This window comes from Caretta caretta, chromosome 3 (genome assembly GCF_965140235.1).
Source record: "Caretta caretta isolate rCarCar2 chromosome 3, rCarCar1.hap1, whole genome shotgun sequence".
NCBI classification, from domain to species: Eukaryota; Metazoa; Chordata; order Testudines; family Cheloniidae; genus Caretta; species Caretta caretta.
The window spans coordinates 132,027,247-132,099,335 of NC_134208.1; the positions used below are offsets into that span (position 1 = coordinate 132,027,247).

Sequence of the window (72,089 nt, forward strand, 5' to 3'; positions counted from 1 at the left end):
CTTCTTGTAGTGTGGGGCCCAAAACTGGACACAGTACTCCAGATGAGGCCTCACCAATGTCAAATAGAGGGGGACAATCATGTCCCTCAATCTGTTCGCTATGCCCCTACTTATACATCCCAAAATGCCATTGGCCTTCTTGGCAACAAGAGCACACTGCTGATTCATATCCAGCTTCTCGTCCACTGTCACCCCTAGGTCCTTTTCCGCAGAACTGCTGCCTAGCCATTTCGTCCCTAGTCTGTAGCTGTGCATTGGGTTCTTCCGTCCTAAGTGCAGGACCCTGCACTTATCCTTATTGAACCTCATCAGATTTCTTTTGGCCCAATCCTCCAATTTGTCTAGGTCCACTTTGCAGGCCTAAAAGTGAAAAAAGCCTATTGCTATGTAAAAATACAGTAAGCTTGGCTTCAACCCTGTCTGGTAACTACCCTGTACTCTGACACCACATTAGGAATAGGTACTAGTATGGAAAATGAAATTGGTGCTTTTCCATCTTCTGCTTGCCACTTTCCAGTATTCCTTTGGAGAACTGGACTCTTCTACTTTTCTCCCCCCCCACCCGCTCTTGCTATTGTTTCCACAGCAGTTAAGGATCATGTTACATCACACAAATAGCATTTCCTCTCCTGCTTAATGGACAGGACAACACTGGCTTCAGTGCTCTGCACTGTTAAGGGCAAGAAGAAATTGCATCAGTTCTTTTGCCTAGGTAAATAGTTCAACTGGTCCCTGTAGCTGTTGGTGCCAAGGGGTGAGAGCTCTGGAAAGGATGCATTAACCTGCCTGGCGTTAATACAGTGGTGTGCTTACTCAGGCCTGATGCTGATATCCTCATTGCCAAGAAGGGCCACTCTACAAGTAGTCAGAGATGTTTATCTGTGTAACAGTTGGTGGTAACTTTCCAAGAAGTTACAGAAGTTTATGCAGGTGTTCCACTAAAGTTCTGGCAACGTGGGGAACTGCAAAAGGAAAGGCTAGAGGAAGTGTTCTTAGAGCTTAGCAAGCTGTTACTTTTCTAGATGTAGGTTGAAACGTATTTAGGTAATAAGATGACCAAATGCCAGCAATAGGTATCTAATGTTCCCCAGGATTGTGAGCTACCTGCCTTAATGTGAAGGAGTCTTAATCTGTACCTCTGTGCATCAGCTCCCTGAAACCATCCGCTTCGGGCAGTACAAGCACTACCTGTGAAGCCTTGCTTGATGCTTCTACATAGGTTCGGGAATAACATACACCAAGCCACAGGTTTCCTATAGGGTCTAGCCCCTTATACATTGAACATTCATGGGAATACTGATCAGTCTCATTCCCCCTACTTCTTGCCCTGAGGCTGTTCTTACTTCAGTATCATACTCCTAAAAGCTGCTTTCCTAAGCAAGTGTTGATTCTACTTATAGAAATGTTACTAATGACTTGGCCACAAAGCTACATTTGTGTAAGAATTCTTCTCTTCGGCTGCAAGGGGAGAATGGAGAAGTCTGCTGCCATTTGCACTAGTGTAGCATCCTTCATCTCAGATGCACCAATGCTACATCAAGCAGGGAAGGAATATCTGGTGGCAGTGTCTTTGGCATGGTTTTTGGGGTGCCCAGGACTGTGAATCACTTATCTCTCTACCTCTAGCAAGAGAGATTTGCTTGTGCTTAACTGGGTAGATCCACTCTCTGCCACCACCATCTCTTTAGACTATGCAGCCTTTACTTTGTCTTGCAGGTTAACAGATGTACCCTAGTCCCCTTTGACACATCCCTCTCTATCATTCACTGAATACTGCTAATAAATACCTAATATCCTGTCTGCAAAGAAACTGTATAAACTTATTCTGCTGATTCAGGATCAGCACCTACATAACATTTATAGCGCAAAAAAAAAAAAAAAATTCCTGAAGACTACACCGGGCCTAACCATCCATCTAAACCAGCTTTTCTTCATAGCATGTCCAAGCAAGGCTCTTTAGGATTCCATTTCATGAAGGTAAAGTCATCTTCTGCAGGACAAATGGGTGTCTTGTTACCTTTCCCTTAAATTCCCCACAGTTCATGGTCTGCCCTTGGAGATTGTCCTTTGTATCTAAATAGGGTTTTCATTGTGCTGGCTTACAATTCTTAATTTACACATGAACTGAGACAGATAGGACAAAACCTGTACATCAACCCTGCCTTGATTCAGGAGACTTAGAAGCCATGTCTACACTAGCAAGCTTACAGCTGTAAGACTGCTCAAATAGCCATTCTAAGCTGCTGGGAGCAAACTCTCCAGTCAACATAATAAAATCACCTAATAAGCATCTCCTGCTGCTGTAACAGCATACACATGAGCACTTACGCTGCCAAAATTTGTCATTCAGGGATGTTTTTCTCTTCTCCCCCGCCCCAAGTAATAGTTTTGCTGACATAAGTGGAAGTGTAGACATGATCTTAGAAACATTTTCATTATCCAAACCTAGCTTTGCACAAAACAATAGTGATGGACTTTCATTTAAGACCTCACATGACATCAATTATGGCTATATACCATGAAAGCAATGTAGTGAGATTGTCAGGCTTTTTAGGAGTTGTTATTACAACAGTGAACCCTTGGCCAGTTGGCACCAGTGGGTGTCTGTCACAGTCTTCACAAACTAGGCTGATCAGACAGCACATGTGGGTGGGAAAAAAAAATAAATCAGGACAGTTTAGACCTCCCATCGACCTCAGTTGCAGATGAGTGCCAAGCTCTTCTGCACATCAGCTCTCAGTATCTCAAGCTGGGTACCCAGAACATTAGGGACACAACTACTGGCTACCAGAAGTTTGGTGTGAAGTGTTTAACACTACACAGGAACTCAGTCAGAAACAGAATCCAATGCCCTAGGATGGCATTTAACTGCTTTATCATGAGACCTTTCTCACTGCAATTCGGTCTTGTTCCTTACGCTTAACTTATCTTTATTCAGATTAATTTTTACATTAGAAAATGGTGAATGATGCATTTATTTTTAAAAAGTGTTTTTAACTTAAATGAATTTAAAATTGTTATTTTAAATCAGATTTATCCACTTTGGCTCTAGCAAAAGTGAGTTGCCCTCGAGAGTTTGTTTAACAATTGCTGTCAAAACTTGCTTAACAATGAGTTAAACCAGCTCTGCACTATAACAGAGGTACAAGACAAAAGACTACTCACTACAGACCACCTATACTCTTCAGAAAACGTTCTTTATTCAAGATTAGATACAAGCATCAAATATAATGGCATAGTGCAGCACCAAACTCAAAAGGTAGGACAGAGGGTTTTATAAAATACTTAAACCTTTACAAACTTTAACCATCTAAAACCTCCATGAACAATGAATTATAGACTTCAGATACCTGACATTGTGGTAGGAAAGCTTTGCTAAGCCACTTTGCTTTGGTAAGTCAATTAGGTCTGGTCTACACTATGAGTTTATGTCTGATGTAGCAGCATTAAATCAAATTAACCCTGCACCCGTCCACACAACAAAGCCATTTTTTTCCGACATAAAGGGCTCTTAAAACCAATTTCTGTATCCCCCCCCCAAACAAGGGGATTAGCGCTGAAATCGACATCACAGTTTCAAATTAGGGTTAGTGTGGACGGAATTCAAAGGTATTGGCCTCTGGGAGCTATCCTACAGTGCGCCATTGTGAGCGCTCTGGACAGCACTCACCTCAGATGCACTGGCCAGGTGTACAGGAAAAGCCCCAGAAACTTCTGAATCTCATTTCCTGTTTGGCCAGGCAAGCTCATCAGCACAGGTGACCATGCAGTCCCAGAATTGAAAAAGAGCTCCAGCATGGACCGAACGGGAGGTACTGGATCTGATCACTGTATGGGGAGAGGAATTCGTGCTATCAGAACTACGTTCCAAAAGACGAAATGCCAAAACATTTCAAAAAATCTCTGAGGCCATGAGGGACAGAAGCTACAGCAGGGATGCAACACAGTGCCGCATGAAACTTAAGGAGCTCAGACAAGCGTACCAAAGAATCAAACGGACTCTCCGGGACAGAGCCCCAGACATGCCGCTTCTATGCTGAGCTGCATGCAATTCTGTGGGGGGGGCTGCCACCGCTACCCCACCTCTGTCCGTGGACTCCGATGATGGGGTACTCTCCGCCATGTGTGAGGATTTTGTGGATGGGGAAGATGAGGAGGACGAGCTTGAGGAGAGAGCACAGCACACCGTTCTCCCCACAAGCCAGGATCTTTTTATCACCCTGACTGAAATACTCTCCCAACCCAACAAAGTCAGAGAAGGGACCTCTGGTGAGTATACATTTTTAAATATAATACATGTTATAAAAGCAAGCGTTTTTTAATTATTAAGTAGCCCTGAGGACTTAGGATGCATTCGTGGCCAGTACAGCTACTGGAAAAGTCTGTTAATGTGTCTGGGGATGGAGCGGAAATCCTCCAGGGACATCTCCATGAAGCTCTCCTGGAGGTACTTTAAAAGCCTTTGCAGAAGGTTTCTGGGGAGAGCAGCCTTATTCCGTCCTCCATGTTAGGACACTTTACCACGCCATGCTAGTAGCAAGTAAACTGGTATCATTGCATGACAAAGCCTGGCAGCGTATGGTCCCGGTGTTTGCTGGCATTCAAGTAACATCTGTTCTTTATCTCTCTGTGTTATCCTCAGGAGAGTGGTATCATTCATGGTAACCTGGTTGAAATAGGGGAATTTAATTAAAGGGACATTCAGAGGTGCCCGTTCCTACTCGGCTGTTTGCCTGTGGCTGAAAAGAAATTCTCCCCGCAGTTAGCGTGAATGCCCCCTCTCCCCCACCGCGTGGCTGAGCTGTTCGCGTTTGGCTAGCAGGGATCTTCCCTAATATCAGCCATGCGGTGAGGGGAGTGGTAAAGCAATCATCCTAGAGAATTGGATGGGGGGGGGGGTTAGTTTGGTTTCTGCTGCTGCATGTTAACAGGAAAACCGCAGCACTAAATGACCAACTCAACGTGCTTTGCTTGGTATGGGAGAGGAGGGCGCTGCTGTTTTGAAGGTTGCAGAAGCCGAAAGACTATGGCTTACCATGGCCGCCTGCAAGCAGAATTGTGTTGCCCACCCCTGCGTGTGTGATCTCTAACACCAAAGCTGCAGGCACTCAATATAAGATGCAAAATGCGACCTTGTACCAAAATCATATGGGCTAGGTAATATGAATAGTGTTGTTCACTGTGAAAGTACAGCCATTGTTCTGTAAAATGTATCTTTTAAAATACTTCACTCCCTTTTTTAATTCCAGCAGCTGCAAATGTTTCAAGCCTCCCTCCTCCATCCTTATCTCAGATAAGGCAGCGAAAAACCGCACACACGATGAAATGTTCTCTGAGCTCATGCAGTCGTCCAGCACTGACAGAGCTCAGCAGAATGTGTGGAGGGACACAATAGCAAAGGAAAGTGGCCAATGAATGTGAGGAGAGGTGACGGCAGGAAGATCAGAGGAGGCATAGGCAATGCTGGGGCTACTGCAGGATCAAAGGGACATGCTCCAGCATCTGGTGGAGGTTCATGAATGGCACCAGGATCACAGACTGCCGCTGCAGCCCCTGTTTAACTACCCTCACTCCTCCCCAAGTTCCATAGGCTCCGCACCCAGATGCCCAAGAACATTGGGAGGGGAGGGAGGGAGGCTCCGGGCACCCAAACACTCCACCCCAATAGACAGCCCAAGCAACAACAGGCTGTCATTCAAGAAGTTTTAACGTGGCCTTTTCCTTCCCTCCTCCCCTACCCCACTGGGGCTACCTTGTGAGTTATCTCCCTCTTTTTATAATCAATTAATAAAGAATACATGTTTTTTAAAATGATAGTGACTTTATTTCCTTTGCAAGCAAGCTGTGATTGAAGGGGGGAAGGAGGGGGTGGCTTATAGGGAATTTGGAGGAAACCAAGGGGGCAGGTTTTCATCAAGGAGAAAAACAGAAATGTCACACCCTACCCTGGCCAGTCATGAAACTCGTTTTCAAAGCTTCTCTGATGCACAGCCCTTCCTGCTGTGCTCTTCTAACCGTCCTGGTGTCTGACTGTGTGTGTTCAGTGGCCAAGCGATTTGCATCAACCTCCCACCCCGCCATAAATGTCTCCCCCTTACTCTCAGAGAGATTGCGGAGCACACAGCAAGCAGCAATAACAATGGGAATATTGGTTTCGCTGAGGTCTAAGTGAGTTAGTAAACTGCGCCAGTGACCCTTTAAGCATCCAAATGCACACTGTACCACCGTTCTGCACTTGCTCAGCCTATAGGTGAACAGCTCCCTACTACGGTCCAGGGTGCCTGTGTACAGCTTCATGAGCCATGGTATTAAGGGATAGGCTGGGTCCCCAGCCATCCCACGTTGATGTTGGTGAAACGTCCCTTGTGATCCACCAGTGCTTGCAGCACCATTGAAAAGTACCCCTTGCGGTTTATGTACTGGCTGCCCTGGTGCTCTGGTCCCAAGATAGGGATATGTATTCCTTCTATAGCCCCACCACAGTTAGGGAATCCCATTGCAGCAAAGCCATCTAGTATGACCTGCACATTTCCCAGAGTCACTACCTTTGACAGCAGCAGGTCAATGATTATACTGGCTACTTGCATCACAGCAATACCCACAGTAGATTTGCCCACTTCAAATTGATTACCGACTGACCAGTAGCTGTCTGGCGTTGCAAGCTTCCACAGGGCTATTGCCACTCGCTTGTGAACTGTGAGGGCTGCTCTCATCTTGGTATTCTTGTGCTTCAGGACAGGGGAAAGCGAGTCACAAAGTTCCATAAAAGTGCCCTTACGCATGCGAAAGTTTTGGAGCCACTGGGAATCATCCCAAACCTGCAACACCATGTGGTTCCACCACTCGGTGCTTGTTTCCCAGGCCCAGAATTGGCTTTCCATGGCATGAGCCTGCCCCAGTAACACCATGATCTCCAAATTGCTGGGGACCACGCTTTTAGAGAAATCTGTGTTCATATCCTCATCACTGTGCTGCCGTCCCCTCCTCTCCTGGTTTTTCAGGTGCTGGTTCTGCATAAACTGCATGATAACACGTGAGGTGTTTACAATGGTCATAACTGCTGCGGTGAGCTGAATGGGCTCCATGCTTGCTGTGCTATGGCGTCTGCTCAGGCAATCCAGGGAAAAGGGCGTGAAACGATTGTCTGCCGTTGCTCTGACGGAGGGAGGGGTGACTGACAACATGGCTTACACGGAATTAAAATCAACAAAGGGGGTGGCTTTGCATCAAGTAGAAACAGAATGGCCCCTGCAAGGATAGAACTCAAAACGCTGGGTTTAGCAGGCCATTGATTTCACGGAGGGAGGGAGGAGAAAATGAATAGAAAACAAATCTGGTCTATTTCTTGTTTTGATCCACTTCATCTATCTTTATACATCTTGCTGGCAGCAGACGGTGCAGTACGACTGCTGGCCATCATCAGCTTCTGGGTGCTCAGCCAAAGACGGTGAAGTATTACTGCTGACAGTTGTCGTCTGCTGGCTGTTCATTAGAAGACGGTGCAGTAGGACTGCTGGCAGGACTGAACTGTCATGAGATGAAACTTAAAAGGGAAATGACCTGGCTAAGTCACTCAGCCAGGAAGGGAAGGGGGGGGACCTGAGGATATGTACCCAGAACCACCCCCGACAATGTTTTTGCCCCATCAGGCACTGGGATTTCTACCCAGAATTCAAATGGGCGGCAGAGACTGTGGGAACTGTGGGACAGCTACCCACAGTGCAAAGCTCTGGAAGTTGACAGTTGCCTCAGTACTGTGGATGCACACTGCCGCCTAAATGCACTTAGAGCATTTGTGTAGGGACACACAATCAACTGTATAAAAACGCTTTCTAGAAAACCAACTTCTATAAATTCAACCTAATTTCATAGTGTAGACATGGCCTTAGAGTAAGAACTTCACACATGGAATGCATGCGCTATGTTTAGGGAAGGTAAGGGGACAAAATGGGGAAGAGATGGACAGCCCTCTGTGGAGAAAGAGGTGGTTAGGGACTATTTAGAAAAGCTGGACGTGCACAAGTCCATGGGGCCGGACGAGTTGCATCCGAGAGTGCTGAAGGAACTGGCGGCTGTGATTGCAGAGCCATTGGCCATTATCTTTGAAAACTCGTGGCGAATTGGGGAAGTCCCGGATGACTGGAAAAAGGCTAATGTAGTGCCAATCTTTAAAAAAGGGAACAAGGAGGATCCTCGGAACTACAGGCCAGTCAGCCTCACTTCAGTCCCTGGAAAAATCATGGAGCAGGTCCTCAAAGAATCAATCCTGAAGCACTTGTATGAGAGGAAAGTGATCAGGAACAGCCAGCATGGATTCACCAAGGGAAGGTCATGCCTGACTAATCTAATCGCCTTCTATGATGAGATTACTGGTTCTGTGGATGAAGGGAAAGCAGTGGATGTATTGTTTCTTGACTTTAGCAAAGCTTTTGACACGGTCTCCCACAGTATTCTTGTCAGCAAGTTAAGGAAGTATGGGCTGGATGAATGCACTACAAGGTGGGTAGAAAGCTGGCTAGATTGTCGGGCTCAACGGGTAGTTATCAATGGCTCCATGTCTAGTTGGCAGCCGGTATCAAGTGGAGTGCCCCAAGGGTCGGTCCTGGGGCCGGTTTTGTTCAATATCTCCATAAATGATCTGGAGGATGGTGTGGATTGCACTCTCAGCAAATTTGCGGATGATACTAAACTGGGAGGAGTGGTAGATACGCTGGAGGGGAGGGATAGGATACAGAAGGACCTAGACAAATTGGAGGATTGGGCCAAAAGAAATCTGATGAGGTTCAATAAGGATAAGTGCAGGGTCCTGCACTTAGGACGGAAGAACCCAATGCACAGCTACAGACTAGGGACCGAATGGCTAGGCAGCAGTTCTGCGGAAAAGGACCTAGGGGTGACAGTGGACGAGAAGCTGGATATGAGTCAGCAGTGTGCCCTTGTTGCCAAGAAGGCCAATGGCATTTTGGGATGCATAAGTAGGGGCATAGCGAGCAGATCGAGGGACGTGATCGTTCCCCTCTATTCGACATTGGTGAGGCCTCATCTGGAGTACTGTGTCCAGTTTTGGGCCCCACACTTCAAGAAGGATGTGGATAAATTGGAGAGAGTCCAGCGAAGGGCAACAAAAATGATTAGGGGTCTGGAACACATGAGTTATGAGGAGAGGCTGAGGGAGCTGGGATTGTTTAGCCTGCAGAAGAGAAGAATGAGGGGGGATTTGATAGCTGCTTTCAACTACCTGAAAGGGGGTTCCAAAGAGGATGGCTCTAGACTGTTCTCAATGGTAGCAGATGACAGAACGAGGAGTAATGGTCTCAAGCTGCAGTGGGGGAGGTTTAGATTGGATATTAGGAAAAACTTTTTCACTAAGAGGGTGGTGAAACACTGGAATGCGTTACCTAGGGAGGTGGTAGAATCTCCTTCCTTAGAGGTTTTTAAGGTCAGGCTTGACAAAGCCCTGGCTGGGATGATTTAACTGGGAATTGGTCCTGCTTCGAGCAGGGGGTTGGACTAGATGACCTTCTGGGGTCCCTTCCAACCCTTATATTCTATGATTCTATTTAGGTAAACACTACATTTGTCAATCTGCTTTGTTACATGTATGATTAAAATTTTAGAGCCAAACTTGAACTACTAGTTTCGGGATGTTCCTAGCACGACATTTGAGATCTTCAAGTCTATCACTGTGGAATAATAGATAATCTAACGTACACACTGTGGAGAGCTACCCTCTGTAATGATTACATTTTTCCCAAAGCTTACTACATTAAGTTTTAAAACACCTTATTACTTTACCTCTAGTACCAATTGGTCATTAAAATGAAATATGCATTACAGTACAAATCTTAACATATAAGTCATGCACTTTAACCTTGTTAATGTGCACTGTCTGAATGCACTATTTTTAGAAACACTTTAAGATGTTAAGATCAAGTATATACACTAAAGCTTACTGTAATAAAGCTACTTATTCTACAATGACGGGAATCTGGAAGCTTACAGAAAAAAATTGTGCTTAGCTTATTTTTAGTTCCAGAAAATTGACCAAACTATTCAAAAAGTACTCTCATATAAACAAAAGGCTTCTTTATCAGTTTTGTATGTGAACGGCAGGAGGGAGGAAGAGATACTGTTTTTAATCACTCCAAATCTAAAGCTGCACCAGTTATTTCTCAGACTGTTTGGAAAAAACAAAAAGATCACATTTGTAACACTGAAGAAAACTGCATTGTAACAGAGAAAAGTAAAGAGCTGCAGAGAAGGAAAATGAATGAGGTTTAGCACTCAAGGAGGAGAAAGTCACCTGAGACCACACTGCAAGTAGCACTGGGGTTAGAGAATCTTGGAATTAAGCAAACCTTCCTCTTATCAGCACCCTTAACTTGGTGAGTAATAGTAAAACTGGATGATTAAAGGCCCTACCCACTTTGATCACAGCAATAGTGGCAGGAGAGAGACCACGGCTTGTGCTACATCTCAGAACTAGGAAGGTCAGGCGGCCTTCCCCTTTCTTCGCCATCTACCAAAAAGTTGAGCAGGAGGTGTAAAGGTGAAAACCAGACACTCATTTCCCAGCATTCATTCCTGTTTTGGGAATGTGGAAAACAGGACACAAATTCTCCCAACTTAAAGAAGCTGGTATGAAGGCAACATATCCCATTGGACTACCTCCAGCGGAGTCTGGTATCAAAGGACAGGCAACTGCAGGATCTAAAACTAAAAGCTATCAGCAGCGTCTTTCAAGTCTGATGTGCAAACTCCCTCTATTCTGAATCACCAGTTATATTCTCTCTCTTGTCTGGGAGGAGAAACAGAGGGGCTGTGGTAGAAAGCACTTCCAGATGATACGTACTAGAAGACAACCCAGAACAAGGCAGATATTTACATATTATGGTTTTTGGAGTTATTTTAGGCTTTGAAATGCAGTATTAGGCAGTTTCCAAAAAATATATGCAAATATACCAGGAGAGAAACATTCCTTGGGAGCATTTCTGGTCAGCCATCCATGCTATACAATACTCCTGGGGGAATTCTGCATCACTGTGCGCGTGTATGTTTTCATGTACCATGCACATTTTAAACATTTTTTGGTAGAAAATAGCTTCTGCTGAAAAGTTGCTGCAGTTTTGCCCACCAGAGGGCGCTGTGGCACTAGAGCACAGCAGCTGCTCCTGGCAAGCTCCAGCCAGGATAGGGAAGAGAAAGAGCCTGCCTTCTTCACAGTGCCTGTCGGACCAGGTCAGGAAATATGGGGAGATAGACAGCGTGGGACTGCTGGGGGTCAGATCGGGGCTCCTAAGGGCTAGTGGGGGAGGACAGACTGGGGCAGGGGCTGAATGGGAGTGGAGGCACAGGGATATGGGGGAGGGAGATGCAGAGGGGGAGGGGATGCAGAGCTACAGGGGGGAAGTGGATGGAGCGTGGGGGCACAGAAACACATGGGGACAGGGCAGATGTGCCTGAAAGAATGGTAGAGGCTAGGGGTCACTCAAGGTCTGCATGGGGACACTCCCTAACACTCCCTCCCCGCCCCCCCCAAATCTGTTCCATACTTTCCCCACCCATACCCAACACCCTTTAAGTTCACATCCAGGTTCCTCTCCAGCAATTTACTTCCCTCTCCCTCAGCTCTTCCATTACCCCTGATTCCCCCAAGTGTTTGCACTGCTTTTGAGGGGTGTGGGAAATAGTTCTGTATTGTTGTTTAATTACTGAGTTCTGTATTAATATGCCTAGTAAGGCATCTATTTGTCAAAAAACATTTCCTGAATCTTTTTTGTAGTATGCATTGTTACAGACATACTTGCTGACAGGTATTTTGAAATAAATTACCAAAATAAAATATGTAGAATTTTGCAGAATTAAAAAATATTTTTTGGGTGCAGAATTCCCCCCAGGAATAATACAATAAGCGTCTTTTCTACATGTCATTTAAGTCTAATGCTGCATGCTGACCATTTTTATTGAGAAAGGAACATCATACAAAGCTACTTGGATTAATGGCCTGCAAGACTTCAAAGTTAGATTTTCCCTGTACAAAGCATGGTAAAATGATTCAATTTAATCCTTTCGCTTTTACATTCAGTTTAGATACAGACCCACACCCTTTTGGAAAAACATTTAAACTGCACCAAGCCCCAAGATGCACTATCTTTAAATGTAGGATTAGAATGCCATTGAGGGGCTCTAGTATCTACCTCATGCACTCTAGCGGTGCTCATGTGCTGCCAATACCCTCTGGCACTATAATTCAGTTTCATTTTAATATTGAAACATTTATATTCTACCTGTGTTCTTTAACAAGTGAGGATTCAGGTATCCCTCAGTAATGCAGTTTTTGCCCATGGAATTGTAATAGATGTCTGACAAATAATTTTTTGTGTTGCTAGGTTTCTTGGGCCAAATCCTGTTCAGTTACACCCGTATAACCTTAAGCTCAATGGAGTTATTCTGGACTTACATTCTTGAGAAACCCTTTGACCCCCCTCCTTATTACATTCCTTTCAGAAATGCCCCCACTCCATAGGTCCTTAAGTGGCAATACATAAGCTATATAGATTTCCCACCACTCCTGGAGAGTGATGTGGATATCTAGGCTTCCTGCTGTCATTGGACTCTCTCTCCCACCGCCTTAGTATAGCTCTAATGGAGCCACGACAACAGGATTTCCTGTGCTGGCTGTTTTGCCCCACAATAAAGAGCTCAGGAGGGAGGTTCCAACATCCTAAACAACTCTGCACTAAAGTTAATATGACAGGCTGAATACCTGATGGTTTCCAGGGGCAGAGAGAAAAATGCATGTAGCCCACCTATATTCCATTTCCTCATGTATATAAATCACCAACACTATGAAATACCCTCAGTGGGATCTGACAACAGGGAGGATGGTACCCTATTGCAGGCCAGAGGGGAGACTTGTATGAAGAGACCCTCCAATTAGAACCATCAAGCCCTATGTTTAAAATCCCATAATACCATATATAGTTTTTTAGAATATTTAAAATAAATTTTAATGAAAATTCCACATTCAGCATAGTTGGTTGCACTTCCTAGATACCGTACATTTGAAACACTTGGCCGCACTGAACAGGTATGCATTCAGCAGCATCCATTACTTTTTATAGCCGATTGCTTTATTAGTAGCTAAAGCATTTTTGAGAAGTGCAGTCTAATGAGATTAAGCAATACCTTATAGAAACTGCTCTCATTACAGACACATGAAAGATCACCACAATGATTTCTCATGGACTCCTCACGCAGCATTAGAATCATTAAATAGAAGATGCACAGTTTTTCCAAACAAAAACAAACCCACTAACCTCATTGGCCCCCGCTTCTATACAACAGAAGTAGAAAAGGAAAAGAAAAGAACCAGAGAACACAGAAAAAAATTCCAAGATCCAAGGTCAGACAGCAGTCATTTCAGAGACTTAGCAGCAGCATTTTTAACCTACAAAGTAGGAAAAAATATAGTTGAGAGAAATTTATTTAAGAATGGTCAGAAAACAGGACAGATGCACTTCATTAAAACGTTCATTCCAAATCTGACAGATTAGTAAACGTAGGTAATGTCCTCACCGTACTTCAAGAATAATCATGTAAACACCCTGTAGAGTGTGGCAAACGTAGTGAAGAAGGAAAATCAGTGACAGTGCCAGTGGCTTTGTATTTCAGGTCATAAACATAACCTAGTGTGCAATTAACACAAACACGACAAAGCCTAACTCAGTTAACAAGTTTTAGTTAATATGATTAAAAAAATAAAATATAATTGCTTTTAGTGCAACATTTATTATATCAAACATAAGTAGATCATGCTTTGGAAATTTACTGTTACATTATATACAGTATACAGCAATACTTTAAAGGTGAGTGACAAAAATATGTAACGGAAAATGGTTTACATACAGGTGAGTCTTAGTATTGTCCACTGAATTGTCAGGTTTGTTTTGCAGTCTGCTGTGTCATATGCACATTCTTGCCTACCACCATGCAGAACTGTTTTTCCAGCAGTGGCTTTTCTGTTCACATACGTTAGTAAAGATGTTTTTAAAAAACTGCATAGCCTTCAAGCTTTGTCAGTTGTTGCTACAAACACCAATTGCATGGACATCTGAAAAATACAAAAGAACATATCATTGCTGTGAACATTTTATGGAAATTTAAGCTTTCTAAGTTTAGGGGGGAAAAAAAAGGTTCAAATCCTGCAATTGGATCCATGCACATGCACCCTTGCGAAGCCCCATTGAAGTTCCTGGGACTTCAGATGGATGCATTCTTCAAGTCATTTGCAAACTCAGGATCCCTCAAGCTGCATCCTCCTTCTAGTTTTCCTTCATTTAAAGAGCACAAAGCCCTTTAAAGTCCTTTGATTGAGGGATTGCCAACTCACAGATTACACTAGGAATAGAAAGTTTCATTTTAGGATTTAAGGATGACAGTTGATTGAAGAAATCAATATTTGCAAATTTTTAAAACTTTGCTCTCTTTCTTAAGTTTCAACCTCCTCTGTTCAGATTTCTGCTAGCAACTTGAATGAAGAGGATGTGTACTACTCATACTATATCACACGCAGGCCAAAATGAATGCAGAGAAAATAATTCAGTTATTGCGTTTCAAAGACCAGTTTTATTTTTAATACATCTGCAGCTCAGAGCAAGTGGGTGGCTCTCTTCAAAAACCATCTGTTTATTGCACCAAATGCAGCATGTATTGATTACCTGCCCTATGAGCAGGTGACGTATGTGTGCATTTGGTGCAAGGAGCTCCTGGCTCTCCGAGACTGTGTACGGGCTTTGGAGATCAGGGTGGCTGAGCTGGAAGAGCTAAGGGAGACAGAGAGGTACATAGATGAGACTTTCCAGGACACAGTAGAATGGTCCCACCCCCCCGTCTGACAGCCTCTGTGTTATTGAGGAGGATGAAAGTCTCCAGGAAGGAGGACATCCAACTGAAGCAGAGGGAAATGATCCTGTAGTTGGGACCCTCCTTCCAGATGAGGATACCTCTCCAAGGGAGGGAACTCCAGTTATTAGGAAGAGACAGGTATTAGTAATGGCCGATTCTAATCATTAGAAACAGATAGCTGGGTTTGCGATGACCAAGAGAACCACTTGGTGACTTGCCTGCCTGGTGCAAAGGTTGTGGATCTCTCATGACATCTAGATAGACTTATGTGTAGTGCTGGGGAGGAGCTGGTGGTCGTGGTACATGTAGGTACCAGTGACATGCGAAGGATGGGAGGGAGGACCTGGAGGCCAAATTTAGGCTGCTAGGTAAGAAATTGAAGTCCAGGAGCTCCATGGTAGCAGTCTCTGAAATGCTTCCAGTTCCACACGCAGGGCCAGTTAGACAGGAAGAACTGCAGGGTCTCAATGTGTGGATGAGACAATGGTGTAGGTAGGAGGGGGGGAGGGTTAGATTTACTACGAACTGGGTAAACTTTTGGGAAAGGGGGAGCCTATACAGGATGGATAGGTTCCACCTAAACCAAAATGGAACCAGATTGCTGGCATTTAGTTTAAAAACTGTTCAATGACCTTTTTAATTTTAAAGGGATGGGGGAAAGCTGACAGGTGCGGAAGAGCACATGGTTCGGACAGAGACATCCCTTAGCGGGAGGATATATAAATGAAGATTCTCTATGTCCTAGTAAGGAGGAGAGGATGGAAGATGATAAAATACAGGTAGGATCTGATGAGAAACAGTCAAATGAAAAAAGTCTCATTCAATTACATCACATAAGTGGCAGACATCTAAAAAGTGACAAGTTTTTAAAGTGCTTATATGCCAATGCTAGAAGTCTAAATAATAAGATGGATGAACTAGAGCGCCTCGTATTAAATGAAAATATTTATATAATAGGCATCACAAACACTTGGCAGAATGAGAGTAATCAATGGGACACAGTAATACCAGGGTACAAAATATACTGGAAGGACAGAACAGGTTCTGCTAGTGGGGGAGTGGCACCACACGTGAAAGAAAGCGTAGAATCAAATGAAGTCAAAATCTTAAATGAACCAATGTACCACAGAATCTAAGGATAGTAATTTCATGATTGAATAAGAATAATATAGCAGTAGGGATATATTACCGACCACCTGACCAGGATGGTGATAGGGACTGTGAAATGCTCAGGGAGATTAGAGAGGCTATTAAAATAAAAAAAACTCAATAATAATAGGGGATTTTAACTAGCCACATATTGACTGGGTGCATAATCACCTCAAGATGGGATGCAGAGATAAAGTTTCTTGACACCTTAAATGCATCTTGGACCAGCTAGTCCTGGAACCCACAAGAGAAGAGGCCATTCTTGATTTAGGACCAAGTGGAGCACAGGATCTGGTCCAAGAGGTGAATATAGCTGGACTGCCTGATAATAATGACCATAATATAATTAAATTTAACATCCCTGTGGCGGGGAAAACACTACAGCAGCCCAACACTGTAGCATTTAATTTCAGAAAGGGTAACTACACAAAAATGAGGAGGTTAGCTAAACAGAAATTAAAAAGGTACAGTGCCTTAAGTGAAAGCCCTGCAAGCTGCATGGAAACCTTTTAAAGGCACCATAATAGAGGCTCAACTTAAATGTATACCCAAATTAAAAAAACAAATTAAGAGAATTAAAAAAGTGCCACCATGGCTAAACAACAGGTAAAAGAAGCAGTGAGAGGCAAAAAGGCATCCTTTAAAAAGTGGAAGTTAAATCCTAGTGAGGAAACTAGAAAGGAGCATAAACTCTGGCAAATGAAGTGTAAAACTATAATTAGGAAGGCCAAAAAAGAATTTGAAGAACAGCTAGCCAAAGACTCAAAAAAGGAATACAATTTTTTTTTTTTTTTTTTAAAAGGACATTAGAAGCAGGAACCCTGCTAAACCACCAGTGGGGCCACTGGACGATCAAGATGCTAAAGGAGCACTCAAGGACGATAAGGTAATTGCGGAGAAACTAAATGAATTCTTTGCATCAGTCTTCACGGTTGAGGATGTGAGGGAGATTCCCAAACCTGAGCCATTCTTTTTAGGTGACAAATCTGAGGAACTGTTCCAGATTGAGGTGTCATTAGCGGAGGTTTTGCAACAAACTGATAAATTTAACAGCAAGAAGTCACCAGGACCAGATGATATTCACCAAAGAGTTCTGAGGAACTCAAATGTGAAATTGCAGAACTAACTAACTATAGTTTGTAACCTATCATTTAAATCCACTTCTGTACCAAATGACTGGAGGATAGCTAACGTGATGCCAATTTTTAAAAAGGGCTCCAGAAGCGATCCCAGCAATTGCAGGCCAGTAAGCCTGATTTCAGTACCGGGCAAACTAGTTGAAACAATAGTAAAAACAAAATTGTCAGACACATAGAAGAACATAATTTGTTGGGGAAGAGTCAACATGGTTTTTGTAAAGGGAAATCATGCCTCAATCTACTAGAATTCTTTGAGGGGGGTCAACAAGCATGTGGAAAAGGGTGATCCAGTGGATATAGTGTGCTTAGATTTTCAGAAAGCCGTTCACAAAGTCCCTCACCAAAGACTCTTAAGCAAAGTAAGCGGTCATGGGAAGGTCTTCTCATGGATTGGTAAACTGGTTAAAAGATAGGAAACAAAGGCTAGGAATTAATGGTCAGTTTTCAGAATGGAGAGGGGTAAATAGTGGTGTTCCCCTGTGGTCTGTACTGGGATCAGTCCTATTCAACATATTCACAAATCATCAGGAAAAAGGGGTAAACAGTGAGGTGACAAAATTTGCAGAGGATACAAAACTACTCAAGATAGTTAAGTCCCAGGCAGAATGAGAAGAGCTACAAAAGGATCTCTCAAAACTGGGTGAATGGGCAACAAAATGGCAGATGAAATTCAATGTTGATAAAGGCAAAGTAATGCACATTGGAAAATATAATCCCAACTATACATATAAAATGATGGGGTCTAAATTAGCTGTTACTACTCAAGAAAGATCTTGGAGTCATTGTGGATAGTTCTCTGAAAACATCCACTCAATGTGCAGCAGCAATCAAAAAAGCAAACAGAATGTTGGGAATCATTAAGAAAGGGCTAGATAATAAGACAGAAAATATATTGCCTCTATAAATCCATGGTATGCCCACATATTGAATACTGTGTGCAGATGTGGTCACCACATCTCAAAAAAGATATATTGGAATTGGAAAAGGTTCAGAAAAGGGCAACTAAAATGATTAGGGGTATGGAACGGCTTCCTTATGAGGAGAGATTAGTAAGACAGGGACTTTCAGGTTGGAAAAGAGATAATTAAGGGGAGATATGATTGAGGTCTATAAAATCATGACTGGTGTAGAGAAAGTAAATAAGGAAGTGTTATTTACTCCTTCATGTAACACAAGAACTAGGGGGTCACCAAATGAAATTAATAGGGAGCAGGTTTAAAACAAAAGGAAGTATTTCTTCACACAGCGCACAACCTGTGGAACTCTTTGCCAGAGGATGTTGTGAAGGCCAAGACTATAACATGGTTAAAAAAATAATTAGATAAATTCATGGAGGATAGGTCCATCACTGGCTATTAGCCAGGATGGGCAGGAATGGTGTCCCTAGCCTCTGTTTGCCAGAAGCTGGGAATGGGTGACAGGATGGAGCACTTGAAGATTATTTGTTCTGTTTATTCCCTCTGGGGCACCTGGCATTGGCCACTGTCGGAAGACGGGATACTGTGCTATATGGACCCTTGGTCTGACCCAGTATGGCCGTTCTTAGGTTGGATGGACAGCTAGATGAAAAAAGCCCTCAAGAAAACCCTAGATAGTTGAAGGAAACTGGAGAGTGGGAGAAATGCTCCTGAGGAAGTTAAGCAAACAAACCAGCTTGCTGAGCTCCCTAAAGTAGAGCATCTGACTTCCACCCATCTGTAAGCCCCTGTGTGCTACTGGAAGGAGGAGAGGAAACAGGCTTGTCTATCAATAGCTCTCCCTCTCCAGCCCGGCACACCTCCAGAGTTGGGAAGCATCAACTCTGATTCTGAGAAGGGCTGGCCAAACACAGCTCATTGCCTCCCTTTTTGTTTCAAGAGCCATGCGAAGAGCAGGCAGGAAACAGTCAGGCATTCTTGCAAGGAGAAATCAGCTGCTGATCTTCATTGGAACATGCCCGTCATTTCCACAGTCTGCTTGAGAACTCCTGAAAAGAGAGTGAGGGATGTTACATTCTAGCCTCCCTTTCTGTCTCCCAGAGACATCTGTCAGACTGGTGCTCCCCCATATGCTGCAAATTACTTTAGACAACAGCCTGAAGTGGTAACTCTGTCTTACACCAGCAAAAGGGAAGAAGCATTTGCTGCATTTCTGCTCAAGGGATGCAAGACACCTAAGGCTATTCTTCCTAGAAGGAAGAGGAGAATGTTTGGAACAACATATTATATTTTAATTCATTTTAAAGACCAAGTTTGATTTTTAACATTTACTTTAAAAAAAACTGATTATGAAAAAAGCCTTTGATAGATATGGACGTGTACCCTATGTTTTTTTGAATTCTGATTTCTAGAAATATTTTCATATGACACCGTGGAAATGGTTTGCACTTCTGTACAGTACAGATGTCTATTAAAAAGTTAGAACATATTTCATGGCAGCAGAATAGTGCAAAGAGCAGGGCCTTTGATTATTTTTATTCTATAGAATTTCTCAATCATTTCATATTTCAACAGTTGACGCATGGAACCTACCTCTACTTGAAGAGGAAAATGGCAGCACAAATGAACCTTTGCATATTACTTTATTGTTCAACGGTTTTGTAACCCAAGAACCCCACAACACTAACTGGCAAGGAGGTTACAAGAATATCCTGATCATGATACACAGGTTCTGGTTCACCAAAGAATGTTATGTGAAGTCTTAAATGAAATCTAGGCTCATATTGGTCATTGTTATTGTTGTGAAATGTATGTACAGACACCATGAAGAGCTGTGTATGGGTACTGAAAATAAGTTCTTAGATTCTGTGTCATAGCAGAGGTGGAAAAACAGGTTTCCTGTCAGACAGAACATGTTTATTCATGTGCCTCTGTTGCCATGTAAATTAAGCATTTTAAGTTAACACAATGGATGCACATTTACATATGAAGTCAACAGAGAGATATGCAAGTCAACAGAGAAGAGAGGAAAAACAAGTGATGCGGATATACTGTTTCTAAGTACAGACAATGAACTTTGGGGACATAAGTAAAAGGAAAGGAAGACACCCCCTTATCCTGCACCTAGGAAGTAAAGTGCATTTACATTCAGGAAAACAGGATCACAACCAGCCTTGGTTAAAGAAGCTGCAAATGGCTCTGGATTAGATAAAACTTCGTTAGACAAAAGTTGAACATAATAGTTAAGTTTAGTACCTAGAAAACATGTAATTTTGTTTTTTATGTAGCCCTTCTTTATCCATTATCATTACTCCCCAACTCTTGAATCTTTAATAAACCTATTGCTGTTTTCACTATAACAGTATCTCAGTACTGAGGTATTAAGCAAGGTGTTGATCCTGAGCTGCATCATATAAGCTGGTGTGTACACTGTTCCCTTGGGGACCACAGACCTGGTATTTCTGTGAGTGTTCACTAGACAAGGAGCTGGACACTACAGGAACACATCAAAAGAACTCAGGGACGGGAGTACACCTATTCTTAACTTGCAAGGTAAAGGAACATAGGAATGGCCATATGGCTCAGACCAATGGTGCACCTAGTCCAGAATGCTGTCTTTAGATAGTGGCTGGTGCCAGATGCTTCAGAGGGAATGAAACAGAACATCAAGGGATATCTGCCATCATCCAGTCCCAGCTTCTGGCAGTCAGAGGTTTAGGGACACCCAAAGCATGGGGTTCCTTGCCCAACCATCTTGGCTAATAGCCATAGATGGACCCATCCTCCATGAACTTAGCTAATTATTTTTTGAACCCAGTTATATTTCTAGCCTTCACAACATCCCCTGGCAATGAGTTCAACAGCCTGACTGTGTAAAGAAACACTTTCTTACGTTGTTTTAACCCTGCTGCCTTTCAATTTCATTGGGTGACGTCTGGTTCTTGTGTTACATGAAGGGGTAAATAATACTTCCTTATTCATTTTCACCACACCATTCATGATTTTATAGATCTCTATCATATTCCGCCCTTGGTCATCTCTTGTCTAAGGTGAACAGTTCCAGTCTTTTTAATTTCTTCTCATATGGAAGCTGTTGCTTACCTCTAATAAGTTTTGTTGCACTCGTCTGTACTTTTTCCAATTCTAATATATCTTTTTGAGATGGGGTAACCAGAACAGCAGACAGTATTCAAGGTGTGGGCACACCACGCATTTATATAGTGGCATTACGGTATTTATTGTCTTATCTATCCCATTCCTAACATTTATCTTTGTGACTGCCACTGCACATTGAGCAGATTTTTCAGAGAACTATGTGGAAAGGGCTGGCATTGCCCAGAGAAGTGTGCATGGGTGACGAACAGGTTGGAGGTGTCAGGGAGCTGACATCCAGCTAAGAGCAAGCAACTCTACCTCATACTGGAGGCAAGGGGGGAGGGGTGACAACTCACCTTGGTACCCCCAAAACCAAACAAGTTAGCTGTGAAAAAGTCCAACACCACAAAATATGAAGGCTCTGTATGGCGGCATCAATATAATAAACTAATGAGGTAGAGCAACCTACCAAAGATGCTCATTCTCAATTTCTATGGCTTACCTTTTGTTTCTAGAACAAGTGTTCAATTTTTTTTGTTGTGTTTTCTTTAACAGCCACATTCTTGAGCACTTTGAGCCTGTGCTCTACGTGGGGATCTCAGCTGTCTCAAGGCAGCATCTCCATACTGAATTCCTGAGCCCATCCTTTCTGGATCCAGTTCACCTGACGAGAAACAAAATGGCCTTATAAGTTATCCTCATTTGTAGATAACAGATTACAAGTAAAAATAGCTAACACTAGATAAAGTTATTAGCATTTATGTTTTCCTATCCCAGTTATAAAGAACAGGATCAAAGTTTTATCATTCAGATAATTCCATCTCATTTCCCACAGTAGTTTCAAATTGTCCAGTCCTTGAACAGAACTGAAGCAGTGCATCTTACAAGTGACTTAGGGCTTGTCTACATGGGGAAAAAGCCCACAGCGGTTAGTGTGTACTAGTTCCCTGTGGGAACACTTACACTGCGCACTAAAAGTGCCTTGTGCATAGTAGCTCTCTGCCTGCCCAAAGTGCAGTGTCTCTCTACACTGCAGGATTTTTTTTGGCAGTGGGCACACACGCACAGCCCTCCTAGTATGGGTATAAATAGCAGTGCAGATGGCAAGGCATGGATTAAGCCAGTAGAGTAGACACCTGAAGTGTGTGGATATGTACCCCAAGTACATTCCCTACATGTTCTCTACTGGCCCAAGCTGCGCCACCCATCTACACTGCTAAATGTAGCAGTGTAGTGTCTTGCTGCGGGAACCTTTCCCTCTGCAGTAAAAGGCTGTGGCAGTGGGCAGGTGGCAGGGAAAGGCTGCCAGCTCCTGCCATTGGAGCCCTTCTCTTCAGGGAAAGATTCCAGCAGCAGGAAAAGGCTCGGGGGGGAGGGTGGAGAGAGGCAGCAGGGAAAGGCTTTGGCGGGGCGGAGGCAGCAAGGAAAGGCTCTGGCAGCAGGGAGCAGCTGAAGCCTTTTCCCATGGCCTCCCCGCTCCCAGAGGCTTTCACTAACTTGGGTAGCTATGCACTGCAGTGTTGACACAGTGTGCCTTCCCTGGTGGCATTTAGCTACATGTACACTACATGCCACTGAAAAGTGGTGTGTAATGTAGATGTGGCCTTAGTATGCAGTAGAGTGTGTCCACATGGGGAGATTTGTGCAAAATAGCTAATGCACTTTAAATTCACACTCTAGCTTACTGTGCACTAACTTCCCTGTGCAGACAAACCCTCTGACTGCAGCAAGAGGTCTTTTCCGTTATAGAGGTAGTTAAAGTCCAAAATAACTAACGTTTGCTTTACAGTTCCAATTTCATTCTGAGAAGAAAAAAAAAAAAAAAAGGTTACCCAATTTTAGAGACTAGTTTTCAAACAAACAAGGATCAAAAGTACCACAGTAAACCAGGGATAGATAGATCAGTTTGATACACTAGGTGTGAGCTTTCTGTTTTGGTCCATTTTAATTTAAAATACAAATAACAAATGGAGTTTTGGCCTTGATTGAGTTAAAAAGGAACAGAGGAATTTACACTAAAGAGTTCCTGAACATTCAAAATACGTCCTTGGAATTCAAAACATGGAAACTGGCTCCCTACTAGACTGAGCTTCCTGATTTTGCCAATTTTAAAAAGTTATTTTATGGAGGCACCAAGTAGACTAGAAAGTGGATTTGCTGCCATGACTATTACCATAATCAAGTCTCACTTGTACTATGAGGCACCTTGTGTATTCTGGAGCCTGCAAAAATAAAAATGAATAAGCTGACCTCAGCCAGAAGCCATTCAGGTCAATCAGAGCACTTCTATAGCAAGGCAAGGTCTCATATGTAAGTATATGATCTATTTAATCACCTTGATATTATTATTCCCTACCTATATAAAAGCAGGCGCAAAAGTGATCTGAAGAGTCATATCTGCTCTGATAGTGATGCAGCATAGAAAGCTGCTAAAACTTAAGTCTTCCTAATTCAGAGGCTCTGTTCTTGTGAAGACAAACAAGGCCACAGAGCATGCAGCCTGCAACCAAAAAGCTGAATATTAAGTCTAACATTAAGAAACTCTATGGAGGTACAGTCTCCTTTTGATGAATGCAATTAAATTTAATGTTCATTCCTGTTAACATATATGGGGAGGTAAGAGGTGGATAAACAGAAAGGGACATTTTTCTACAACAAAAGAATGTACACATTTAATCTATTCATACGTGTAATCTGTTTCATAGATTTACTGATGCACTGTGACTAAACTTTTACTATAAGGAAATTCCAAAGCTGTGAGATTCTGTAGTTTTCACTGTGGGACAAGAAGTGAAAATACATTCTAACAATCAATCTTTATTTCAATTTACCTGATTCAATTTTATTAAGTATTTTTCTTGCACACTGTACAAAGGCCTCTTCAACATTCTCCCCGGTTAGTGCACTTGTTTCCAAAAACATCAGCTCTGCATTTAATGCCAGAAAAATAAAATCTCAGGTCATTAAAACTTTGAAATACTCTTTACTGTACTTGAAACAAGAAAAAGTTTGTCAGAACAGTAAGAATGTCTTTTAAACAGAAGCTATTTTTAAGTGAGACTCTGAAGCAGTTTAGCCTCCCTCCCATACAAAAAAAAAAATTAGGTTCTGAAGGTAGAAGTCTTAGAACATACTGAATATTGACATATTCATGATTATATGCAATTGAAAAATTGTTTTGGTTTGAGATTTAAACATTCTCCCTCAAGTGCTGCAAACTCAAATGGAACAGCATTCTGCTTGTGCATGGGAACCGGAAAATGAAGCCAACTGCACAGGCCCATCTAGTTTTACTGTTCAAAGCAAGTGGAGGATAAAAATCAGCCAGCATTTATGGTAACACATTAGATTTATCAAGAGGTTTTAGTAATACAGATATGGACTCTTTCATTGATTGTGTTCTATGTTCCTTTAACTCACCATGCTGTTATTCAGCACAAGTGTTTTCCAGTGAATATTTTAAAAAATGCCCTAAAAGCTGCAAGCATGGTGCCAGAGAGGAAACGGTGATGTGAGCACCAAACTATGAAGCTGCTCCAAGCCAAACCTAAAATACACTTATTTTGAGCAATTTTTAAAATCTCTAATGGAAGGGAGATTAAATCGGTGGCTAATATTTCCCAAATAGGTCAACACAACATTACATTCACCAAATAGATATTTGATCATACACAAATTAAAAATGCTGTTCTAGACTACAAAAGACTGCATATTGTCTCTATGGCACCATGAGCTAGTTCTTGGATGAAAATTCAGCTTACCACTTTATCTCAAATATGATAGCAATACAGTTATTTGGAAGTTTACTGCATCTTTATCCAGTCCTCTGAAGTGAACTTTACCTGGGAATACCCTCTCCTCACCTTTCAGTTATAAAATTCTAATTTTAAGATTGAGAGAGAAAGCTATTCAGAAAATCCATCCCTCAATAAAAGGTCTACTTAGGAAAGATTTGTTTTAAAGGTGGAAGGGGAATAGCAGGGAAACCCCACCATTCTTCTCAGCCGTAGCCCAAGATACCTTCACCCACTATCCAAACCAAGGGCATATTTGCATTTTGGCTAGACAATACCAACTTGATTTGTTCCAGCGGCTAAAGGACTGTCACTTTATAGGATTTGCTGGGTTGCCTTGTCCGTCCTGATTTTCTTAGGAGATGTTGCCTGCCTGCCTGCCTGCCTACCATTCATGTTACATTTCAAAGCTTAACTTCCCTTTACAAGGTTAATCAATGCTGCTCCACAGTGGCTTAAAGCAAGTACTGTACTATATGTTATCACCAGTTAACAGAGCAAGTTACACAACTGTTTTCCTCTTTGTGAGAAACAACGTTTGAAGTCACTCCCCACACTCAGATCCTCACATAATGTTGCACTGCCTGCAATTTTTGGATCATAGCAAAATCATGTAGGAGACTGAAAAACAATTAAGATTGGATTTTTGAGACCAGGTCTTGGTGTGTTTTTTTGTTTTTGTTTTTTTTAAAAGAACACTGTTCCGTCTTCCTTCCCTTTCTCTCCTTAAATTGCAGAAAAGAATCAGCTGGCCTATAACTTTCATATTTTTGCCCAGGTAATGCTCTTTCAGATCCATGCAGGGAGGGGAACCTCCACGCCTGGATCTCACCCCTCCCACATGGAAGCTGCCTTTGTGCACCATCCTACCCCAAGAACCTGCAAAAGGATCTCCATAGGAGAGGGATCCTCACAGGGGGAAATGAGTGGGAGCTAGAAGATCCCATTCATCATTCTCTCCCCAGCCCTACGAAGATATAGCCTGGAGCTGCGTTGCCTGTATTTCTGCCATATTATTTTCTCAGTGGATCTTCTCTGTGGTTAGAAACCCTCCTTTAAGAGGACCCGGAGAGTAGTTATGTGTAGGTGGAATCCTTGATAGTGTGGTTTCAATGCAGCTGTGCTATTAGGGAACAGGAAGTAGGGGATGAAGCACCTGAGGCACACAGCCCTTACATGGATGGTTCTAGCCTCCCATGGATTCCTGGGAACAAGGGGGCTTTGTGGGCCATCTTTTTGGCCTTTTCTGTTGTCAGGGAAGAGAGTTCTGTTCACTGACTCTCTCAGGAAACTACATGATGGGATCCTCAGGGAATGAAATTTCCTCCCTCCTTCCCCTTTACTTCAGCGAAGCCCTCTGTATTTAATACTAGATTAAAGGGAAGGGGCATTACACTGACAATAGTATTAGGATTTTAACAAGGTTTGTAAGTGGGCAAACGTTAGTTCCTTAGACACAAAAGCTGAATAATTTCAAGTAAAAAAATACATCTTCAATACCAGATTAGACAGACTACCTACCATTTTCTTGTGCAAACCTGGATGCTTCTAAAAAAGTAACTTCACGATCTGCATCGAGATCCTTTTTGTTCCCACACAGTATGATCACAATATTTTGACTTGCTAACATCCTTGCATCTGTCAACCAATTAGTAAGTGCGTTGTAGGTTTCTCGGCTGCGTAACACAAAAACAGTTCAATAATATACAATTACAAATATTTCTATAAACTTCTGGACCAGAGTGGCCTAAAGGATAGAACTCAAGAGATCAGGGTTCTATTCCTGTCTCTGGTCACTGGCATGTTGGGTGACCTTGGACAAAATCACTTCACCTCAGTTTCCCCATTTTGAAAACGGGGATAAAATTGATCTCCTTTGTAAAGCATGTTGAGATCTACATATGAAGAGCATAACAAGAGGTTATTTACTGTCACCAGAGTTTTGCGATAGACTGAATATTCACACTCATGAGATAGGTCAATGGTGCAGCTCTGATAAGTGAATTCTTTTGATAGAACTTGTTGGAGCACTCACATCCTCCTACTCTTCTTTTCACTGTTCCTCAACATTGAGTCAGAGATTATAAAAGGGGGCATGATGTTCTGGCCACCTCACTTCCTTCTACTGCCCTCTGAAGAATTCAGTTAGAACTCCAAGGAAGAGGGGAAGTTTATAGCTGAAGACAAATTTTTAAAAATGTGTCCTTTGGCAGAAAGGCTGTTCCTACCAGAGTCTTCAGAATCACTCCTATGAAGAGGATCCTTTGAGTGGAAAGCAAAAGTGACAGTCTCTTTTATCATGAGTCTTAGTCTGCCAAGAAGGCAGGCCGGTTGTGTGGAAATAGCCTTGGAAAGGCTTAATTTTGAGGATGCTTTGATTAGCCAATTGTTTAAGGACAGGTATGCATGAATCTCCACTCTAAATGCACTGCCAACTGCAGACAGGCACTTGGGGACAGTAAACACACCACATGAGAGAATGTGGTACTGGAAATGGTTCTTCCTCCTCACTACAAAATGAAGATATTTTCTGTGCATTTGAAACATGCATCCTTGAGATGGAGCGCTCCAAACCAATCTTGAAGGGCAAGGGAAGGTATAATAGATGCTAGGGTTAACATCCAGAATATAAACTTTCCTGAGGTTCAATATAGATCATAGATCTCTCTCTGGGATCAGTAAATATCTTGAGTAAAAACCTCTTCCTCTGAACTCCTTTGGCACTTCTTCTATGGCCCTCATCTCCAAAAGAAAGGGAGAGAGCGCCTCTGTTCATAGCAGGCTTTCATAAATAAGAGGGACTCCTGAATAATCTATTGTATATAGATTCTTATACTACGCTCATCACCATAGTATCTGAGTGCTTTCTGGTAGTGCATTAAACAATGTGACTACATACCTGTCACATGTTTATTCTCTCATCCTGTCCCTGGGGGGAAAGCATGTGAAGTGGAATGTCTTGTTTTGGTAGGGTGGTTTTAAAAAATATAAATCTACCTCTCGCTATGTGAATAGGGAAGGAGGGGGTGAAGGATTTGAATTGGCTCACACATCCACTTTGTATCATTTCCAAATGCCCACTTTGGACTGGGATAACCAGACACAACATTTTGAAAATTATATAGGTGGTATCCAAATGAGGCTATGGGGGGAGAGGAGGGAGATATGGTTCCATATTGGTTCATCGTTCTTGATCCTCAGATCAAGTCTGTGGCCTCAGGTCTGACCCAGAAAAAGTCATTGAGTCTTCCTGATCTTTTACTGGTAGCTTATCAAGGAGTACCCGTTGATGTTGGTATTGTAACCTTTGATTAAAACAGGAGGAACTAGATGAAAATGGATATTTTTTGTCTGTTACCTAAAGACTTACCTCAGGTTTCCATTGGGAGGTTGGTATACTCCCAAGGACATAGCAGTAGGCCTAGTATCCTTCGTTTTAGTGGAGAATAAGCTATCACACTTCAAACAGGAGGTTCTTTACTTTTACTTTTGTCTCTGAAGACAGACTGAGCAAAGTGTGATGTTTAAGAAACTGCTGAGGCTACTGCTCTTCCAAATGCATCAGAGGAATCGAATGCTGCAATCAGTGTTTTGCCATTAACTGTTCCTCTGATATCAATGCATTAACCAGCTTTCTCTAATCTTCTGGAAGAGATCTTTAAATATCACCATCTTTTCCTAAAGATGCAACTAGTACCTTGCCATTGTATTCTTGGTAATTGGATACTCCGATGCCAAGTATTGCCAACAAGAAGATTTTTCTGCCAGTTAAATTTATCATCTTTCCTTCTGTCTGCTGGTGTAAAGTCAACTTGATGGGCCTTTGAGCTTTGAACTGCAGCCCCAACTAGCGTGAATGTGAAAATAAAGTTTTCTTAAGGAACCTAATAATAGTTTATCTCCCTACTTGGACACAGCCTGTATTGATGCAGGCTTGGACCGTATGTTTTTGGCTGGCTCTAAAAGCTCATTCAATAGCAGCAATGTAGTCACCTTCTTAGAACCAAGGATATCAAATTTAGGCTGTAGAATTTTTCCACTGCCACAGGAGGAATTTTAAGAGTTGTTGCAATTCTTCCTATTAATTTTTAAAACAAGACTGTATCCTCTGAAAGGCAATGCTAATGCCATGTCCTCCAGCTCTGGAGAGATCTCTTGATATACTCTGGTAGTGCTGAAAGCTTATCTGGAATAATAACTGGAGACTGGTCCTTCTCTCTAGAAGCTGACAGATCCCGGATCTTTGGAGCCAATAAGAGATCTCCCTTAGTTTCTTCATATAGTGAGACTGCTGAGTGTCAGGGTCATGCCCAGAAGGATAACACGAGGGCCATCTAGCCCAGGGAGGTATACAATAATCTTGCCAATAGTTCATTCTAGGCTCTATTTCATATCACCTGTCAGGGTATGGTGCTTGCTTAAATGATGGGTGTTTAGCAGTATACCCTTGCTTGTGGGTATTGCTGGTGAAATAAAAGTGGTGTAGCTTGTTCCATTCTAATTCGTTCATGTCTTGCACACAACCAAGTTACTGCTTTGAGTAACCTAGTGGTCTTGTACACTACAATCATATCGGTATTTATTTTTGTGGAAGTTTTCAGTGGGGTTTAGAAATTAGCAATAAGAGCTCACTTTGGAATGAAGTTTAGCACAAGAGCTTTAGACTAGTAGTTTTTTTGATGAACTCATGTGTACACCAGTAAACTGCTAGTGAAGTATAATGACATAACTATGAAACGTTCTGTATATATTCTCATGTTTGTGGTAATACAAAATTCCTCTAGCTAAACATTGAATAGCTATTTTTTTTTTTTTAACAGCACCTATTGCCATATTAAGCAAGAACACCACCTCTAAAGAATTTTTAAGGATTTATATAAGTCAGTTACACTCTGATCAGACTGGTGTTCCACAAGAATTTGGTTATAAAATGTCAGAGGGGAGAAGACAGTTGATCCTAAAAAATCAGTGCATCTAAAAGTTAACATAGCTATCTGATTAACCATTGTTGAGAACTGGGTTTCACTACCAGCTAAGAAAGCTCAGTGAACCCTACAATAAAAAATTAAGGCAGAACCATGAACAGAAGTAATTCTAGTACTACATCTAGAGCTGTACCTCCCAAATCTGGGGGGATCCAGCTAACCACCTCACTTTCTCCAGAGAGCAAGAGGGGAACCGCCATACCAGCACACAGATAAGTCAGGTTTCCAGAAAAGAATTTGCTTCCTCAGTAAAGAGGCTAAATTCTGCTCTTCACTTGTGACACCCTGGGCTTGGTAAACTAGTGTCAGATTGTTATTCTGTTTCTACCTTATATTAATGCTGTTTTAGATCAGAGTGGAACTTCACTGTTTAGACCCTGATCATCCTACTAGATCTTCTCTACACCAATTCCAGCTGAATTCATTTTATTCATTCCAGCTGAATTCATTCACCAGAATTGTACACAGTATTCCTATTAGCAATGCCTTGTACAATGGCATTAATACTTCTCTCTCTACTGGAAATGCCTTGCCTGATATACCTTAGGAACACATTTGCCTTTTTTCACAACCACACCACATTAAAGCATCCTGTAACTGAACAACAAACCACGTCTCTCTCCTCCTCTGTCGCGTCCAACTGATAAGCCCCTAAGTACTGATTTTAAAGAAAAACATTTTGAATTATTAAGTCTATAATTCATTTGACACTAGATACTATTAAGTAAAAAAGAAAAAGCCAGAAATGGTTAATTTTTATTACCTGGTAATGTCATAGACAAGCAAAGCACCCGCTGCACCTCTGTAGTAACTTCTTGTTACAGACCTGAAAGGGAATTTTAAGTTGCAAAATTATGCTCCCATAATGCCTTTGTCATCTCAAGTCTGGGTTACCATTATGTGTTCCATATGGGGCTACGCTTTCAAACAATTCAGAAACTGAAGCAACTAATTAAGCAGTATTTCCTGGAGGAAGCACCTTCCACCAATGTTTTGCAATCTGCACTGGTTACCAAGTGACTTCCAGGCAGAGTTTGAACTGTGCGTTTGACCTAGGAGTTCCAAACTCTCTGGGTCCTGGCTACATGAGAGATTGTATCCACTCATTCCAGGGCAATTGTGATCATCCGAGGTGCATGAACAGTCCTCTGGTTTGCCCAACAGCAGGACATTCTCAGGAGTCTTCAGCTTTGAAATTCATTTCTCCTATTATTTGGTCTGTCTTTTGTGACCTCCAGTGGAGGTTTTCCTAAGAGGCTCTTACTGGGTATATCTACCCTGTCTGCAATATTAGCCCAGGTTCTGAACTCTGGCTCAAGCCTAGCCCCCTCGGCCATTTACAAACAAATAGCACTAACCCGGGGCGTGGACCCAGGACCCTACAGTCAAGCCAGAACCCAAGGTTCAAACCCTATTACTTTGTCTTCTGTCAAATTTCGTGAACAGTGAAGTTCTCCCACGCTGCACCACAACAGACTAGAATGGCAACATTTTGGGAGGTGCTAAAAAATCTGGGATATGGGTGTTTGGACTTGGGCCCTCATAATTCATAGACACTGGTACCCCAGGTTGGGACTTAGGGTTCAACAATTCCTAAAGATGCTCAAATCCTAGGTTAACTAACCCAGGGTCTGCTAACTTGAGTTCCACTAACCCTGGGTATGTCTACACTGCAATGAAAGTACATCGTGTTTCAGACATGATATTTTTTTAAAAATTTGCAACTTCACCAGATAAACCCAGATAAAGAGAGTCACCCAGTGTAGGTCAGTTGTAGTTTAGCTTTAAGCAACTAAAGATAATTTCTAATTGGAGTTTTGATCAACTGTTCAGTTAAAGAATATTGAAGTAGACATAACGTATCGTTGAGTACTTTTAGATAGAGGTCAATTCAAATATTTGTATCAAAACCTTCAGTATCTACATTTTAACTGGGATCCTGGAATATACCAGATAATAAATAGCCGTCTGAATCATTTAAGGGAGTGGAGAGAGGCAATGACCTTCACTTATCAAAACCAAAACACCAATGTACCTTTAACAATATATTGTACCTATACCAACATGTCTGGGACATAGACCAGTTTCTCTAGAAGTGTATTTGGCAGACTATGAATGTATTTGACAAATGTACTAGGACTATTTTTGTAAAAGACTACATCGATATTGTGATTTATTTTCTTGTATATTTTGATTGGCATATAGTTTCTTGGCACTTCCTTGTTCCAGCCAGAAGTTTCCCACACAAATCTGAGTACTCAAAATGTGATAACATGATATTTGAATTTGGTAAGCAAACTTAAGGCATGTATTACTCTATTTACATACCTTAACCATTATATAAACTTACACTACACAACCAACCGCATGAGTGGTGTTTCACTATATGAAAAACAGAAGGCTTGAACAGTAGAATGATGCTGACTTGCATCAACTGAGGAAGTCCATGGAGCTACACCAGTTTACACAAGCTGAGAATCTGACTCAGTGGAACCGAGCACTGACATAACATAGCCATGACATAAGCAGATACAACTCCAATGACTCAGACATTAACTGCACCCATTTACACCAGGGCTGAATTTGGTCCATAATATCTACACCTCCAATTTAGTATTAAATATTCTTTAGTAAAGTAAATGAAAAAGATACCTGAATCTCTCTTGTCCTGCTGTGTCCCATATCTGTAATTTTACATATTTACCCCCTACATTTATTATCTTGGAACCAAATTCCACTCCTATAGTATGATTTGAGTCATCTTTGACTAAAATAGAAAGAAAAACAGATTTAGTGCTTATTTTGAAAACATTTCAGGTTTATGATTAGATGTTTTTACATAACTTAGAAACATTTCAATATATATTCATTGTGAAGGTAAGAGTATAAACAGTGAAAGTGCCATTAAAAATAGATCTCTACCACTTACTGTAAATGCTAGATAAATCAACTTCTGTGAAGCATATGCTCCCATTTTAGGAAGGAGCAAAACTCTTCAACTGTAACCATAAAGTTACAACTTGCTTGTCAAAAGACCAGATGAATTGTACATAATCCAACGTATCTCCAGTGCCATCAATACATTTTCCCCCTCAATTTTTGAATATCCTGACCAATTCAAAATATCACTGCAGGAAAGATTCTCTTAAAATACAGCCACTTCATAATACTGAACCCACTAGCAATTTTAGGGTAATTTTAATATAATCTCTGTATGACCATGTTTCAGGCTCTACATTTTTTAAAAACAGATCAATTCAATACAACAGCAGAACACAACGGACTCAGTCTTGTCCACAAATATAGAGGCTCTATTTCTCCTGTAAAGTAAACGAATAAGCTTGTTCTTGTGCATACATACGGAGCTCATATTTCAAAATGTGCAGCAATTCACACCTGCTTAAGTACAGGAACATGCCCCAGTGCATAACTACGGGGCCATGTGAGTGTTGCATGGGTCAACCAGGAGGTTAAATAGTTTATTAACTAGCTAACAAACCGTACATAAGGCACACTGTGTATCAGAATCCCAGTTCATTTTTGTTTAGATATCATGACAATGAATGCATGACCCAAAGTGATAAATGTAAGATAAACCAATAAAAACATTAAGCACCACTACCAGAGTCAACGAAGTATCTGCTAACATGAAAGGCAGGGTTGCCTATTAGTAGGGCCCTACCAAATTCACAGTCCATTTTGGTCAATTTCACAGTCATAGGATTTTAAAAATAATAAATTTTATGATTTCAGCTATTTAATTCTGAAATTTCAGTGTTGTAATTGTAGGGGTCCTGACTCAAAAGGATTTGTGTGGGGTGATCACAAGGTTATTGTAAGAGTGGTTGCAGTACAGCTACCCTTACTTCTGTTCTGTTGCTGGCAGTGGTGCTGCCTTCAGAGCCAGGCAGCTGGAGAGCAGTGGCTGCTGGCCAGGAGCCCAGCTCTGAAGGCAGAGTCACTGCCAGCAGCAGCAGCAGCACAGAAGTAAGGATGGCATGGTATAGTATTGCCACCCTTATTTCTGCGCTGCTGCCTGCGGAGCTGGGCCATCAGTCAGCAGCCCCCGCTCTCCGGCTGCCTAGCTCTGAAGGCAGCGCAGAAGTAAGGGTGGCCATAGTGCAACCTCCCTAAAATAACCTTCAAACCGCCTGTAACTCCCTTTTGTGTCAGGACCCCCAATTTGAGAAACTCTGGTCTCCTCCGTGAAATCTGCATAGTATAGGGTAAAAAAACAAAACAAACAAACAAACGACCAGATTTCACAATCCGCCACGTTTTTTTCATGGCAATGAATTTGGTAAGGTCCTATCTATCAGTCATAGCAAGAGACTAGGCATTGGGAGACAGTCGAGTTTCCTCAGGACACTCCGGTAAACTTCTGTCTGTCTCAGCTGCCCATCTAGATAAATAGCAATAAAATCTTCCCATCTTTGTGAAATGCTTCGAGAGCATTATGCACTGCCATGCCTTATAGTGGCATAGGAGTGCCTTTATAGTTAAAGGGTGAATCATGACATCTGTTTAAAGGTGGACCTTTCTAAGTTTTCTAAAATCAGCAGTCTTAGTCTGATTTCTCTTTCATCAGCAGGTAGGATTAATGACACAAATTTGGAGTCATTTCAGCCCAGAGTTCCAGAAATAGAAGCCTCCACCCCCAAAAGAGCCATTTCTTAAACATTGTTTTAGGTGGGTGGTGTTTGGTTTTTTTGTGCCCAGAGCTACAGATCAAACTGCTGATGTGATGCGAGTCAAAGGTAGTGCATTTAGTGACAACAGTATTTAAGAAAAAACATTTTTTATAGTGCGCATGTGCCAATACAGTAAAACAGCTAGAGTTTCCATTGCTGTCATCCATATGTTTTAAACTAGTCTCTTATAAGTACTCTAAAAATAAAACAGATTACTCTGAAATTTGGTGTGCCTAGTGGGGGCACAATAGTGTTAGTGATCCAAATTTGCGGTCATTTGACCAAGGGGTTCCCAAGTTACAGCACTCCACAAAATGGTTTATTCTGCTGCCTTGCACTGTTAAACTGAGAGGTACTACAAAGGGATGAATCACAGACATACCTCTTGGTGGCTGTGAACTCACCATTCAATTAACAATCATAACCCCCCACTTCAGACAAAAGGAGTTTTGAACTTAGTGGCAGAAGGTTGCTGCAATTTGAGGCTTGGGTCTGGGTCTACACTACAGAGTTAGGTTGACATAAGCCGCCTTGCACTGACCTAACTATGTAAGTGTCTACATTAAAATTTCGCTCCCACCAACATATCTGCCCCCCACTGTGTCGACTTAATAACTCAACCTCCATGAAAGGCGCAGAGTCAGTGTTGATGTAGTTAGGTTGACACAGTGCCAAGGTAGACACTGAATTGCTTACATGGACTGTTACTGGCTTTGAGAAGCCATCCCACACCGACAGTACGAAGTATCAGAGTAGCCATGTTAGTCTGTATCCACAAAAACAACAAGGAGTCCGATGGCACCTTAAAGACTGGCAGATTTATTTGGGCATAAGCTTTCATGGGTAAAAAATCCACTTCAGATGCATGGAGTGAAAATTACAGATACAGGCATAAATATATAGTCGCATATGAAGAGAAGGGCAAATATATATTTATGCCTATATATGTAATTTTCACTCCATGCATCTGAAGAAGTGGGTTTTTTACCCACGAGAGCTTATGCCCAAATAAATCTGCCAGTCTTTAAGGTGCCACTGGACTCCTTGTTGTTTAACTGACAGTACAAGCGCTCCTGGTGAGGACGTGCCTGCTGACACAAGGAGCAAAGTGTAGACATCCAAATGATGCAATTACTGCAGTGGCTGTATGCTGACATAAATTAAGTTGACTTAATTTTGTAGTGTAGACATGCCCTTGGTCTACAGTAGCAACTTATGTCCGTATAACTACGTTGCTCAAGGGTGTGTAAAAGGAAAAACAGGTATATAAAATCCACACCCCTGAATGATGCAAGTTTATACTGACCTACTCCAAATGTAGAAAGCACTGTCGACAGAAGCATTTCTCCTGTTGACTTAGCTACTGCCTCTCAGGGAGGTGGATTACCTACGCCATTGGTGTAGGAAGCGCCTTCACTGAAGTGCTGCAGCTGTGCTGCTGCAGCATTTTAAGCATAGACAAGACCTGTCAGTCGGGGGTGGCACTTTCATTTTGGAGGGGAACAAAAAGTTAGACGTGTGAAGGCTTCCCAGGAAGGGAGGAGGGTTTGTGGCTGCAATGAAGGGAGGGGGAAAAATGGAGATGGTTGGCAGGGGAGGTGAGAGAGGTTAGAGGCTTAAGTGAAGAAGGCATAGCACCCCCCAGTTCTGCCAGTGCACCCCAAGCTCCTGCAACGTGTATGCTTTTTTTTCTGAGGAGTTGGCTAAGTGTGAGAGTATATGCCAGGAGCTGGAACTCCCTGAATCTTATAATGCCAATAGCCAACGTGAATAATGAGTCATTGCTTGAAGAGGGTATAGGCAACCTGTTCTTTTTTGTTCTCTAATACTGTTAGATGAAATCCTGTGGGTGAGAGAGAATGGGCTGTAAAAGGAAGTGAAGAGCTCTGCAACTGTGGAGTTTGCAGAATAAAGGTATGTGTGTTAAGGGGGTGTATGGGAGCACTGCTGAAAGAGAAAAGAAGAGTTAAAGTTGCATGGGCAACCATAACTCCGCATTTGCTGGTTTTCTGAAGTCTCAGTTTTGATCAACTCAATGTTCTGCAAAGGAACGACATGCCACCAAGCAATGTCAACTCTGTATTAAAGTAGTTTTTTGCCAAATATAAACAAGTACAGAATAGATAAAGGTGTACTCTCACAAGTGTTGGCCCAGCCCACTCTGGCATCAGAAACATGCTAGTTTACTTTGCTTAAACACTCACTACTAGCATGCCCTAGTATGGTTTACCTGGACAATGTGAACAAGAATTATTACTGAGCATCATCGTATTGATCATCTCCCTCTAAAACAGCACAGTTTTAGAACATGGTTTTGAACACAGTTCCCAGACGAAATTCCTGTCTACACTGGTTAAAGAAATGTTGTTAGTACAAAATACTTTTAAACAGCGTTGTGGCTAGCAAAAAATGGATGTCAGTGTGGACAGAGCTTTAAAACTACTGTACAGTGAAACACCAGACACGTCACTGTGCAGACATAAATACTTACATTTCTTCTCAATAAACTGATGAAGCAAACAGGACTTGCCAGTTCCAGCATTTCCAATAACCAAGAATTTAAACAGGAAATCTGAAGAATGAAAACAAAAGAAGTGCAAATATGAAAGTGAAGAGAGCCAACTATGAGACATTTACTGCTGTTTTAAGATCTGCTTTTTGCCTTGTCAACAGACCAAGTAAATAAGGGTAAGGAGAAAACAAGTCTTCAGTCAGCCAGCTGCCACTAGCTGTTATTCTAAAGAGGAGGAATAGATAGGAAACTTAGGAAAACGGCCATAAAGATAAGGTAGCAATAAAGGGGTTAAAAGAGTTATAGCACCACGTTTATGGAGCTATAGGGATAGATAACTAAAAAGCAGAGAAGGTGGATTAAAAGGGCAATTTAAAGAAAAAAAACAAAGGCATAGTAAGATAGGTGGTCTTTAAAGATGTTTTTCGTAGTATCCCCACTTTTCACAATGAGAACCCTAAACACTATTTGAAAGTCATTTCAAGTTGCTCAGACATTACAATACAGTTCTTGTACATGAAGATGTTTCTGTAAAGTCAAAATGAAAGTCATACTGAAAGTCCTAGGAATTGATTCCTATCATTGATTCCGATCATAAAATGTAGAAGTGATATTACTTAGAAGTAATACCATTTCCATGCCTCTTGGCCATTAAGAGCATAAGAGGTGATTTATTTTAAACACATGAAAACTGATCTGCTTCATGTAACAGTTCTTACATCAAGAGAACACAGAAAAAGTCAACCTTAAGACAGTCAAGAGAAAATGAAGCATTGGTATTTGTAGTATCAAGAACTAAAAAAATTCACCATGATGCTGAACAAAATCAAAACACCATTTAAGATATATTGATACACAAAGTGGTTGTTAGAGTTCAGGGGAAAAAACTGTGGCATAACCATATTACAAATCAATAAACTGTTGGATTCAAGATACATAAGCCATTTGTAAGGAATAAATAAGTTTAGTATTATAACAACACCTACTACAAAGAAATTAAGAAACTCAGTTTTTAAACTGACATACTTCACTTTAAAAAAAAAACAACCCAAAACAAAAAAACCCAACACACAATACTGAGCACTACCACCTCCAGAAATTCGTCACCCTTTAGCTTGATGTTCTGTAGATAGTTAGTGTGGTCATGCATTTGTATCATCAATCCATGTGCAAAACCCTTGAGTTGTGCTGTTATGCTTGGATTAATGAAAACAAATTAAAAGGGTATGTGTATTAATTACACAACTCCATATTCTACTGTAATATATAGAAAAACTTGTTTCAGATACAGAAAATATGTACAGGCTTAAAAAAAAAGTTATATATTCCAGGATCACTGCCTTCACATCTCCCTTAAAAATTAAGCCACTTCTGTGCCATGAAAAGTGATTCAGAAATAGAAGTTAACTGAATAATTCTTTATATTTGGCTCATTTATATGTTCAGTATTTGTGCTCTGCCCACACCTGCTTCACCCTTCCCTTATGGAACTACTTTCACTGTTTGCTTATGACAAGGAAAGGAAAGATTTTTTCCCCCAACATTTAAGTCTGATATTAATAAATTTTCTCATATCAATTTCCCAATACATGGCAATAAAGATTAAATTTGGCATGTTAATTCAGGGTGGATTGAATTAATATTTTTTAAAAAAATTGAACTTAAGTTTATTTTTAAAAGTAAGCCTAATTATGACCTGTGTTGAGACCTAAATTTACTATAACCTATTAAAATCATTTATGTTAATAAAAGATATTAATCAGTACATGTTTGTTACCAAGTTTTTTTAAAAAAGTCAAACCACTGGTCTGGTGGAAGGCACCAGCTAAATACCAGGACAGAGTCTGCTAAAGTGCCGTCAGCTTTTGACAACTAGCCTTTTCTGCAAGTACCAAGACAGTATTTTTGTCATTTCCGTTTATTCAACTGTTCAGTTCCATGACTAGTTATTTCAAAGGTAAAAAACAGATTTGAAGTTGAAAAAGCAGAAAGCTTGGTTCTCTCTTCCAATCTATGATTAAAAACTAGGTGCGAAAAGATATCTACTAGTTTGAAAATCTTGAAGGACAAAGTAACAAGAAACAACTAGTCCAACTCACTAAACTACAGGTAATAGTCACTTTGGTTAATCAATCAGTTAGCTTTAGGGAATGATTCTTTGTTACGGTGCATCATTAAGCATTTTATAGGAATAGCAAAACCACCACAAATAAATTTCTCAGTGTTTATAAAATCCTGCTGTTGAAGAGTAAATGGGAAGACAGAACAGAAGACTGATGCTTGGATGTTCCCATCCCTCTTATGTCTGTAAAACTTTCCTCCAGAATGTATTCATCTCTACAATGACAGCGTACACCGTCACTGTTTTATGGTTGTGTTTTGCCTTTTTGGGGCCACACATGACGTTAGAATTATATCAAAGCATTATATTTTCTGCTAATTTGAGATGTTTGACTTACTCACAGGTATAGGATCACTCTTCCTCACTACATTCTGTTCCCAAATTCTTCTCCCAGTTAAACTTCACTCCTCCATCCAGCTATTCTTGCTTCCTTTACAGTTACACAGGAGGGTTTTTTGTTCTAGTTGATGGGCATTCTGGATAGCGTCTTCCCCAGTGGACTGAAAGGTAGGGCTTCACACAGTGTATATCACTGGTTCCTAGGCGCCTTTATTTGGCCTACAGTTCTTCTCCCAACTTCTGTATTACCAAAATGCATGCTTTTCAGAAGATTTCATTCTCTGGGCCATCTGGAAAGCCTCCAAGACTACTGCCTGTGTCAAATTGTGACATTTATCATAAAATCCCGCAGTGTCCCAAGATGGCATCAGCTGACAGCTTTGTAGATATCTGACAAAGTTTTTAAATTCAGATTTTTCCCCCCACTTAAGAATTAACACAAGCTTTTCAAAAGAACGTTGTATCTTCATTGTGATCAGTTTGGTTCAATACAGTCTCCCAGATTTAAAGTATATCAGTGACTTTAAACCCATATATAAAATCAAGTAGTCTTAGGTAATACACTTAGCTAAGGCTCCTTGTCAGATTTTGTAGTTAAAAGAAAAGGGGGGGGGGGGAGTGTTAAATCCCTACCACCACATTGTGTGAAAGAGCCACATCAGACACAGTGAACCTGACTATACAAAAACAAATACAAATAAATCTGTTAGTCTCTAAGGGGCCACAAGGACTCCTCGTTGTTTTTACTGATACAGACTAACATGGCTGCCCCTCTGAAACCTGACTATACCCTGTGCATTTGATAGCACTTAGTGTATAAACTAAAAAAAAAAAAAAAAATGAAAGATATTTTCCTCTTTAACCTTTTTCAGTTACAAATAACCTCTACAATTACTCTAACAGTTGTACTTAAAAAATTTGTCTGAAAGTTTGAAGATGATGGTATCCCTTCAAATTCTACTCTGAAAAGTGAAAATGGCATTTTGGTATTCCAGGGTTGTCTCTTATTATTTGTATCATACTAGCACAGAGGGCCAAATCAGGATTAGGGTCCCATTGTGCAGTATAATCACAATAGGAGACAGTCCATGCCTCAAACTTTTTGATATCTAAACAGTCGACTCCAGATCAAATTTAGTTTACAATTTAATTTTTTACATTTTTTTTGAACTGCCCGTTTAGCAAACACTGATTCAAATGAGCTGCAACAGTGAGGTTAAGGTGTAAATTGAAGTATATATACACACACATCTCTTTATTGAAGATTTTGCTACTAGAACGTATGTTGAGAACACCAGCATAGAATCCATCTTATTTCCACATAGCTCTTTTCATCTTACAGTAAGTATGAACAAAACCAAACTTTTTGTCAGTGACAAACATAGATATGTTTCAGAGTATACACTAGGAGCATATCTGTGGAGTAAAAATGCTACAATAATGTCTTTTGGATGAGTTGCACAAGTTGAACACACATTATTAAATGGAAATTTTTTTACACAAAGTGCACAGACTTAATTTCACCACATGCCCTTTGTCCATACATTATGCAACAGGTAAAAAGAGAAGAGAGTACTTTTCACTCTGCTGTTTTGGCAAACTCCTCTCACAAAGATCCATGCTACACTCCAGGTACAATCGTGTCAGAAGACCGTTACGACTCCATTCCATTCTGTAATTTAGACAGGATTTAACTGTTTTGAACTGTCCTTGACCTGCGCTGACACAGCCAAAGCTTTAACATGATTCAGAAACATGGTTTTAGTCCTGTCTACCCTACGAAAATGGGTTTTAACGCATCCCCTTGGTCCAGCTATAATTTCAGCATACACCAGTCTTTACTCAAACTCAGTGAGGAACAAAATTGATTTCTATATGCTCACTCCATGTAGTATTAGAGCACTGAAAGCAATTTACATTTAGTGCTTCTACTGCTGCTGAATTGCCTGAATGTCTTTTCAGTCATCTCTTCCCAGAGCAGAACTGGAAGCAAAAACACTTTGCAAGTCACTTCATTTTGTGGTTTGTTTTCTCTTTCTTCACAACTGACAAAGAAACCTTAGTTCCAACATTCCATTCAGCTGTCATCCTAGAGGAGCTTCTGTCTTAAATTCTGTCATTCTTTCTGGACAGCGCAACTGAAAGAAGAAGGTCACTCAGACATTACACAAAAATTTGCTGCTATGGCTAAAAGAAAAGTTTAGAAATGTTAATCTTTGGTTGTAGTTAAGATCCTCATAACACAGAGAAGGTGGTTTAAAAACAAATCTTCAGAAAAAAAGTAACTATGTGGCATGCACCACAGAGAGTTTCAGATGACAAGAAATACCATCATTAGTCACAAAACTGGTCAGCATGGTAGTGGCGGCTGGGAGCCCGCAGCCCTTTAAATCACCCCCGAGCTACCAGCTGCAGAGGCAGCTGGGAGCCCTAGGGCTTGGAGGCGATTTAAAGGGCCCAGGGCTCCAACTGCCGCTACTGCAGCGGAGCCCCAGGCCCTTTAAATCACTGAGGAGCCCTGGAAGCTCCCAGCTGCCACCACTATCCCGGGGCTCTGGCAGAACTTTAAAGAGCCTGGGGCTCCGCTGTGGTAACAGCTACCAGAGCCCCAAGCCCTTTAAATCCCTGCCTAAGCCCTGCTGCCCGAGCCTTGGGGTAGCGGTGGCCGGGCTCCATTGGGGATTTAAAGGGCCCTGGGGCTCCAGGCACTGCTACCGTCCCGGCCCTTTAAATGCCCGCTGGAGCCCCGCCACTCCCGCTACCCCAGGGCTTGGGCAGCAGGGCTCAGGCAGGGATTTAAAGGGCCCCAGGGCAGTAGCAGCTGCTGGAGCTCTGGGGCCCTTTAAATCCTTGCCAGAGCCCCGCCGCTGCTACCCCAGGGCTCAGGCAGCAGGGCCCCGGCAGGGATTTAAAGGGCCCTGGGGCACTAGCAGCGGCTGGAGCTCTGGGGCCCTTTAAATCCCCGCTAGAGCCCCACCACTGCTACCCCAGGGCTCGGGCAGCAGGGCTCAAGCAGGGATTTAAAGGGCCCCGGCGGGGTAGCAGCAGCGGAGCTCTGGGGCCCTTTAAATCCCTGCCGCAGCCCCACCGCCGCTACCCCAGAGCTTTAAATTGCCCTCTGGGAAAGCCGGTCCTGGTATGGCGCACCGGCTCTTGTCTGTACGCCATACCGGGGCGTACCGGCTTACTTTCACCTCTGATCAAGCTATGCCATGAGCCAGGACCTGTTTGAGACTTCACTGCAGTCAAACACAGGCAAGTCCAATGCAGGAGAAGGAACCTCAAGTAAATGTGTTATTGTACTTACCCTTACAATGATGTCCTGTTAAGTTGAGGATGCGCTCAATACGACTACGAACTGCCCTTTCCCCTCTCTAGGGCAGGAGGAGAGCACTACAACCCTCAGCTACAGTGGTAAGCCAGACCAAGCGGCAAGAAGATGGCCATGCTGGGCACAGGCCCTTTGATTGCCTTAACTTTGTCCTGTAGCGTGCTTACATAGACAAGATATCACTGTTCTCTTGTCCTCTTTCCCCATTCCCTCCTATGGTTTTCTATACTTACATATTTTATCTTTGATTTTAAGCATTTTGGACATAGGCTCCGTACAAACTTATAGAAAGACATGATCTAGCACAAGACTCTAATCCTAATTAAAATCTCTGAGCACTGTCACAAAAGTAACAATCACCTCCTGCTAAAACAATGGATCTCTGATGTTCCTTCTGAATCCCTTTAAAATACAACAGTATTAAGTGTCTACTTAAGATTCAAGGCCTGAATTTCACCAACAAGTCAAATAAATCACCAGTTCTCAACACTGAAAAAACGTATTAAACTAGGCATTCTAATTGTAGGCTGCTTGTACTGAGCACCAAAGAGAAGGACCACGGTGAAATCCAGGAAGCTGACAACACAGGTAATGTATTTTAGTGTTTGCTTGTTTCACAAACGTAAAGAAAAAGTCTGGCTGAAGGATAGGAGCTAAAAACCCGCTGCCAAACTGGGTCAGGCCATGAGTCCATCAAATTTCCTGTTCTGTCTCCAGCTGTGGCCAACTCTTCCTAATTCAGAAGGATGCAAATCTCCCCCCCCCCCCGGGGATGATAAAGCACCGAGGGACCCGCGCAGCGCTGCGCCCAGAGAGGAAACTGCTCCTGCTGCATCCCACACGCTGGGGCCGGGGAGTCGATGGCCCCGGAGCCACCCGAGCTCCCGCATAACCACCGGTGCTCCCAGACCCGTCCCGCAGTACCGGCAGCCGCTGACATCCCCTGCCCCGCCCCCCCCACCGGGCCGAATCGCCGCACAGAGCGCGGGCATCGCCTGCGGGCCGGCCGCAAGGGGGCCCGGCACCTCGCACGGGAGAGCAGGGAGCGAACCCTCCGGAGCCCCGCAAGCGCAGAGCCGCCCGGGCAGCGCCGCGCCCCGCCAGCCCCGGCCCGGCTCCTACCATAGGTCTCGGACATTGCTGTCTGCGACATTTTGGAAGCGTCGCGCCTTCGGCTGATGCTGAGCGAGGGCCTGGGGGGCGCCTCAGGACGCCAGGTACAAATGGCCGGGGTGGGGGGGGGCGAGTCCCAACAGCGGCCGCCGCTACAAACCCCCCAACCCGAGAAGCTTCCTCAGCAGCAGCAACTGGTTCGGAACGGGCACGCACTGCCACATCTGCGCATGCGTGCGCACGCAGCTCTTCACCCCCTACCTCTCGGGGCGTGGTCTCTCCTCCACACATGCGCATTGTCTGCCCTTCTCCGCCCTCCTCCCCACCCTCAACGGCTCTCACCAAAACAGAGCGCACGTGCGTGGCTTAAGAACGAGCCGCGGAGGCCGTTGGGGGTTGAGCAGGGGACGTGGGCGTGGCTGCCTGCGCAAGGGACAGGTGACGGAGGGCGAGAGGGAGGGGCTGGGCGCGGCTGGGGGAGGGCCAGTAACTGTGTGGGAGGCACGTGAGTGGTGTCGCTTCGTCAGCCCGGGTGCGCGATAGAGGGGACCCTTCCGCCCGCAGCGCCGCTTCTCCTGTGCTGGCCTGGGCAGCCACCTGGGTATGCCGGAGTGGGGTGGCTGGGGCGGGTGGCTCCTGGGCCCTGAGGTGCCTCTTTACACGGCCTGAGGCCAGGCTGGCTACCAGGAACCTGAGGGCTGCCAGCAATTTGATTCTAGTGGACAGCACCCCCTCAGCCCCCTTGGGTGCTTGTGGCTGCCGGTGACACACGCACTTAAAATGGTTTCAGAGTAGCCACCGTGTTAGTCTATATCTGCAAAAAAGAAAAGGAGGACTTGTGGTAAAAGAATAAATGGACTCAAATCAGACCTCAAGAATTATAACATTCAAAAACCGGTCGGAGAACACTTCAGTCTCTCTGGTCACTGGATTACAGAAACCTAAATGTCACAATATTACAACAAAAACATTCAAAAACATACTCCCAGGAGAGACTGCTGATTTGGAATTAATTTGCAAACTGGACACCATTAAATTAGGTTTGAATAAACACTGGGCATGGATGGGTCATGACACAAAGTAAAACTGTTTCCCCATCTTTATTCCCCCCCTACTGTTCCTCACACATTTTTGTCAACTGCTGGAAACGGCCCACCTTGATTATCACTACAAAAGGTTTTTTTTCTCTCCTGCTTGTAATAGCTCGCCTTACCTGATCACTCTCATTACAGTGTGTATGGTAACACCCATTGTTTCATGTTCTCTGTGTATATTAAATCTCCCCACAGTATTTTCCACTGCATGCATCCGATGAAGTGGGTTTTAGCTCACGAAAACTTATGCTCAAATAAATTTGTTAGTCTCTAAGGTGCCACAAGTCCTCCTTTTCTCTTTTTCACTTAAAATGAGTTTCTCAAGATTGTCTGATTAATAGAGCTGCTGACCTCAAAGGACATTCATGTCTCCACATCAAAGGCCTTATATTAAACATGGCCCCCACACCTAGGGGATTGTGATGATTTTTGTAAATGGTTAGATTTGTGAGTTCTTGATGATCCTTGATAATCAGTCTCCACCCAACCTCCCCAGAAATCAGACACAAGTGTGCTGAAGCAAATTTCAAGTTTGTACCTCAAACCACTATGTGGATGAATGGCTAAAATCCCATAAGAAAGGTTGGTGACCTCTGATGGAAAGGTCAAATTATGGAATAATCTAATTCAGGACATTTAAATGGTAAAAATCTTACTACATGTTTACAAACTGATTTAATGTACAACAAAAATGTTGGAAGGGATATTAAATCTTGTGCTTCAGGGATTAAGCCATTCCCAAACTATTAAAGATCAGGGGAGACCTCTGTGGGAGGCAGATTATTCCATACTGCCTATTATGGGGTTCTTACACTTTGCTCTGAAGCATCTGGTACTGGCCGTTGTCAGAGACAAGATGAACCTGTAGTCTTATCCAGTATGGCAATTCCTGTGTTCCTAAACTACAGCATTTTATTTTTTAATGTATTTATAGGTCACTTTTATATTATATTGCAGCTTCCAAAGTCTACAAAAATTTATATCATAGTTAACATAAATGCAGGAGACAGGATGGCTCAGAGGTTGGTTACAGGTGTTCTTGCCTTTCACTTCTAGGTGGCTGGCTCAAATTCAGCACTACTCAGAAATGAATAAAAGTTATTACTATCTGTTGGCTGTCCAGTAGCTTCTTGGAAATGCGGGAAGAGGTATCAACGTAAAGCCAAGTAATCGTAGTAATAGACATGGTCTCGTAGGCACCTATTCCATGGGTGCTCCAGCACTGGAGCACCCATGGAAAAAAAATTAGCAGGTGCTTAGCACCCACCTGCAGCCAAGCTTCCCCCACCCCGCCAGTGCCTTGTGTCTGCCGATGGCCCCACTGATCAACTGCTCCCCCTCCCTCCCAGAGCCTCCTGCCCACCATGGATCAGCTGTTCCATGGGATGCAGGAGGTGCTGGGGGAGGAGCAGGGATAGGACATGCTTGGGGGAGGGGGCAGAGGAGGGGTGTGAATGGGAGGGAGATTGGGGGAAGGGGTGGGGTGAGGGCAGGGCCTGGGGTAGAGCAGGGGCAGGAAGAGGCAGGGCTAGGGTGACCATACATTCCGTTTTGGCCAGGACAGTCCCTTTTTTAAGTCCTGTTCCGGCTGTCCTGACTTTTTTGGCACAAGTGGGCATTTGTCCCATTTCCTCTTGCCAACTTGATCAGTTGGCAAGAGCAAATGGGACAAATGCCCACTTTTGTCAAAAAAGTGGGGTGCTGTGCAGAGGCATGTGAGGTGGGGAGGTGAGTGGAAATGCCAGTCCCACTCGGTGGGGGAGGCAGGGCTGGGGGATTGGCAGCGTTCCAGCACGCGGGGGGCCGTCAGGGTACCAGCGACTGGCAACAGCCTTGTGGAGAGGGGGGCCGGCGGCTTGGGTGAGTGACTAGGGATGTCCCATTTTCCCTTTGGGAAATATGGTCACCCTTGGCAGGGCATGGGTGGGGGTTTGGGGAAAGGGGTCTGGAGCTGAGCAGGGGTTGAACACCTCCAGGGAAAGATGGAAGCTGACACCACCTGTCTATGGTCTAGGGCCCTAGTCCTGCAACAAGCTCCAGACTGGTGAACATCTGCATCTAACAGCCCCATTGACTTCAGTGGTATTCAGAAATGATGTTTTGTCAAAGTTGCAAACTGAAACTTTATTAATAAATTTAAATAGGTCTGGAACTTGTCTGGTTTATTTACATGGCTTTTTGCCATACTCTGATATATTATGTCATTTTTATGAATCAATTAATAAGGTCTAGATTCTGTAAGTCAGTACCTTTTGTTTTTAAAACATTGTTTCAGTGGGCTGTGATGGCTTTAACATAATATTATGCTGAGTTATTATATGTTGCATTCATAAATATTGATAATAAGGGTTTTAAAGAGGCACCATCTGCTTGAAATTTGGTAAATTTCAGTACCTTAGTAGTTTCAGGTAGGAAACCTATTTTTGTCATTTTAAAACACCTCTTTAAAACACATAAGCAATAGAAGAAACTGACTGAATAGCTACCTGATTATATAGGGTAAAACAGTGAAACCTGATTACACACACTTAAAATGCACAAAGTAAACAGACGGGGGTGGGAGGGAGTCAAATAAATTTTTCCTCCATTTCCATTCAGGTATTGTAATCTTAAATGTTACTTGTAACAATAGTAAGTTAAATATCTATATCTATGTCTATATACATGTACACACGCAGGAGTTTGTTTTACATTGCTTTTCCCTTTAATGAGTCAACATTAGTATCCTCTTTCCATTGTCAATAGTGTCCCCTGGTGGTTGATAAATTGTGTGATCCCTTTGTCTAACCATCTGAAGAATTGTTTCAGAGTAACAGCCGTGTTAGTCTGTATTCGCAAAAAGAAAAGGAGTACTTTTGGCACCTTAGAGACTAACCAATTTATTTGAGCATAAGCTTTCGTGAGCTACCGATGAGCATCCGATGAAGTGAGCTGTAGCTCACGAAAGCTTATGCTCAAATAAATTGGTTAGTCTCTAAGGTGCCAAAAGTACTCCTTTTCTTTCATCTGAAGAATGTGCTTCAGGGCTAGATGGAGAAGGAGGTTGCCATGGATAGGCAATAGTGGAGAGGGACATGAATAATAACTCAAATGTTCAAATTAGAAAAGTGTGCTTTAGAAAGGAGTTTTCAATAATGGCTGAAAGATAGTAGTAATGTATGAGGTAATCCTTCTGAAAAAGACCCATAGAACTTAATCTTATAATAATCCTATATAGTTTAATAACAGGTTTCAGAGGAACAGCCGTGTTAGTCTGTATTCGCAAAAAGAAAAGGAGTACTTGTAAGGTGCCACAAGTACTCCTATAGTTTAATAGGAAGTGATAACTTTTCTAAAGATTTTTTAAAAAAAGTATATACAGTGCAATAGACAATTGTATTCTTGGTTTGTATAAGATAATTTAAAAACCACCTATGGAAAGGATCCATATTTTTAGAGCAACTTCTATAGAAATCTATTACATTTCCATAGAATCTTACTGTTTTCATATTTTTAAAATTTTGTAGGGCTTTTCCAAAGGAGAGAAAAGGTAGAATTTTAAAATTGTGCTTAGAAATAGATAATTATTCAATACTGATTCAAATAATTTTTGTGGGTGTACATGATACCAGTTAGTACATTTTGCTTTGTTGGGCAGTTAGTAATAAAGGCCTGATCCTGGAATCTGTGGAAGTTTTGAATATGTGAAGAGTGGGGTAGTTACCCCTAAGGTAATTTGGTCAAGAAAATCCTCTCTAATTCGCCATTTGTAGAGGCCAGTGGTATTTTAATCAGGGCATTTAATGAGCTTTAGAAAAATTTTAATGTTTTTGTGCTGAGATTTAAATAATTTACATATATAAAGAAATGAAGCCGATTCTTAATAGGGTGCAACTCTGATTAGCCAAACATTAATTATCTGATAATCTCTGTTACCCAAAATAGGGTCATATCCCATGACAACATTTAATTAAATTGAAAACTCCCTTGATTACCTAAAAAACCTCAATTATTCAAACTTATTGAATATCCCCAATGTTACTAGAAGTTGTACTGTATTTATAAGGAAACATAAGAAGCTTTGCACACCTCTCCCTACCACTTCCCCATGCAGTGGTGCTTTCCCGGGGGCTCCCCAGAGGCGGCGACATCCCCCTCACTCAGCTCCTAGGTAGAGGAACGGCCATGCAGCTCTCTGCACTGCCTCCGCCTGCAGGCACCACCCTCACAGCTCCCATTGGCCGCTGTTCCTGGCCAATAGGAGCTGTGAAGCCAGTGGCCTAGGCGGAGGTAGCCTGTAGAGCTGCCTGGCCATGTCTTCGCCTAGGAGCTGAGCAAGGGGATGTGTCACCGCTTCCGGGGAGCCCCCGAGGTAAGCACCACCGAGAGCCTGCTTCACCCCATCCCATGTCCCAGTCCCCTGCCCCCACCCACACCCAAACTCTGCGGGGGGGGAAGGTGCAGAGCCAAATAAAGAGCCTGCCAGCCCTGCGAACCTTCTCCTCCCCCCCCAGCACCAGCAGGGGTCCCGGGCCATGTGCCACTGCCCGCCTTCCCCAGCACCCAAACTGCCCTCTCCCAGCACCCACGGAGCCCTTGGGAAGCCCCCCCTTCTCCCGCCCCCCCCCTCCAAGTTTTAGTTGAGGGTATTTTTAGCAAAAGTCATGGGCAGATCTCAGGCCATAAATTTTTGTTTACTGACTGCAACCTGTCTGTGACATTTACTAAAAATACCCGTGACTAAAACGTAGCCTTAGCCATGATAACACCATTTAAGAGGGTCTAAAATGCAACGTTTAAGAAGTCCCCTGGTATGGTTCTGCTGTGCAGGGGCTGGGGCAGGAGGCAAGAAACTCTCACAGAGGTCTACTTGTCTGTGTGCCATGGGCCAGATCTTCACATGAGCCAACTGTACTCCAGCATGAGGGCAGTGTTGGGTGAAGGGGCCAGGGTCAGTGAATCCCTCAGTATAGATGCTATTGATTTTTTTCCCCCAAAAAGAAAAAGGTTACAATGTCCATCAAACAAGAAAAACAAATTCACTTGGTCAGAGATACGTGGTTTTACACCAGGATCAGAGCACAGAGATACAGCAGTGGCATTTTCATTAAAATAGCAATTAGTCACATTTGACCTTTCTTGTCTTTGATTCTTTAATTATGGATAGCTTGCTAGGAGAGTGTGACAACGCAGAGATTAATGATTGGTAGAGAAATAGTAGCAACTAATGGCCCCAAAAGATTACTTAACGTGTTTATGGTAATAAAGTGATTAAAAATGTAAAACTCTCTATAAAGTGCTGAATATTATTATTTTATTATTGAACAGAAAGAGGATAGGTGGAGGTGGTTTTGATGAAGGCAAAGAGACGGGAGGGCTCTGAGTTACTACAGAGAATTCTTTCCCAGGTATCTGCCTGATGGGTCCTGCCCACATGTGTAGGGTCTGATCGCCATATTTGAGATTGGGAAGGAATTTTCTCCTGGCTCAGATTGGTGGAGACCCTAGGGGTTTTTCGCCTTCCTGTGCAGCGTGGGGCATAGGTCACTTGCAGGTTTAAACTAGTGTAAATGGTGAGTGCTGTGTATCTTCAAATCTTTAAATCATGATTTGAGGACTTCAGTAACTCAGCCAGAGATTGTGTGTCTAATACAGGAGTGGGTGGATGAGGTTCTGTGGCCTGCAATGTGCAGGAAGTCAGATGAGATCATGATGGTCCCTTCTGAACTTCAAGTCTATGAGTCTAAGAATGAATAAAAGGGTGAGTTGGGTTGGGATTGGGGTATTTGAGTAGTTTTGCTTTTAAGATGAAATAAGAACAGGAAGTAAAACAAATCAAGAAAAAAGATCCACATAAACTGGGAAGTACATAGTTGACAGCTCTACTGTTTGAAAATGTAGACTACTGTATCTTAATACAAGCCACTATTTTTTAGTAACCATCAAATAAAGTTGCATAGAACTAACCTCACCAGCATCTAACTTGAGTGGGATAATAAGAAATTATAGGCCCACTAAAAATGAGCCCATTAAAAAAATGCCCTCTGATTTTGTGCTTGCAGCCAGTTGCACCTGCTAGTAAATGCAGGCTCAAATGAGATAGCAGGTAAACATGGAAATATCAGTTTGTGCCAGTACATTAGATCAACAGACATTTGAATCCTATCATTTATACCCACAGTTAACCTCACCATAATTTTATGCCTGCAGTTGATTATGGGTGCAAAATTGCAGACACAAAATGAGAGGTTAGACATGAGGTCCATTTAGAAATTTTACCCATAGTCATTTACAATTACAACAAATTTCAACTAACCAGTATACCAGAAATATGAGTGTATGAATGGAGATGGGCCTGAATCAAAACCTCAGAGTCAAACCCTGGATCTGGATTCAGATGTGAGATTGCAGCTGGAACCTCTCTCTATAATATTCCAAAGCTAAATAACTTGAATACTGGGAAAGTACCAATTTGGATATGGATTTAAAATCCCACAAGTTTGGGGTTGGTCAGATCTGGATGTTTTGCTTCTGCCCATTACAAGGATACAAAGTTGAAATTGAATCTGAAGTTCAGATCTGATTTTGTTTGGACCTGCATCTACTTCAGACTCCATGGCTTCCTGCTAGTCTTGGAATGCAATGGGACTAAGGGAAGGACTGGTGCTCAGAAGAAAGCACACAGAGCAAATCTCGGGTTAACCTGAAGGTGGCACTAAAAGGCCACATGTGAAAGGCACTGAAATCAGTCTAAGTGTCAGGTTTCAGAGTGGTAGACGTGTTAGTCTGTATCAGCAGAAAGAACGAGGACTACTTGTGCTTGTAGCTCTCAAGTGCTCAGGGAATGGGGAGAAAGATACAAGGAGTCTCCCTCCCTCATGATACTTTCCTGGTCCATGGGCACTTGACATGGAAGGACAGAGGGAATCTGTGGCAGATGGAGGCCATTGCCTTCAACTGGCATTGAACCAGTGATGAAAAGAGTCCAAATTAAATATACATGTATAGTTATGGCTGAAATGTTCAAAGGAACCTAAAGGAGTTAGGCACCCAACCCTACTAGCACTGAATGTCATTAGGAGTTGGGTTTCCCTCAGCCAGCCCTCACTGAAGACCACATGCTGCCACTGATCCACACACAGTTCGCACTGATGGCTAACAGCAGTTGTGTCTGAAGATTGAAGGTAGTATATGGCACTTAAATACTATGAACCAAATCCATGGCTGTTCCAAGGAGTGTTTGATGCAGCTGAGGAAGAGGAATGGCTTTAATCTACCTTTGAGCGCCTTCGGTCATGCAGTAGATCTGCACTGGGATCTTCTCCCGGAATAAGTGACAACAGCCCATGAGCCATTGTAGCTCACGAAAGCTTATGTTCAAATAAATTTGTTAGTCTCTAAGGTGCCACAAGTACTCCTTTTCTGTTCTACAGAGGTTCTTATATGGTGCTCATTACCAGCCATGGAACCATTATGGTAGATAGTGCTTGACAAGGTAAAGGGACACCCTGGTTACACTCCCTTTCCTCTAGCCATGCCTTCTGCACCAACTGCAGAGAGGAGAGAGAGCACAGGAGCCCCTGCAGTGGCTCTGTGTCATCTGAGGAAACTGCCTATGTAGGGAGAATCCCCCCCAGCGATTGGATAAGTTAGCTTCAGGGTAGTTTTGTGCCAGTAGAATGGTGCAAAGTTGCCCTAATGCAGTCCAGGATCTGGCCCCATCTTTTTATGTGCAGTAGAACATTATATAACATTTTACATTATTTGTTGTGATGAAACTATTTGTCATGGGGTTTTATAGGACACAAATGTTCAGAGAATCCCTGTGTCAAAAACAGAAATGTACAGTATAAGAGGTTCACAAGGAAAATAGAGCATAGGTCCAGCTTTCAAAAGTGACTGGTGATTTTGGGTGGCTTACATTTTTGGGCACCCACTCTGAGATATATTAAAGGGCCTGAATATTAGAAAAGTGCCAAGCACCCTCTTCCTGAAAATCCTTTAAGGTATCTCAGGCTGGGCACCCAAAAATGGAGGCACCCATGACCACTAGTCACTTTTGAAAATTTGTGTCATATTATGAAGAACACTTAAATATATGCAGTGACTATGGTAAGTACAGCTTTGTGGGAGCATCGGCATGTATTTGTCAACTTAGCCTGATGGTGTCGCTTAACTAATGCTTATGCTGGTGACATGTAGGAATATTGGGACATAACAAGCTGCATTTATTCATTTTAAACAATAGAAAATGTCTGAAATGCTTGCTATTTTTTATCATGACATCCTTGAAACACAAGGCTTCATAATAGATTACTAGGGAAAACTCAGAGTCTCTAGTTCAGCCTCTGGAACATGAAGCTCTTTCGTCTGTTCTAAGGAACTCAGAGCCAGGTCATGTGACAGAAGTCTGATCAACTGGATCATGTTTTTGGAAAAAATATCCTGAAAGATGTGATGTAATGGTCTTGATTCCGTTCCACAACTGTCTGAGCATTTATTGATTTGAATGTATGAAGTGTGGTTGTAGCTTCTTTTGGTTCCAGGATATTAGAAAGACAAGGTGGGCGAGGAAGTATCTCTTATTGGACCAACTTCTGTTAATGAGACACAAGCTTTCAAACCACACTGACTACGGATGATGCTAGTTAATCTCACTGTTATTTTCTTTCTGCTTAGAAAGCAATGATTATCACTGAATGTGATTATGTTTTTCATATTCAGTTGAAGGCAAATTGTTTTGGCGTTTCAAGGCCTGCTGCTGGCAGTTCATCATCCCAGATAAAATCAAAATCTTAATGTGCAATTTTTCGCACAAGTTCAGGGTTTAGGGCCATGCTTTTAAAGGTATTTAGGTGCCTAAAGAGGTGCATAGGTAGAGATAGTCAGTGCCTATCTGAACCTCTAGATGCCCAAATACCTTTTAAAAATCTGGCCCTTAATGTCACGCTTGACTTTGGAATTTGCTTTCTCAAGTGAATCTATACAGACCCAGGAGTTTCTGATTTGTCTGTTTTTCTGTACAAATAAATCTGATTAAAGAGAAACCTTGTGCAGTTTACATCTGTAGTTCTCAAGTGCCTTTAACTTCTGTGGGAATTGGGCAAGTGTATCTAAAGGCAGAATTTGGTCCTAACTACATAAATATCTATATAAAAAGTACATTGCTTATGGTTACCACAAGAGGTTTCTGTTCCTGGCCATAACCACCACTTTTCCTACCATTGCTGGATCTCTGGATGATTAATCCTGCAGTTTTCCTTTTTTGGAGTATATCTGTAGTTTCAGTACCTTGAAAATACTTGTGTTATGTGAAGATACTTCTTTTTTATTTCTAAGGAAGCTAGCTATATGTGATCAAATTGAAATGGATGAGCATTTTTTCAAATCCAGCCCAGGTTGGTAGTGACTGAACATTGTTACTGATGGCTAGGGCCCTACCAAATTCGCATCCATTGCAGTTAATTTCATGGCCATAAGATTTGAAAATTAGTCAATCTCACGTTTTTAGATGCTTACATCTGAAGTTTCACAGTATTGTAACCGTGGGGGTCCCAACCCAAAAGAGGGTCGTGAGGGGGTTGTGGGATTGCTACCCTCACTTCTGCGCTGCCTTCAGAGCTGGGCTCTGCAGGCAGCAGCCCCAGAGCTTCCTGCAGCTGCAGAAGGTTCCTGGAGCTGGAGGTGGGTCTGATCTTCCCCGTGCTGCTGGGAGTGCCCCAGCCAGGAGCTCCTAGCTGGTAGTCCGGGCTGGGGTGAGGAGGGACAGGACTTGCTCTTCCCCTGAATGGCTGTTCTCAGGAGGAGTGGGGGAGATCAGACTAGCCTCCACCGCAGAAGTTTGCCAGAGGCTGCAGGAAGCTCTCGGGTTGCTGCCTAGCCCTGGAGCTTCCTGCAGCTGGGGGAGGTACCTGGAGGTGGATCTGCTCTCCCCCCAGCAACAGCTGGGCAGCGGAAGAGAAAGTCCTGTCCTTCCTCAGCCTGAATGGGACTAGCAGCTGGAGCCCCAGGCATGGTAGGACCCCTTGGCTCAGACACTGCCACTCCTCCCCCTTCCCTTCCTCTCTTCTCCAATAGCTAGATTTCATGGGGGAGGTCTGATTTCATGGTCCATGACACGTTTTTCACAGCTGTTAATTTGGTAGGGCCCTACTGATGGCCTACGTAAAATGTGTTTGATCTTAATCGAGCTTCTCAGCTGTTCACATCACAAAACCCACACAGCACAGTTAACACTCATTGGCTCTTTTGTTGGGGTGCTCAGCAGAAAGACCAAGATTTAATGCGACAAGGTAGGTGAGGTAATATCTTTTATTGGACTAACTTCTGTTGGTGAGAGGGACAAGCTTTCAAGCTTACACAGAGCTGTTCTTCAGGTCTGCTGAAGAGATCAGAGTAAGCTCTAAAGTTTGCCTCTCTCACCAACAGAACTTGGTCCAATAAAAGATATTACCTCACCCACCTTGTCTCGCTAATATCCTGGGATCAACACCACTGGAGCAACACTGCATACAAGATTTATTGTGGCAGATACTGAATAGCACTCTCCCTTCCTGTCATACATTGGCAAAGCAGTGTAGAGAAGCTTGCACTGCTGGTACCTGTGCAGCATTGTATCTGTTCTGTGGATACCTAGAGAATGTGGTTTCTAGAACTGCCAGTGCTGGACCTTTCACAGCAAGTAACTTTATAAAATTGTTTTTTAAGTTTAAAAAGCATCAAAACGAATGGTAATGAAGTAGACATGCTTTTCAGTGAAATTCTGTCAGAGACCATAGAAGTCAAAACTGCCGTTTATGGCTCCTATCTTTAAAACTTCTCCATGCTGGTGTGGGAGTCTTCTCATGTGGATCCATTTTGAGGGACTGGGGTTCATATTAGATCAGCAACACAGTACAATACAATGAATCCTATATTGCTGCTATATTGGCAATGTATAATATCAAATTATTCTTTTGTTTCTTTCAAGAGTATTTTTCAAGAATGATTTTTTGAGTGCGTAAGTCACACCAAAAAGTGTGTAAACTAAGTTTTATACCACTTTCAATTCTTAGCAATCCTTAGTAGTTATGTAGCTAGTATAGATTTCTTCACTCTGTTACCCTTATAAAGACAGCTGAGCCAAGGAAGTCTTTTAGATCCATTTTGCCTAAACGGATGCCTATCAAATGGGTTAAATTAGGGTGTAGACGTTTAACTATGCTTTTTCCACCATGTACTGCAAAGTCCCTCAAGAAGGGGAAAATTGCTCCAACCAACCATAAGGGGAATCTCTACTTTACACTCCACAGCAACACATTTTGCTAACACAACAACTCAACCCTCCTCCTGATTCAAAGTGGTCACGGTCTCACTTTCCACAGTCAGTGGGTCTGATTCTTTTTTATGCTAAGGGCCTTTTGCAGCACTCTGGTAGTGTAAAGGGGGCTTAGTACAAATGTCAAGTCTGTTGCATATTTAAGATTGTGTTCTGAGTAGACTTATCAGTAGCACTTTCCTTTAACCATTAGTGTAGAAGTTCAAGTTGGACAGTTGTTTAGGTGTTCCCGGAAGGGCCTCTTATCCTCATCAGCTACACTTGGTGCACATAATTGGGCACTTGCATACATGCCCATCTTGTCCTTGTGCCTGCACACAAGCTAATCAGATCCTTGCCATGGACATAGGTGCCAAGCAACCATCTGTTTAGATATCTGGCCTGCATAACCCAGGAAGTACCATCTTAAGTATAGGAAGGTCTCTGCATACAGCCAGGACATAAGTATTGGCACCATACGCCTCTTGACTCTTGATTGCACCTGTGGACACTCATGTTATAAACTGAATATGTAAGCAATAGAGAAAAGAGGGCTCATGAACAATTGCAGTTGCCAAATAGGTTGATTCCCACACAGGAGATTCCAACACCTGTGAACATGCATGGTGATCCAGTGGATATTGTATACTTGGATTTTCAGAAAGTCTTTGACAAGGTCCCTCTTAAGCAAACTAAGCAGTCATGGGACACTAGGAAAGGTCCTCTCATGGATCAGTAAGTGGTTACAAGATCAGAAACAAAGGGTAGGAATAAATGGTCAGCTTTCAAAATGGAGAGAGGTAAATAGCAGTCTCCCCCAAGGATCTGTATTGGGAAAAGTGCTGTTCAACATTTTCAGAAATGATCTGGGAAAAGGGGTGAACAGTGAGGTGGCAAAATTTGCAGATGATACAAAATTACTCAACATGATACAAAATTACTGATTCTGAAGAGTTGCAAAGGAATTTCACTAAACTTGGTGACTGGATGACAATGGCAAATGAAATTCAATGTTGATAAATGCAAAGTAATGCACATTGGAAAACATAATCCCAATTATGCAAAATGATGGGGTCTAAATGAGCTTTTGCAACTCAAGAAAGAAATCTTGGAGTCGTGGATAGTTCTCTGAAAATATCTACTTAATGTGCAGTGGCAGTCAAAAAAGCTAACACAGTGGTTCTCAAACTTTTGTATTGATGACTCCTTTCACACAGCAAGCCTCTGAGTGTCACCCCCACCCCCATATAAAATAAAAACACTTTTTTATATTTAACACTATTATAAATGATGGAGGTGAGGCAGGGTTTGGGAGTGGAGGCTGTCATAAATATAAAGGGAAGGGTAAACCCCTTTGAAATCCCTCCTGGCCAGGGGAAAGCTCCTCTCACCTGTAAAGGGTTAAGAAGCTAAAGTAACCTCGCTGGCACCTGACCAAAATGATCAATGAGGAGACAAGATACTTTCAAAAGCTGGGAGAGGGAGAGAAACAAAGGGTCTCTGTCTGTCTATATGCTGTTTCTGCCGGGGATAGACCAGGAATGGAGTCTTAGAACTTTTAGTAAGTAATCTAGCTAGGTATGTGTTAGATTATGATTTCTTTAAATGGCTGAGAAAAGAATTGTGCTGAATAGAATAACTATTTCTGTCTGTGTATCTTTTTTGTAACTTAAGGTTTTGCCTAGAGGGGTTCTCTATGTTTTGAATCTAATTACCCTGTAAGGTATCTACCATCCTGATTTTACAGAGGTGATTTCTTTACTTCTATTTACTTCTATTTCTATTAAAAGTCTTCTTGTAAGAAAACGGAATGCTTTTTCATTGTTCTCAGATCCAAGGGTTTGGGTCTGTGGTCACCTATGCAAATTGGTGAGGCTTTTTATCCAACATTTCCCAGGAAAGGGGGGGTGCAAGTGTTGGGAGGATTGTTCATTGTTCTTAAGATCCAAGGGTCTGGGTCTGTAGTCACCTAGGCAAATTGGTGAGGATTTTTACCAAACCTTGTCCAGGAAGTGGGGTGCAAGGGTTTGGGAAGTATTTTTGGGGGGAAAGACGTTTCCAAACAGCTCTTCCCCAGTAACCAGTATTTGTTTGGTGGTGGTAGCGGCCAATCCAAAGACAAAGGGTGGAATATTTTGTACCTTGGGGAAGTTTTGACCTAAGCTGGTAAAGAGAAGCTTAGGAGGTTTTTCATGCAGGTCCCCACATCTGTACCCTAGCTTTCAGAGTGGGGAAGGAACCTTGACAGAGGCTGACAGCTTGCAACCCCCCGTAATAACCTCGTGACCCCCGAGGGGTCATGACCCTCAGTTTGAGAACCCCTGAGCTAACAGAATGTTAGGAACCATTAGAAATGAGAGAGATAAAAAACAGATAATATCATAATGCTTCTATATAAAGCTATGGTACATAAGGAGGGATATGCTAGAGGTCTATAAAATCATGAATGGGGTGGAGAAAGTGAATAAGGAAGTTATCTTGACTTATTTACCTGTTCACGTAACACAATAGGTAAGGGTCACCCAATGAAATTAATAGGCAGAAGGTTTAAAACAAACAAAAGGAAGTATTTCATCACACAACACACAGTCAACCTGTGGAACTTGTTGCCAGGGGATATTGTGAAGGCCAAATTATAACTGGGTTCTGAAAATAATTAGATAAGTTCATAGAGGATAGGTCCATCAATGGCCATAGATGCCAACTTCATGGGTGCTCAGGGGCTCAAGCACCCATGGAGAAAAAATAGTGGGTGCTCAGCACCCACAGGCCTGGCCGGGGCTGCTGCTATGGTGGCTCTGGGGTTAGCTCCCAGTTAGCTGCTCAGCGGCTGGCCCTACCTCCAAGCAGCAGTTCACTGGCTCGTCCACTGATCAGCTGTTGAGCAAGGCTGCCCCACCACTCACTCCTCTCTGCTCCCTCTCCCCGTCACTGCCCTTAAGGCAGGAGGGGGCAGAAAGGAGCCAGCAGCTGGCAGGAGGCACTCGGGGGAGGGGGTCTCAGGGTAGGAGGTGGAGTGGGGTGGGAAAATCTGGAGTGGGGGCAGGGCCCTGGGGCGGAGTGTGGGTGGGGCCTCAAGAAGGGGGCAGAGCCAGTGTGGGGTACCCATCAGCAAAATGAAAAGTCAGCGCCTATGTCAATGGCTATTAGCCAAGATGGTCAGGATGAAACCCAATCTCTGGGTGTCCCTAAACCTAAAACTGCCAGAAGCATCTGGCACTGGCCATTTTCAGAGAGAAGATACCAGACTAGATGGTCTATTGGTCTGATTCAGTATGGCTGTTCTTGTTTTCTTATGTCTTGCAGTAGGCAGTTGGAAACCTTTAATCTTTCTTCTCCTTTTAATAAGGCATGTATATGCCAGCAAAGAAGCCCAGACTATTCTGTGTAAGGTCATGTCAATGTCAGTCAATGGCGCTAGGAAGAAGCTGAATAATAAAGGAGAAAATCCTGCTGATCCCAATGCATAAACTGTGTATATTCTCTGAGGAGTGGGTACCAGAATGAGGAACAGGAAAAAAAGTATATGATGCCCTTTTATATGGGATAAAGGAACACAAGGGATTTTTAGCTCTGTTGATGGATCATGGGAAACAGCCTTAGTGGAGTGGGACCAGAATACAGAATGCAAGTCCCTCTCCACACGTTAACATAAATGATTCTGATCATCATGACTCAAAGCTATGCAAATATCCGATTCACAGGATTTTTGTCAATTTAGCTCTGAGAGCCCTGCTTGTATGTTGGTGTCAACCTTCTTTCTATAAACATGATCAATTAAAGCACCACAATGTAAATAGTCAGTGTATGTCACCTTCCATATTTGGGAAAGTTGACTTCGTGATATACATTAATTGATGGATCATTGCCTAAGATTTGCAGTACACTGACTGCACAATAAATTTTGGCTCTTGGATCAGGATTAAGTTCTACAGCAGCTGAGCCATTTAATCCCTGTTTTGCTGAGCCATGCAATCACTGCAACAAAAATTATTAGGGGACTGGAACACATGAGGAGAGGCTGAGGGAACTGGGATTGTTTAGTCTGCAGAAGAGAAGAATGAGGGGGGATTTGATAGCTGCTTTCAACTTCCTGGAAGGGGGTTCCAGAGAGGATGGATCTAGACTGTTCTCAGCGGTAGCAGATGGCAGAACAAGGAGTAATGGTCTCAAGTTGCAGTGGGGGAGATTTAGGTTGGATATTAGGAAAAACTTCTTCACTAGGAGGGTGGTGAAGCACTGGAATGCGTTACCTAGGGAGGTGGTGGAATCTCCTTCCTTAGAAGTTTTTAAGATCAGGCTTGACAAAGCCCTGACTGGGATGATTTAGTTGGGGATTGGCCCTGCTTTGAGCAGGGGATTGGACTAGATGACCTCCTGAGGTCCCTTCCAACTCTGATATTCTATGAAACTCCAGAAATCAGATTTAGATCTGTATAAAGTCTTTACATATAAAGCTAATGTCAACTGCATAAGTCTTAATGGAAAATCCTATAATGTCATAAATCCAATGGGTTTCCTTCCCAAAGTGGTTTCAGGAGTTATTTCTGTGAAATCTGAGATTAATATAATACGCCTATCTGTGCATTTATAATGCAGCTGTTATGGCAGAATCTGAATACCATGCACATAAATGAGATTCACGTTGATTCAGCTAAAAGGGACTATAATTTTCAACCCTGATTCTGTGTATTCCATGCAGGGTCATTCAGGTGGTTTTCTCTTAGGAGGACGTTGCTGGGGCTATTCTGTGGCTCTGTTACTGGAGACAGGGTTGTGCAAAGGGTGTTACAAAACACAGGCTCAGTCGTATTTCCGATGGTAGACAGCTCCACAGACTAAGGCCTTTAACAGAACATTCATGGCACTTCCAAATACAAGCATACGAGTAAGGGCTTCATTTGGATCTTACATACTCCATTCTGTCTTGATAGGCTGTTTATGAAACCAGCTGCTGAGGCACTTGTCAAGATTAGAATTCAGCTCCAAATGTAAAGACCTCCTACAGCACAAAGCTACTCAGGGGATGTGGGGAATCTCAAAAAGTTTCTACTAACCCAATCAGTGGATGTAGACAGCTTCTCCCTACTGGACTGGAAACAAGTAAAGAAAACCAGTAAAACACTTTGTGCGGGGGCACTATGTAGGGGCTGTTGGGGTTCAGGATGTACTCCAAGCCGGCAGGCAAGCTGAGGGGCAGCAGCATATCCATCCTTGGTTTTGCAACAGGAGTGTACACTTCTAGCCTGGGGTAGTATCGATATTTTTTGGCACAGCTCCAGCTCAATGTTTCAGTGACTATTTTAGTCATTCTAAGCATCAGTTTTTGCAAAATACAAAACATTTCAATTTATCAGTCTAATGTGCTCATATGATCCCCATTACTGTAGTCGCTGAGCACTTCACAGTCTTTAATGCATATAGAACTCTCCAGTGAGGTATGGAAGTGCTATTATTCCCATTTTACAAATGGGGAACTGAGGCACAGAGCGACAAAGATATGTCATCACTGCAGAGTTAATCTGGGCTTTTACCCAACCCTCCTCTCACCATCTACACACAAAACCCCTTTCGCTGGATTTATATGTGCTTTGAACCTGGGCTTGCTTATCCAGTTGCGAGTAAAGGTTAGAGCCCAGATTTCGCTTTAACTCAGGCTCTAACACACCTACTTCACAGTGTGACTGCAGGCTGAAATATGGGTTACAAGACTTAGGTTCTGATAGTCCTCCACTGCCTTCCCACAATTCCCTGGGGCTGTATTCTCCTGGCCGTCTACCTACTCTGTTCCCCTGCACTAAAAATCACCTACCAGTTCATATGCATCTGGTTAGAATTTATACCTCTCATTCTACATGGCCTGCTCCATTTCTACATAGCACTTGAAGGGCGTCTGACTGAACAGAGATGCCATCCCAGCATGCTGCTAGCTGACTGGAGGCTGACACCAAGGTTGTTGGGGACATCTGGTTCTTGGAGACATTATTCAAATAAATATGAAATATTTACCATTGTCTTGCTGGGCTGGGGCTGTTTCTGAGCAGGAAAATGTAGGGAGTTGGAATAATGGCATACCAAGGAGATCAAAGTTTCAAGTTTTGGCCTTGCTGTTATGCAAAACATTAAAGGGGAGAAACCTTTTTCCCCCCTTGGAAAAAATAATCTTTCATTGCCTTTGCAGGACCTTCTACCTCAGTTGGAGCAAGGCTCCCACCCAAGCCTGTTTGGGCAAGAAGGACCCTGAACCAGTGGGGCCAAAAAGAAAAGGCCCAGGGACAACCTCCTGCAGGACATAAATAGGGATTTTCCACAAAGGTTGGAGCAGTTCCTGGACATGTGGAGGGCGGGCAAGGAGTGGGTGGTGGCGAAGTACATCAAGCATGACAGAGCGATGAGGGAGTAGGAGCTCCAGCAGCAGAGGGAACTGTTTGAGCAGCTGCTTATCATGATGGCCAAGGATGACTATGATGGCCAAACACAGGAAGCCTTGGTGGAACAGGGAATTGAACCCATTTCTCCCTAGTCTCAGGCAGATTTAAATATCAGAAGCACTAAAGAGACACAAAATAGCCTCTTCCATTTAACATGCTCTGTTTTTCAGTTATTTTTTATGTATAAAATAAATCATGCAGTTTATTTTAGTTCAAAATATTTTAAAACTGTTTACCCATTATTATTAACATCTAGCAGCATTCAAGTCAAACTGAGGCAGTACTTACATTTTTACATGATTAGATTATTGTTTTACCAAATGCTGCAAAGAATTCCTTCCTGGGCTGAACACATCACATTTCAACCTGGAAGGGTTTTGCTTTACCAAGCTATAATACCCCGGAAATCAGGCGTTTTTCAAGGAAATCCCAGCACACTTAGCTATGTCATTGCTAACGCACAATTAAAGTAATATTAAGGTCTGGAAAATTGAGAGTTAGGGTTGAAATGTCCTTAATAGAGTTGGATAAATAACTCATACAATGAATTTCCTCTTTTTCTTGCATCAAGATTTGAACCATAGAATCTCACCCAGGCAGAAGGCAGGGGAAGTGAATACAACATACAAAAAAGTGATTAGGAGAATGACAGGGACATCGTTATAACTTCTCCCCACAATTCAATCTACTCATCTTCCCTCACAGTAGTTCCCTAACTTAGTTCCAGTGATATTGTATCCTTCCCTTCACATATATGTGCAATTCTTTCATGCATAGATACATGAAATTAACTAATAGGTGTCTTAGCTAGTTTCTTATAGGCATCATGGAAGAAGTAGGCCTTCAGGAGGGATTTATGGGCTACTCCATTTAAGTCAATGACAGAATTTCCATTGACTATAGTTGGAGTAGGATGGAGTCCTTAATGAGTGGGGTAGTGGTTTTGCATACTAGCTCAGAGAAGGTGCTCTGTGTATAGGGGAGAATATGTGAAGATGGGTGTAGAAGAAGTTATCAAATGGGGTTCTAAACCTTGATCTACCACACTGTGCCTAGCTACTGTAGCTACAGTATATATAGGTAGATTAATCTATCACTCATCCTATCTGTATATGAACCAATCACTGAGATATCGATAGGTCAAAGGTGGATCTTACTTTCTGAGTCTTGGTCCAAAATCTCAGAGGAGATTTCAGTCACAATACCAGTGAACCAAGAAAACAGAGCCCTTCTGTTTTGAATACTGCTCTGAACCAAGACCATACGTATGGGATGTCACAACGGGATTTGAATCTCAACTGTCACAAATCCATAGAACTTTGGATTCAAGTTTCTGATTTTGTCCCATCTGTAATAAGAACCACAATTATTTTGTGTATAGTTTTTGTTTAATTGTACTAGACTTCCCTATAATCGCATATGCAACAGCAGGGTTTCCTAATGCTCCCGGTCCCTGGCTCCCAAGGATGAGTGGAGGTTAGACTCCGTCTGAAAAGCATTATTGTCTAAAATGTCATGATAACACATTGCAATAGATTCAGCCCTGGATTATCCCATCTTCTAGTGATGTAATCCTGGGCACAGAGCCATCTGAGGCAAAAAATCCACTGGGGGAAGTTACAAAGACACAATTTTTCCACCAAGGGCTCTGGAAGTAGGAGGTGGTGATTAAAGAGGAAGTGTGGCCAGAAGATGCACTCGTAAGTGCATCCCCTGGTATCATCCTCTGCCAGTAGAGTTCCACAGATGTCCAGACCACAGGTTAAAATCTTATCTCAGGTAGCATCCCTGAGATAGAGTTCCAGTGAACATACCATTTACCCTCTCCCTTGTGAGTGAATGCCCCCCAGGGCAAGGTGGGCCCTGCTTGTGGAAAGAGGTTCAATGTACTTTATCTAGCACAGCATGGCTCCTCTCTCAGTCAGGACCTTGCAGCACTGTCATGATATAAATAAGGGATAATAATAATGATTTGTACCCTCCATTCAGGGTTGTGATTCATCAACAAGACATTACTCTAAAATCAGGAAGAAAAATGCCCAGTGTCCAAGGAGAGTGATCGGTATCTCTCAGAAGGAGTGGATTGGTGTGGTGTCCTGGCTTTCACGCTCAGCTCAGCAATGTTCATACAGTCTCATATAGATCCAATGGACTACAATCTGCTGTCAGTCACACCAATCTATATCAGTAACCATAATTTCATTGACTCCAGTGGAGTTACTCTGAACTCAGACTCATGTAGCTGAGACCAGGATTTGACCCATTTTCCTAACTGGGGAAGTTCTCCAAAGGAATCCTAGCTCTCCTTTCTGGTGTTTGCTCATCTTATTGTGAAGTAATATCTGCACCCTGAGACACTATTGTGTAATTTAGGGTTAGGACAAATATGCCATTGACCTTTACTCTGTCATCAGTTTATTTATCCATATTTGGTAAACAGAGTGCAAGTCATTGGCTATATCTCAACCTTGGCAGACAGCAGCCTTTGTTAGTGTTGTAAATATCGTTCATTGCTTTTTATTTTATGGGGAGGGAGGGAGATTATGTTATCTTGTTATTATGGCTTTCAGGGATGCCCAGTTGGAAGGTCTATTTTCTCCTCCCAGGGCACATGCAGCTCCTGTACTCTGGGCCAAATTTTGCCCTTGGGTCTGCACAAGTTCTGGAGCATGTTGTACATCTGACAGGACTGACAGCAGCTGGCTCTGTGCTTAAAGCACGAACCACCAGATCCTTATCTGAACTTGTATGAACTGGAAAAAAAAAAGATCTAAAATTTGGTCTCGGTGATAGATGAAGGTTCAAACAAGTTCCAACACAGGTATCTACGGGGGATTCAGAACATCATTGATGATGCTCCTAGTAGAAGTAGAGGTAGACTCTTAGAACAGGGTCTCCCCCATAATACCCTTTTTAACATCTGAAATATAAGGTAACGGGGCCTTTATTTTTTAGCTATACTGAACATAAAGTAAACTGGTACTTATAATAAAAAGAAAGCAGCAATGACTTTTAATAATACAGCTTCTTGATTTCATTAGCACCAAGCGGGTATTAGGAGGGTGTTTCCTTTTTATTTTCTTGGCTCAGCTCATCTAAATTATTTTTAACCTCTGAAGGGCTAGATTCCAGTCCCAATGGGGGAGATTTGCAGTTACAAGCAGAGCCACTGAGGTTGGGATCCGGTCCAGATTTGTGATCTACTTTTTCTTATGTGCAGGATAAGGGAACAGTGTCTAGATTATGGGAAGGAACCTGTCTTGCCAGCCGTCGTATTTGCAGGAAAGATAGGCCTGAGTCAAAATTCCGAACTCATTCACCACTGAACTTGGAGGAAGTTTGGACCTGAATTCAAACTTTGTAGATATCTTTTCCTGGGTAATGGAGCAAATAGAATCTCTGGATCCAAACACCCCTGATTTTGGGGGAAGTTTAGGTCCAGATCAGACCCATCTCTAATTTTGACCTGTAAGCCTATTCCCCAGACATTCTTTTTGCATTGTTGGCCTTCTGTTTAGTATAGAGGCATTTCCCCAATCAACCTTTGTTGTGCATTTTGAATTGGGCATCTTTTAATTGACTTTAATTGGAGTTGGACTGGGCCCTTAGAAAACACGTTTCCCATTTGCTTCCTTGTGCCTTCGATCTTGTTTTTGGCAAAGTTAAAAAGAGAATTGGTTCTGTCTTACTGAAAATCCTAAATCTTAGATTTGGTTGGAAAACTGGAATCTTCTCTTTGTTTTCTTTGTGCAGCACTGAAATGTTCAGTAACGTATGCAAAGCTTCCCCTAGCAATGCTAACATTTAATCTTGAAACCTTGCCAGACCTGTGGTTGATATGCAGCCACAGGCTAGAAAATCCTTTCGTGGAGCAAGTCCAAGCGCTTTGATCTTCAAGCGGAAGAATTAGCAAATATTGTGTAATAAGTAAAGGAAAAAATATTTTCCAGCCTGGTGTGGAGATATTATCAGAAATGAACTGTGACACATGGAGTTGCAGATGACACATGAAATAGTCAATAGACAAGGAGGCTGAATTATTCATGGAGAAGGAAATTGGCTGCTCACCTTTGGGAATGGAATCTAAATGAAACCTAAGGTATTAAAATGAAATAAGTGAGGTGGTTTCAGCCCTCTCTTAAGCGGGCAATAATGTCAACATCATGTCCTTATCTCATTTGGAAATGTCCTTTCACTCTCTCTGATAGTATACTGCTGCTGTGCCATTACAGCCATTGGCCACTGTGCAGCTGCTATTTTCTATCTGGGAGCCTAAAGGTGTGCAGAATTGCCAGGGGGCAGGTCCATGGGACATTCCTCTTTGGTATTTTGTGGTGAGGACAGATGGCTACCAGGAGCTGGCAGCCATAGATTTTCAGCGTCAGTGCACTCTGCAGAGCTTTATTTCATTGTCTTTTCCATAATCTTTGGGTCTCTTGAGATTTTAAATGCAATTCTGAACAGACGCCCTTGGCTCCTTGTGTGTGTTTTGAGCTTGTGAGGATTCCAGGGATGATCTAGAGTTGGAGACTGAATTGCAGGACTTCCTTCACCTCCAAAGGATGAGTTCCAAAATAATCTGAGATTTTCTCTCTTCTCCCTTTTCTGTGGCTCCTATCTTTCCCTCTTCCTCCCAACCCAAGCAGATTCTTCTTTATCCCCTCCACAGATCCCTTGAACTGATCTCTAACACTGCTTCCTTCCCTTCCTCTTCTTTTCCCCCTTCCTCCAGGTCAGTTTCTGACTGATCTGCTCCATCCTCTAACTTGAATGCTCCCTCAGTGCAAATGGATATTTGGGCATCTAGCTCTCTGCTTACATGTGCTTTATCCTATTAGCTCATGCAACTGCTGTAGCAACATGTGGCTATGCATTTTCATAAACATTTTTGTTCACAGGCCTCCACACTCCAAACCAGATCCCGGTCTCTGTTCTGCTCCCTTTGTGGCACTCCAATGGCAAAAAGAAGCTGAAACTGGCCTCCTCACCCCAGCTGCTTATTTCTCTGGCATGGGGGAATCCCCAGTGGCTGTAGAGTTGACATAACCAGCACTGGCATGGTGGGATGGGAAGGGGTGTGTCAGGCACATATTATGCCAGCTCTGTGCCACTTGGGGATTCCCCATGTATCTGGTGTGACAAAGTTCCTGCCCTACCTTGGTGGGTCTTGCACTTATTGGCGGATTTGCTCACCTTGGAGCTTCACGGCAGCCCTCAGCTTGGCCGTTTTTCTGAACCCACAGTCCAGGTCGACTCCTCCTGTGTCTGACCAGGAGTTGGGAGGATTTGGGGGGAACCCGGGCCTGCCCTCTACTCCGGGTTCCAGCCCAGGGCCCTGTGGAATGCAGCTGTCTAGAGTGTCTCCTGGAACAGCTGTGCGACAGTACAACTCCCTGGGCTACTTCCCCATGGCCTCCTCCCAACACCTTCTTTATCCTCACCATGGGACCTTCCTCCTGGTGTCTGATAATGCTTGTACTCCTCAGTCCTCCAACAGTCTGCATTCTCACTCTCAGCTCCTAGTGCCTTTTGCTCCCAGCTCCTCACACGCACACCACAAACTGAAGTGAGCTCCTTTTTAAAACCCAGGTGCCCTGATTAGCCTGCCTTAATTGATTCTAGCAGCTTCTTGATTGGCTGCAGGTGTTCTAATCAGCCTGTCTGTCTTAATTGTCTCCAGAAGGTTCCTGATTGTTCTGTTACCTTACCCAGGGAAAAGGGACCTACTTAGCCTGCTCTCCTGCTGCTGCCCTCTGGCCTGGGCTTTCCTTGCTTTTTGCCTCTGCTTTCGGCTTCTCCCCCGACTGGGCCAGATGCTCTCCCCTCTTTCTTTTCTTTTCGTTGTTTTTTTTTTCTTTCTCTGCTGTTGCTAGAGTTCTGGCCGGCTGCCGGCTGGCTGTTAGCCCCCCCCCGCCCGCCCTTGGACGCTGCTGCCACTCCAGCTAACCCCCCCCCCCCAAGAGGGGGGGGCCTGCTGGCCCGCTCCCCGGAAGCGGGGAGTGGAAGGACCCAGCCCCCAGACCCAGCCGCTTGCCGTTTGTTTGTGGACCCATATTTGGCCGAGAGGACTTTTATCATCTGCTCTGACATCCCTGGAATGTTGCAGCTGCAAAAAAGAGAGCCCGGAACAGAGGAGGAAAAAGCCATCTACCGGAGGAACACCGCCTGAGGAATCTACAAATTGCTGTGGAGGGGACCTAAGACTGAGTAACTTTCGAACTGTGCTCTTGTGGTGGGAGAGGCCTTGACTGTGTCTTAACTGTGTTTGTAGGGACACAGGGGGTGTGGCACGGAGCTGCCCCCCGATCCATCTGTGTCCTCCCAAGCCCCACACACTGTTCTTCACCCCCCCACTCGACCATCTTTGCTGGCTGTCTAACATCTGCCTCTGGACTCAGCTGCTCGCCCTGATTCCACCACGTGGGCCAGAAGCACCAGCCAACCAAACAGGACTCTCTGGACAAGCGTACGGTAGTTCATGTGCCCCCCACCCCCGAATTGTCCACCCCACAGCTTGTCCCTTTCTACCTGACCCCAACTCCTGTTAACCACCTGCCACCGCCCCCGCTGGGGCATCGGCAATGGAGGGCACCAGGGTGACCTCTGCCGCTGCCATGCCCATCGCCTCCCCAGACTCTAGGGAAGCCCCCCACAGCCGGCGGGAAAGGCCAGGGCAATAAGAAGGGGAAGGGCCACCCTAAAATCACCAGGCCCTCCATGGCAGGGGCCACCCCCACTGTTGTGGCCCCGCCACCCACCACGGCGTCCTTCCCCACTGCCCCCTCCACCAGCTCTGCGGGTGTCCCTTCCTCAGCCCCCAGGATGTATGCCTGGGCGGCGGCAGCCCCCCCGCCCGCCGCCTCATCATCTCTCCCGCCCACCGCCTCCGCCACCATCAATAGCGGCCAGGGCCCCTTTCCCACCATGACAAGGAAGCACGATGTCCGATGCCTCCTGGTGCCCGCCTCGCCCCACGTGGAGACCTATGTGCGGGCGTTGGCGAGGGTGGTGGGGCCCTCGGCCATTGTGGTGGCCTGCAAAATGTACGGGAAGGTTGTCTGCTCCTTAGCATTGGAGGCTGCCACCCAGGAAGTGGTGGAGAGGGGCCTGGCGGTGGGGGGGGGGGGGGGTGTTTGTCCCCCTAGAGCTGCTGGAGGACCTGGGCGTCCGCCTGGTCCTGACCTCTGTCCCTCCTTTTCTCCCCAATGCTGCCCTGCTACCCACCCTTTCCACCCCGGGGAAACCTGTTTCTGTTATCAGCCCTCTCCCGTTGGGCTGCAAGGACCCCACCCTCCGTCACATCTTTTCCTTCCGCCGGCAAGTGCAACTTTTACTGCCGCTGGCGGCGCGTGACAGAGTGGCGCTCAAGGGTCCTTCCTAATCCTCCACCAGGGGGCCCGTTACCAGGTGTACTTCTCCATGGGGGAGGCCCGGTGCTACCTCTGCTGGGTGTCGGGGCATGTCCGGAGGGATTGCCCCCTAGCCCAGCAAGGAGGGGCACCTGGGATCCCTGAGACCTGGCAGGACATCGGCCCCATCATTGCCGACACCCCTGGCCGCCAGGTACCCGAACCCTCCCCCCCATCCTCTTCGGACCACCGCTACTCCCGCTCAGGCCCAAAAGGCACCTCCCCTACAACGCCCAGACGAGCGGGAGAGCCCCGCCCTCGCTGCTGACAATCTGGCGGGGCCTATGGAGGAGGGTGTGGCAGAGATACCACCAGGCATGGGAGAGAGCCTGCCCCGGGGAGAATCCTCCCTCCCTTATGCTACCCCACCGTTCCCCCCCCCCCAAGTCCCTGAGCCATCGCTTTTACCCCCTGACATGACCCCTGCTAACCAGCCCCCAGATGATGTCATGGAGGGCTGGGCCCTAGTCCAGGGGAAGTGAGGCAAGCGGAAGGCTCGAGCTCCGCCTCATCTACCTGAGGCGGAGGCCCCCCGGAAGACCAGGAAGGGGGGCACCGATGCCGAGCCTTCCGCTTTGCCCACGAGTGCGTCCCACCCACTGGTGTCAGCCGGGAAAGACATGGCAGCACCGGAAGGTAGTGTCTCCCCTCCACGGGACACCCTCCCCTCCGAGACCCTCGAGGAAGCCCCTTCTGTCCTGATGCTACCCGAAGCCCGCGTGAACCCCGAGGCAACCTCCATGTTCGAGGAGATCGAGGCCTTAGATCTGACCCCAGTCACCCGGGGGAGGACGACCTTTTGCCAGCAAATCTCGATCTGGGCGACCTCACTCCACCTCTCTTTTCCCCATGTTCCCTCCCCTTAATTGCTGCTTCTGCTCCCACCTCTAAGGAGCCCCTGGACTCCTCCACCGACCCGGCCGCTGATGGCACCCCACTGACAACCACCAAGCCTGCTCAGGTGACAGCCGGTGCCACACGGCCGGGACACAAGTCGCCAGGGGCACCCCCCGTTGGTGCGGAGCAATCGACTTCCTTCCCAGGCGGGGGCCCTACAGAAGATAATCCACCTCCTGATGCTGTGGCCGCTAAATCCACCACAGAGCGTGCGCCCAGTGTCACTGAGAGCTCTCTCCCCACCCCCTTAACCCTCGAGCCTGATCGGGAGGCGCCACCATCCATCTGCTTGCCTCCCGAAACCCAGAACCTCGCCTCTGCCCCTGCTCCTGCCCCTACCCCTATCCAGTTTATCTCCTACAATGTCATTGCCCTCCCCCCCACTCGGGGCTGTTTCCTTCCCTTTCCCAACTGATGACCCCCAGGGAGCAGCCTTTGTGTTCTCCTGCCCCAAACCATTAGGAGCTGCTATTTTCCCTCCACCGTCCCCTATCGCCCCAGAGCTTGAGGCGGGCCTAGAAGCTCCAGCCCATCAGGCACCCCATCGGGGATCTGCAGCCTGCTTGTCCGTTTTAGTGGACCACAGGGCTGCACCAAGGGCCCCACCGGGGAACAACCGGGAAACCGTAACCCCACCCCCCCATGAGCTGCAAGGAGAGCTGCGGAAGTTTTTAGAGGATGTCCATGGCTCCCGCAACAAGGTACAACTTGCTCTCCAGCGATGGGGGGATTTTTCTCAAATCCTCCAGGCCACAAGGGCCCTCATGGGGGAAGGTAAAGGGATGGGAAAGTAGGATGCCGCGGCCTACTGGCGGGTCCGTGTCTTCCGTGACCAATTACTCACCTACGGGATGTGTCACAGGCTGTTGCGCGGCCCGATGGGAGATG

At 43.7% G+C, this 72,089-nt stretch overlaps 1 protein-coding gene across 1 annotated transcript; it reads right to left on the reverse strand.

Moving 5' to 3' along the window:
- Window positions 1-13,111: 13,111 nt before the first annotated feature.
- RAB4A (RAB4A, member RAS oncogene family) lies at window positions 13,112-44,324 on the reverse strand. The gene is made up of 8 exons (XM_048843891.2): window positions 44,105-44,324; window positions 37,170-37,250; window positions 32,640-32,754; window positions 30,751-30,813; window positions 26,524-26,678; window positions 24,040-24,135; window positions 21,711-21,872; window positions 13,112-14,113 (listed from the first exon to the last, which is right to left on the reverse strand). Exons 1-7 carry the CDS (start codon window positions 44,133-44,135, stop codon window positions 21,757-21,759), a joined length of 657 nt encoding a protein of 218 aa, XP_048699848.1. The 5' UTR covers window positions 44,136-44,324; the 3' UTR covers window positions 13,112-14,113; window positions 21,711-21,756.
- Window positions 44,325-72,089: the final 27,765 nt, after the last annotated feature.

Coding starts and splice junctions, on each gene's coding strand:
- RAB4A (XM_048843891.2), bottom strand. CDS start 44,135: ATGTCGCAGACAGCAATGTCCGAGACCTATG. Junction 37,251..44,104: donor AGCAATGTCCGAGACCTATG/GTAGGAGCCGGG, acceptor TTCATTCTTCAG/ATTTCCTGTTTAAATTCTTG. Junction 21,873..24,039: donor ACTTAATAAAATTGAATCAG/GTAAATTGAAAT, acceptor GTTTCTCGTCAG/GTGAACTGGATCCAGAAAGG.